General features: G+C 52.3%; 2 protein-coding genes and 1 long non-coding RNA gene across 5 annotated transcripts; 2 read left to right on the top strand and 1 right to left on the bottom strand.

The window, feature by feature from the left end:
* The first annotated feature begins 9,125 nt into the window (after positions 1-9,125).
* LOC129126982 (pancreatic secretory trypsin inhibitor-like) lies at positions 9,126-14,024 on the top strand. The gene is made up of 4 exons (XM_054643251.2): positions 9,126-9,180; positions 10,622-10,662; positions 11,230-11,342; positions 13,902-14,024. The coding sequence occupies exons 1-4, from the start codon at positions 9,126-9,128 to the stop codon at positions 13,969-13,971; spliced, it is 279 nt and encodes a 92-aa protein (XP_054499226.1). The 3' UTR covers positions 13,972-14,024.
* Positions 14,025-29,906: 15,882 nt separating this feature from the next.
* Positions 29,907-69,100, bottom strand: LOC143695271 (uncharacterized). Of its 2 annotated transcripts, none has more exons than XR_013184372.1 (3): positions 68,885-69,100; positions 64,665-64,844; positions 29,907-31,185 (listed from the first exon to the last, which is right to left on the bottom strand). It is a non-coding gene; the product is annotated as an uncharacterized LOC143695271 (long non-coding RNA). The 2 variants fall into 2 exon arrangements; XR_013184373.1 differs by lacking the exon at positions 68,885-69,100 and adding an exon at positions 65,036-65,185.
* Positions 44,666-60,081, top strand: HRH2 (histamine receptor H2). 2 transcript variants are annotated; one of them, XM_077186488.1, is made up of 5 exons: positions 44,666-44,775; positions 44,997-45,240; positions 50,385-51,897; positions 54,952-55,117; positions 56,853-60,081. In XM_077186488.1, exons 3-4 carry the CDS (start codon positions 50,777-50,779, stop codon positions 54,968-54,970), a joined length of 1,140 nt encoding a protein of 379 aa, XP_077042603.1. In that variant the 5' UTR covers positions 44,666-44,775; positions 44,997-45,240; positions 50,385-50,776; the 3' UTR covers positions 54,971-55,117; positions 56,853-60,081. The 2 variants fall into 2 exon arrangements, with proteins under 2 accessions (XP_077042603.1, XP_054499059.2); XM_054643084.2 differs by lacking the exon at positions 44,666-44,775 and having other exon boundaries at positions 44,883-45,240.
* Positions 69,101-69,613: the final 513 nt, after the last annotated feature.

Genomic DNA, 69,613 nt, shown 5'->3' with positions numbered 1-69,613 from the left:
GTTCTCATTTCCCAGCCGCCTCTGAACCCGGCAGAGAGAGCAGCTAAAGCAGGAGCAGAGCTCCTCGTGCACTCCTGGCAGCTGGGGGATGCCAGGGAGGTGCTGGTGACACCTGGCACGAGGTCAGCCCTGCTGGAAGGGCTCTGTGGGACACCCTGGTGCCGGCGAGGGTGGGCAAGGGGTGTGAAGGACAGCAGGGAGCCTCTCACCTGGTTCCAGCTCCCTCCCAGGCTCCTCTGGCCTCACCTGCCCCACACTCACCTTTGGAGGTTTGTGTCAGACAGCGTTTTTGTTTGAAAATGCTTCCTGTGCTTTTCATCAGGGAATGCACAGAGGTGGTGTTAAGTGCACTAATGTGGTAAAACACCACAGGCTCCTCGGTCCACGTGTGTGGACAATCCTGAAACTCCAGACAGAGCAAGACCTACATCCCAATAATGCACAGGCAGTAAAGCTCTTAGGTGTCATCAATGTTTTAACGCCCCATTTAAATATTAATCTAATGGAACAGCATAAAAGCAATATCCCTGAAAGCACAGGGTCATTTAGTCCATTGCCCTGTTCCCAGGAAGAATCCAGAGACCTCCTCCAAGTGTTTTACTTCCCCAGTCCAGTGCTGACTTTCTCAGTCTCATAACATTAGTTCTAGTAATAATAATACATCATCATAATGCAAAGCTGGCCATCATGATAATTATTTATGACTTATGCTTCTGGCCCTAACAATGTTTCTGTAGAGGTTTTAATTATCATTTATGCATCTTTGTTCCACGTCCATAAAAATCCCAGGGCTCTGTATGGCTGAAAGCTGAATTTATAGGATCCTGGGAATGGCAGAGCCTGGATCCAGTGAGAAAGGCTGCTCCTAACCACCAAAATGCCAGATCCAGTGAAAGGACATGAATGTCAGCAGGGCACAAAATGCAAAAATGAGTCCCAGCAGGTGGAACTGCAGCTCCTGGAGTAAAAGGGATGCGTGTCAGCTGCATTTGTGCCTGATCCATGATGGAGATGCCCGGGGAGAGGTCTCTGGGTCTGAACCCCAGCTGGTCCAGGGGTTGACACGGTGAGGGGACAGCACACAGAGAGGACTTTGGGCTCCTGTGCCCCTCCCTCCCTTGCTGCACACTCGGGGCTGTCCAGCCCAGGAGTGCCTGATCACCCTCACTGCAACCCTGGAGGATCCCCAGGGAGAGCAGGACCTGCCACCAGCAGCCCTGTGGCTCATCCTGAGCAGAGCAGCAGCAGAGCACAAAGCTCAGGGATGGCTCAGCTAAACAGGCAGATGCAGCATCATCAGCTGCCTCCAGCACACCCCTCACCATCTGCTCCTGGCAAACACCTCAGCACTGGAAGAGAGATGCCCCAAGTGCAGGCACTGCGAGGCTGCCTTGAGCTTGGAAGCAGGCTAGATTCCTTCCTCCAAAATACACAGAGGGAAAAATACAAGATGCGACATCCCCAAGTATTTCCTACAGAAACTACAGCATAGCATGAGGACCTTGGCTGATTTTTTAACGGGAAACCAAGTTTCTTGGTTAAGTGGGGCTTGAAACTGTGAGCCAGGGGCTTCCAGAAGCTCAGAAAATGAGGAGGAATGAAGAAAAGAGGATCTTGGCAGGGATGAATAAGGATAAGAAGGAAAAGCATACTGCAGGCAGCAGCCATGGGCTTTGGCAGCCACTTCCTCTTGTAGAAGGAAAAAACCCAATTTAAAAGCTGCTTGGGGAAAAGGAGGTTCTGCAGTGGATTTTTTCATCTCTGTTACCAGAGCAAAAGGACTGCTCCTCATATCCCTGATGAGCTGAAGACAGTGCCTTCACTGCAAGCACCTCGCTCTCACAACCGGGCTGGAAACACACAAGGCATCAAAAATAATGTCACATTTATTAGGGAAGCAATTCAAGTGCAAAACTCACCGAGGGATACAGGGAGCTGACTACATGCAGAAATCAAAGGGAACCCTTGATGGAAAAGAAATGTTTAGCCACTATGTTCAAAGGCTCCCTAAATCAAAGACAAACTCCTTCTTTAATCAAGGCCATTGACCGAGGCTGAAAGCACAGAGAGCTGCCAACAATTCCCGCAGCGTCGCTTTTCACAGCAGGGCTGCAGGTGCTGATGCTCTTATACCCTGAATCCTTCCCCCAACATCCTGTATCTGTGTCCAGGGAGCAGCTCTTGGCACTCAAAACACAGCAGTTTTGTGGGAACAATAAACCTCAGCCATCCAAACGCCCCATGCCCCTGTTTCAGCTGCAGGAAACTCTCAGCCTCTGAGCTTGAGGAGTCATTAGGAGAAGGAGCGTTAATTGGGCTGTATCTAATCTGAGCCCGACCCAGGGGTCAATGGCTGTTAGTTAAGTTTATCAGCAGTGTTTGGCCATCATTTATCAGCTTTGGGGAGGCTGGGCTGGGGCAGGTGTGCAGCATGCTGACGCACAGAGGGCGCAGGGAATATTGATTTTCCCACCCGCGATTAACGAGCGCGCGTTTATTGTGGTTAAACCACACCAGCAGCAGCACGAGATGCTGCTGGGGAAAGAGCTGCCCAAGAATGAAGTGCACAGTTATGAAAGGACTCGTGAAATATCATGGATCTCACGGTGCCTTGTGGCGGCACAGCTCTGAGGTAGAACCATCTCTGCAAACAGGCTCAGTGTTTCCCATCTCTGCTGAGCTTTATGTTCAGAATCAGAGTCCAGCAATGTTATCCCCAGCTCTGTCTCATGTCTGCTACTTGTCTTCCCTTTCCTCACAAAATCTCTTTTCTATCAGTCTGTGAAAAAGACCACTGCTTGTTTTAAAATCTCTCTCTAGATCACGGGAAGAAGAAATGTCAGAAATTAAAGCCTTATTTCATAATCTGCATTAGTTTTCTCTTCCTATCCTCACCTTTCTGATTTTTTTATAGGCAATTTTTCCTGTGGAGCTAAGCAGGCTGAGAGCTCTCCACTGGAAAAACTTCATCTCCTCTATTTGGGTAAAATAGCCCAGTGAGCTGGACCAAAGAGCTTCAGCTTCCTCTAGCCATATATTTCATTGACATCAGAAGTATAATACTGGTTTTCCTATTTCTGGGCCAGTTCTGGGAGCAAATCATTCATCAATAGCCATTAGTGCTGCCAATGGAGCTCACAGGAGTAGCTAGAAATGCCAAATATTTCTGGGGTTGTGATGAAAGTCATTTGCAGTATATTTGGTTTTGTTGATCAACTGGCTTACAAAGTGATGGAAAATATTACAAAAGGTTGGAAAAAACTGTTGACAAAATGTTTTCAAGAAATTAGGGGAAAATGTGAAGATATCCTGTATTTCAGACCTCCACTAAAAAAGTCTCCTAGTCCTGGAGACTGCATTAGCCAAGGTCCACAGAGGGGCTGTTGCTTCTCTGCTGGTTTCTGACAGCTTTTGTGGAAAATATCAGTTCATTCAGTCATGTTATGAACCTGTGCAAGTATAAAGACTCCACTTTTTTTGGTCCAGCAGCAGTGTTTGTCCACCCTCATGGTGAAGGTTTTTTCCTGCTATCCCATTGGCAAAACCCTTCCTGCAGCTTCTCTGCCATCTCCCACCCTGGCTGTTCAGGTCTGGGAGGGCTTTGGCTCTGTCTTCTCCTCATGTCCTGCTAATCCTTCACCTCCTCACACCAGCTCTGCAGCCAGGACAGTGCACCCAGAGCTCACCTGGGCTGCACCCAACTTTCTAAAGAGCCAGTTTCAGATATCATCACTTGAAACTCACCTGAGGGAAAGGGTCAGACAATCACAGGATGGTTTGAGTTGGAAGGGGCCCTAAAGATCATCCAGCCCAACCCCCTGCCATGGGCAGGGACACTTTATCCTGTCCAAACAATTTATCCTGTCCAAACAGTTTATCCTGCTCCAAACCCTGTCCAGCCTGGCCATGAACACATCCAGGGACGGGGCAGCCACAGCTTCCCTGGGCAATGGACAACAGCTGCAGACAGCACCAGGCACTGGAGATCCAGGATGCTTATCCAGAGTGGCTCATACCAGAGCTCTTAAGTTACCTCACACACACACTTCAGAGTGAGATCCAGCCCTGGACAGGGGACATGTGGTCCTTGGGAGCAGAGACAGAGCTGCCTGAGCTGAGCAGAAGGACAGATTAGACTGGATCATCCCCCTGAGTCTGTGACCCCGAAAGGACAGGGACCATATGCTTCCCATCTGGTGAAGCTCTGTGGAAGAGGGAGTGGGCACAGGGTGCTGCTTCGAGTTGGAGAAAGGGGGAGTGATTTGCTGGAGGAGATTGAAATCTGTGTTTGCCCAATTATCAGCTGCAGTGCTTAATCACTCTGCCCTGGATCTCCCCGGCAGCCGCAGGGGCAGTCGGGCGTGGGGGTGGGAGGCAGATAGGATTTAATAAAGAAGCGATTTTATGAGGAATACTTTGCTTTTGGCACTTTCTGTAGGAGTGGGAAAAATGATCCTTTTTTCTTCAGTAATGCCAGGGAAAGCAAGAAAAGCAGAGCTCCATGTTTCAGCTCCTGAGGGATCGACCCTCGCTCCGTGTGCTCTCACTGCCTCTCCATCCCATGGAGATCCTGCAGGAGACCCAAGGAGAGGGGCATGAGAGATCAGGGGAGAAAGGGGGGAAAGCCTGTCCTGGAGCTGGCACCCCTGCACTGACCCAGGGTCCCACCTGCAAGGGACAGAGCCCCAGGGTCACCGGAGCTGGCCACAGCCCAGAGTCATTCCCAGCAGACTCATGCCACCACCAGTAAATCACAGCAGAGGAGGGAAAGGGTTCCATGGACTGAACCCGTGGGGTTTGGTGCCACTGAGAGGTGGGAGAGCAGAGGAGCTGGGCTGGCAACTTCCACACCAGGCTGGGAGCTCCACCCCAGCCAATGTCAGCCAGGAATCCTTACAAGCACGGAGCTGTCCCCAGCACATTCATCCTCCTTGGGAAGCATTTGATTGGCATCCAGTCACAGCCTCTTCTGAACAACCCAACAAGCTATGATTTATGTGATGTGTTTGTCCTTAGACACTGCTGTCAGCAATACCCAGGCTCAGGCAAAGCTGCTGATGCCTGCAGATTTCCAAAGGTCTCTCTCATGGACACGCTGTCCTTGCTGAAGGATAACAAACAGAAGCTTTCGTAAAAGTAGAAATGATGTTTTGGTAATGTTATCCTGTAGCTATGCCCAGCCCCCTCCCCAGAAACCAGAGGTCCCAAGATATCCAGAACAGAAGAGAAAACAAATTGATATACTGTCCTGGGCTCCAGAGATTCTCCTGCAGCAGGAAAAAATATGTGATGCTTTCTCAGCAGCCACTCACAGGATCCCTTTTCCTAAACTGTCAGAATGTTCAATATCTCCCATGCACCCAAAGAACAGAATAGCTTTCTCAGCATTAAATGGGAAAGAATCCAAGACAAAAATCACTACCGACCAAATTATGGTTTGGGTTTGGTTTTTTCCTGCAGGAAAAATCAGTGTTTGAGCAGTATTCCCTGGACAGAGGAGCAGCTGATCCCTGCACACTGCTCTCACCTTGCTGATGCAAAAGGGCTTGGTCTGTCTCACACACCTTTCCAAACCACCTTGGATACCATGGGCAAGGTCTTGGCTACACCTGCAAGATCCAGGCCTGGCAGGTAACACAAATTTAGGCATTTTAACTTTTAAATCCAGCACAAGCAGCATTTTGGACCCAAAAGAGCTTTGATCATCTTGGGAATTTTCACATTTGCATCAGCCTTTCTCCCAGTTTCACTCATGCCACCCACTGCAGGGCAGCAGCAAAGTGCCCAGCTGCCCTGCTGAGACCCTGAGCACGGAGGAGCCTCGGGTGCCTCTGGAGCCTGTGCTTCATGAATCCCAAGGAAGGTCCCCACAGCCTCCACCAAGGCACCAAGCTCAGGGATGCCACCAGCACAGGGCCATGGTGCAGGTCTTGGTCATGGTCATTCCTTGGTGAAGGGGTTGGGACTGCACAAGGAGCTCTGCTCCTGCTTTAGCCCATTCTCTCTCTGCTCCAGGAGAAGGGTGGAAAATGTGAACCACTCCTAATGAACTTGTTGGAAAACACCATTATTTGGAAGAGGTTTAAGAATAATTTGTGACTTCTAAGCTGTGATTCATGATAATTCGGGTCTGGTTTGTGATCTTTGAATGCTTTGGCCTGGTGACTCTGTTGGTTTCCTGGGGGCACTGGTGGCTTTCTCTTTGTACATCAAGTCTCCACAAAAAAAAACAAATTCCAGCCCTGGTTACAACAAGTGATCCTCCAGATTGTCATGGAGGGACCAGCACAGGGAAATAGGTAGTTTACCAGATTTTTAATTGCCCTGCAATGTAATTTTTTATCCCTTTGCAACACTTTACTACTGAAATGAATGTAACTTGAAAACACTTGAGTTTGGCCAAAAGACAATGCAGAAATTCATCCTCAGAAGGAGAATCACCTCTTCCTGCTGGTCCACCTGGGGGCAGACCTGGCAGCTCAATTTGCCTCCTTACCCACTGCCCCTTCCCCTCGTGCCTTGTGTAGCATCAGTTCTCTCTCCAAGTGCTCCCAGCACCCAGGAGGAGACACCAGCAGCAACTGCAGAGATCTTGTGTCCTTGCCCATGTGTGGTGGCCACCACCCAACAAGGCGGCCGAGGGGACACCATCCCATGCCAGCCCCTGCCTTGGAACCCTCCTGGCCCCTCCATTTCTCCACGACAGGCTCAGCAACGCACACAGCACGGCTGGCAGAGCCACCTGACTCATTTCTCTCTACTCCTCCAGCTGATGTGTTTGGAGGAACACGCTGCTCTGACAAGGTGACACATCCTGAGAAAGCCCACACTGCCGAGCACGGCGCAGGAGCACCCCGTGCAGCAGCAGCAGCAGCTCGCAGCTCTTTTCCATTCCTCCCCAGTCGAATGAGCCCCAAGCGTTTCTGTTTGATTTTCCTGAAGGATATCGAATTGTTGTCAATCAGGAGAGAGGAGCCCTGAAATCCTCTGTTTTTGAAGGCATCTCATAAAGACACAGCTGTCAGTGGAGATGCTTGGAAAGGAAGAGCATTTGCTAAGGGAGAAACTGCATTAAAACCCAAGTGTGCCTGCTGTTCAGCTGCAGCCTATGCTGGAATCTTCTTTTGGCAGAGGCAACTGCCCTTGAGTCTGTTGGTTTGGCTCAATTCGTTGTGGAATAATTAAGTTCAGTCCACTGCACTGCATAATCTGGAGCTTCTTCAACCTTCCTCAGTAGCAAAGTACTTAATCTCATCCAGCTCTGGGAGCAGTTGGGAACATGAAAATCAGCCAGTGCAAAGCTATCAGGAGCCTCAGCAGTAAGAGGATGAAGAGAGGAGTGTCCAGGAGGCAGGGGAAGGTCAGCAGCCTGCCTGTGCTTTGATGCCTCTGGCTTCTGGAGGAAGGAGAAAACCACGGCATCACACACCCTGAAATGTCCCAGGAGCCAGCACAGTTGCCACCTGCAGAGCATAAACAGTGAGGATGTACCCGTCAAACTCAAGTCTGGAAATGAGCCTGGATGTTTCCAAGGAATCTGAGGAAAAACGTTTCTGTTCCTGGACAATCCAAACTATCACATTTCCTGGCTACAGCAAGGATCTTGAAACTGAAAAATGTGTTTTACCGGGAGTGGGCACGCCCCAAACATGGGAAATCAGAGAAACTCTTTTCAGCACTGCTCTATTTGCATGTCTTAGATTGAAGAGGAAAAAAACCAGGGGACGGTGTTGGACTGAGGGGAACCTCTTTTAGCTATAAAAAATTATCCCTCCCACCCTGCTCCTCAGAGGGTGATAACAGCACCTGAACCACTGTCCCAGGCACACTAAAGGATTGTTTTCTGTGCTCAAAGGTCCACTAACACCCAGCCCAGCTCCTGAGAGCTGCTGAGCAGGTCATACCCAAAGCCAGCTTTACTCTCTGAATTAATGAAATAACAGATGCCACCAGGAGCTGTTCTTTCTGCCTCATGTTGCAGGTCAGCCCAGAGAGAGCAGAGGGAAAACCAGTCCAAGAGGGAGGAATCTGCCCATGTCCACTGAAGCAAAATCAAAAGAGATGTTCATGGCAGGGGAAAGCACCCTCCAGAGCCACACTGGGGATGGGGTATCCCTTGGACAATGGAGCAGCTGCCAATGGAGCTGAGATTTCTCCCTCTCAAACAGCTCCTTGAATCGCTCTTGGCATTGACTTTTTCCTGTTCAGCTAATTAAAAATCTGTCTTTGAGTCATAAGCCCCCATTAGTAATAATTTGCTTTGCACTTCTCCAGTGATTTATGGCTGAGATATCAAAGCACTTTAGAAACATTAATTAATCCTTCTAATCCCCAGGGGACTGATCCACTCTCTGCAATGCACCACTGGTGGTGTAACTGTGGGAAATCCCCAGGGTTTGCTCCCAATGCAGGCAGGGAGAGGGGAAGGGAGCAGCATCTGACCCAGCAGCTCATTTCAGCTGCTGTCTGCAGTCAGAGATGTGCAGCCAAAACAGCAGCACTGGATCTGCAGCCACGGGCAAGCCCAAGGCACAGCGAGCTCTGTGTGCTCTCCAGAGCCATCCTTGCTCCCATTCCCGCCTGCCCAGGGAGGGAAGGGGAGCTGCAGCCCCCAGCTCTGCTCTGTGGTCACAGCAGGGAAGGTTTGTGTGGATCAAAGCCATCTTCACCCAGAGGTGGCTCCAGCAGGGAGCTTCACCCTGCAAGTGGCAGCAGCAGGGTCATTAATCAAAGCCACAGTGCTGCTGACTGCCTTTCCCTGGCTGTCCTGCTCTTTTCTCCAATCTTGGCTCTTTGTTGCTTTATCACAGGAGGGCAGACCCAGGGCTGACCCCCACACCTGGGACAGGGCCCCAGTCCTTGCTGCAGATAAGGATGATTTCCTCCATTGGCCTGGCAGAGCTTTCATCCTTGCGCCCTCCAATGAGCCAGGTGCCACCTGGTGCTGTCCCCATGCTCTGAATGTTGTCACCACAGCACTGCAGGGTGGAGCTGGCTCTGTGGTGTGGTGCCAGGAGTGGGGAAAGGTATAAATGTCCCAGCAGAGTGCCAGAGACAGGATCTCTGACACACCCAGGAGTGTCCCAGTTTCTCTCTGCTGTGCTCAGTAGAACATCACCTCCACCATGAAGGTAGCTGGTGTTTTCCTGCTCCTCTCCCTGGCTCTCTTCTTCTACCAAGGTGAGTCCAACATTTTGCTTAGGAGCTATTTCCTCTCCTTGCTAAAACTGCCAGGTCTGCCACATGGGAAGGTGAGTGTGGGAAGATTCCAGCTGGTGCTGGGACCTTGCTGTGGCCCTGGGCAGGGAATGCTGCAGTGGCCAATGTGCATTAAACCTGTACCTGTCTGTGAGCAAACCCAAAACAAAGGCTTTGAAAGGGTGCACTTGCTCCCAAAAGTGAACAGACCTGCTGCTCTTTCTTCAGGGGTAGGATTTGTCCTGTAACTGGTGATTTCTAGGACAGTGTGATCCTTTCAGAGTGAATAGGTGCTATTCTGGTTTTAAAAAAGCAAATCCAAGAAGACAGGAAATGAATCTATGCAAGGGAAAATGCAGCTCTCACTACCAAAGCCAATGTTTAAGCCAACTGTGTTTTCAAAATCCCATATGGTGCAGAGGGATGAGAACACGAGCTGCTGCTGCTCCTCAGGTCCTGCTTTAGTGGGCTCATTCCAAACAGGAGGGTGCTTCTGAAGCAGGTCCTCTGTCATGCTGTTTACTGCACAGAGGCTGCCATTGCAGGCCTGTCTGAGCACAAAATCTGGGCTCATTTCAGATGAACTGAGCACGCAGTGAGCTGCAGCTCCTGGATCTGGACCAGTCCTAGCCCAAAGTAAAACCATTGAAATATTAAACAGTGTGGCTACCAGCTCCTCAGCACCAGAATGCTTCACTGCCACTGGGCAGGGCTGGTTGTTAATACAGATGTAGTATTAATCCTCCATGTAGATGACTTCTGGGTTTATAAAAAAAAACCCAGGATCACCTTCTCGGTTGTGTCTTTTGCCAAAAAAAACTTCAGGTTGTTTTTCAAAACACACCCACCACGTGTTCCACCCTTGTGATCCCAGCTGCCAGCTCAGCTTCTCCATGGGGAAGCCCAAAGTCATGGCTTGATCCCACTAGCTTTGATGTGAGACCTCAGGGCCTCCTTCTAGCAGAGACTTCCAACAACTTGTCTTTTGCTCTGCTTGCTTGTGGTAAAAATGGAATAACAGCAGAAAAATCACCCTGGATTTACTGCAGCACCTGTCCAGTGTCAGCAGGAGTTTCTCAGGTACTCATGAACATGTGGCAAGACAGGACAAAAGCCACCCTAGCTCCCTGACAGCTGGCAGGTGACATCTCCAGAAGGGCACTTTGCCTTGGCAGGGCCTTGCCCCATTACATGTTTCTGCCAGGGAAGGAGGGTGACACAGCAGGGAAGGATTCAGCTGAGAAACGTGGGCGATCCAAGGGAAGAAATTATTTTCTAGGACAAAGGTGTTTGAGTGAAGACATGCAGTCCTCCGCCTAAACTGTCTTTATTCTGTCCCCCTTGAAACCAGCCCGAGTGATGGGTGCTAAGGTGGCTTCTCTCCCTCTCTCTCTGTCTCTCTCTCTCTCTCCTCTTTCTCTAGGAAATGCTGAGATGGATGCAGCTGCTTTCAGAGGAATGGAGGTAAAGTTTCCTCTTTAACATGGCACAAGTGAGACAGCACTAACCCAAACACTGGGGAGCCACCACTGCTAAATACAGTGAAGCAATGGGTTGACAGCCCAAAAATGCCAGTGCCCTTCCACCTGCAGTGCCACAGCAAAATCCCAGTGATGATACTGGTTTTCCACTGCATTTCTCCCAAACACTGAAAGAAAAGTTCCTAAAAAGCTAATAGTGCTATTACCCGCCAAGAAAAGTCAGGAGTCCCCTTAGTGTCTGGCTTGCAAGTGTGAGGACAGGTATTGCTGTGGCATGAACATAAAAACTGGGAGGAAGATGCTCAGGCAGTGGAGCAGTGTTTACTCGAGGCTGTTGTTACTCCTGAGGGTGTGCAGCAGAGCCAGGTGGAGTTCAGCTGGCCAAGGGAGGCAGTGGCAGATGGTCCCAGTGTTTCTGAGAGCTCACAGCAGAGCTCTGAGGATGGGTTGTGAAGGTAGACAAAATGTGAACCTCTGTGGGAAAGCAAAGCTCCTTTGGTAAATTGAGAGCAGGCTTAACATTTTCAAAATTAACCTTCTGTGCCTCCAGCCTTCTTGTGAGAATTTCAACCTGGGAAGAGGGTGTACAAGGGAGTTTGACCCCATCTGTGGCACGGATAACCTCCTGTACAGCAACGAGTGCCTGCTGTGCCTTCACAACCTGTGAGTATCTGGAACTGCTGCGAGTCTAAATGCCACACAGATGAGGGCTACCACACATATCTGGGATTTCCTGGAAAGAAAGCTGTCTGCATGCAGCTGGGTGGAGCTTGGGCAGTGAGCCCAGCACATCTGGCACGGGTCTGGCCTCCTGCACAGCTGCTGCTCCCGCTGCCCTGAGCATGTGGGCTCCAGCTGAGGATTTGTGTGTGCTGCCCACAAGCAAAAATCTCCCCACACCTGCAGCTGCCAAGCAGCAGCAAGAGCTGGCAGGCATCCAGGACCTCAGACAAATGGCAAAGTCCTCCAAGTCTGCCCAGATCTAGCACACGGGCTGAAGAATATTTTTCCAGATGACCTCAGATGTGTGGTGACTGAGGGAAAAAACTGGTTTTTTTCACCCCAGAAATTTATGGCTGAGCTCTGCTTTCTGTCTTCTCTGCATATGAAAGGACACAATTTGCTCTGGGTATTTTTAAGAATGAGTTTTATATTTAATCTGTGCTGGTGCCAGATTGCACTGTTCTAGCAGAAGGCCAGGTCCAAATGCTAAGGGTGTCTCTGGCAAGACTTGATACACTTCATCTGGCTTGGGCCCTAGGTAATTTAAAATATATTTATACATTGGAAGCACTCTGTGTCAGACAAGTGAAGGAATTACTTCCAACTCAATGCTATTAAGTGGTTCAAAAATCTCTTTTGGGATGATTGAGTCTTATCTGGAGCCAGATGCCCCAGTCTGCAGGGCTGAGGGAGCTTCACCCTTGACTTCACCTGGTGTAGGCAGGGATTTTTGGTGATCAGGCTCACAGGCCCATCTGCCATCATGTAGCAGAAGCTCAAAGTCCAGCTTTTCTGTCTCTGGATGCGTGGGTTTGTGGAGCCAAATTCTGCTTTCAGGAGCATTGCCTCCCTGCTAACTCTGCAGGAACAAGGAACAGAATCCAGATCACCAGGAAAAAAAAAAAAAAGAGCCTGGATAAATATTGTCAATTGGGTTGTCCCCTCTTTGCTTCATTAACCCAGGCTGCTGCCACATATTCTGCAGCATTGGCTGGTTCACCTTTCAAGGCTGAGCATGATGCAGTCAGGCAGAGAGAGGCTGAGTGGGATCTCCTCAGCAAAGGCACCACAGTTAATGACCCAGCACGGCCTGGCAGGGTGGTAATGACCCTGCTGGAAGCCAGCAGCCCAGCACCAGCTGTCCCTGCATTGTGCAACAGATGGGGGTGGGAGGTTCATCAGACACAACATCATTAGGGCTTTGGCCATGGACCAAGAGCAGGGTAAAGTGAGAGAGGAAGGCTCCACAGTCAGCTGTGCAAAGGGGCATCCAGGATGCTCCATCTCACAGAGCAGAGAGCAGCTTCACAGGGGATGGGAGCTCACAAGATGGGAAATTGGGGTACAAGAAAGGGAAAGACTGAGCTGGTGGTGGATTCAGAGCCGGGCAGGAGTCAGAGGAGGGATGGGATGGATGAGAAGCTGGTGCTGCATCTGCCTTGTGTTGACAGGCACTGGGTTCCCAGAGCTCCCAAAACTCCTTCTTGTGCAAGCTCTGAGCAGCTGCAGCTGGAAATGTGCTGCTCCTGTGGGTCACAGCCCCGAGCCTTGCAGCCCCCCTGTTCTGTTCCCAAGTGATGGAATTCTGAGGTTAGGAACAGCCCTTTGGCCAGGGCCATCTGGGCTCTGGAGCTTTATTCAGGACTCTGGAGCTGCCTGGTGCCAAATGTCCTGGGGCAGAGATAAACGGAGTGTCCTCCTCTCTAAAGCCTTGGTCCACGGGGACAATTCAGCCAGGAGGCAGGATGGAGTGTCACTTGCAGTTCTGTGTGTGCAACTGGCCTGACAAGAGCTGGAAGCCTGCAAGGAGTCTGGGAATATCTGAGCATCTGGCGGGTGCCTGTGGCAGCCGCGTCTCACTTGTCGCCATTGGTCACTTCACTGTGACCAGCATGCAAAATGCTTTTTGCAGAAGGAAAATCATTTTACCAGCATTTCTCTAACACACCTGAGAAATGGATCTGTCTTTCCAAAGAGGAGAACATCACGATTCTGTGTGAGAATGGAACAATTCATAGGAATTATGTTCACTATAGGGCAAAAAGAAGAAAATAGTTTTTTAAAGGTACCTTTTTAATATTTTCCTCACTTTTGCTGCAGAAGCAATCAGGAGGGGAGGCTGGGAGCAGGAAAGACCCAAGTGAGACACAGTGGCAGTCTTTTGTTTCTAAAACCCTACAAAACAAAATCATAACCTTTATTGTCTGCAGTCAGACAGGCATTGGAGGTGTCTCAGTGCTGTCCTGCAGCACTGAGGTGAATTATCCTGCCAGGAGGTGTCAGAAAGCACTCTTGAGCTTATTGGAATTAATTAACACATGTCCATGGTAACCCTGAACTCCCTGTCAAGAATATGTGGCCTTGCTTGCTGTGAATAACACTTAGATGATGATTTAAGCAGTATTTTCCTTTCTTTCTGCCTTTTGTCCTCTGAGCCAGGCTCTGCTGTGTCTCAGGGACCCGAGGGCAGCCCCCCAACATTTTTGACCTCTCTTGCAGGCAAAGGAACGACCACGTGCGCATCAGGAACAGAGGAATGTGCCAAATTCCCCGCAACAACGTGGCTTAAACTGAGATGAGAGATCAGAGCACAAAGCTGTCCCCTCACCCATCAAACCCCAATAAAATGGAAGCATCGCCACGTCTTGTGCTGGGATTTCTTACACACACAGCAGACCCCTTACCCCAACACTTAGAGCACCTTCCTGGAAAATGTGGTTTGTTCTGGTGATGCCTGTAAGGAGCTGTGAGCAAATTACTGACAGAGCCCCGGGGAGGAGGCTGGGATGTGCCCAAAGAGAGAGCCAGGCTCTGGCAGAACAGGGAGGCTCTTTTTTTGCATCAAGAATTTTGTTTTCCTTTCCTAGATTTCCAGTGTTCGAGCAATAGATTTTTAGCATTCTCATGACCTGCAATTGCATTTGCTATATACAGGGCACTAAAGCCCTTGCTCCAGAGCCTTTAGCACAAGAAAGAACCCAACAAGTCATCTCCATGCTGACCCATCTCCAGCCTTGTCCATATGCCAGTGGCCCATGACACGGTCCCTGTGCACCAAGAGTCACCAGCCTCATGCTTGTCCTGCAGGTCACAGTTACTCAGTGCCTCAGAAAACCAAAAAGATTCCATTTTCCCAGGCAAAATTCAGAATTTTTGTCCCCTCTACTGGCCTTGGTGAGCTTTGCTGCTGGGGGCTGTGGGCTGGCAGGATGGGAGATGCCTTTCCAGGAAGGACTTGAATGAAAGTGCTGGTGGATGAGAAGCTGGACACGAGCCAGCAGTGTGCACTCACAACCTGGACACCAGCATTGTCCTGGGCTGCATCCAGAGCAGTGTGGGCAGCAGAGCAAGGGAGGGGACTCAGCCCCTGTGCTCTGATGAGACCCTCCTGCAGTGCTGCACAGCTCTGGGGTCCCCAACATGAGAAAAACTTGGGCCTGTTGGAGCAAGTCCAGAGGAGGCCACAAAGACACTCCAAGGGTTGGATCACCTCTGCTACAGAGACAGGCTGAGAGAGCTGGGAATGTTCAGCCTGGAGAAGAGAAAGCTCCTGGGAGACTTCAGAGCCCATTCCAGTGCCTAAAGAGAGACTTTTTACAGGGGCTTGGAGTGATGGGACAAGGGTGTATGGCTTCAAACTGACAGAGGGCAGGGTTAGGTTAAATATCAGGAAGAAGATTTTTACCATGAAGGTGGTGAGAAAGTGGATTAGGCTGCCCAGAGAAGTTGTGGATACCCCATCCCCGGAAACCCTCAGGATCAGGCTGGAGGGAGTTCTGAGCAGCCTGGTCTCGTTGAAGATGTCCCTCCCCACGGCAGGGGCTTGGACCAGATGCTCTCCAATGCTCCCAGCCCGGCCATTCCGTGGCTCCGCGGCGCGAGTGGGACACGGAGCGCGGGGCCGGGATGGGGAGCGGGGCCGGGATCAGCGCGGGGCCGGGATCAGCGCGGGTGAGGGATGGGGAGCGGGGCAGGGATGGGGAGCGGGGCAGGGATGGGGAGCGCGGGTCCGGGATGGAGCGCGGGAGGCGCTTTCGGCACTGGAGGCCGCTGTTGCTCCGCCGCAGCCGGGGCCGCAGCCGGAGCCGAGCCCGCAGCTGGATCCCGCAGCTGGATCCCGCAGCTGGATCCCGCAGCTGGATTCCGCAGCTGGAGCCCGCAGCTGGATCCCGCAGCTGGAGCCCGCAGCTGGCGGAGGCGCGGGGGATGCGCGGCCGGCCGGGCGGGGAGCGGCGCCGGCCCCGCGGGCGCGCAGGGAGCGGGCGGGCGGTGCTGGCCCTGCCAGCCCTGCCCGGAGCCTGGGAGCCGCTGAGCTGCGGTGGCCGAGGCCTCGCCACGACCCTGTCACCCTCCCGGGACCCGCTGCAGTTTTGGGGGATGCTCGGACAGGAGCGGCCCCGGCGGGTGGGCCCTGCGCTGGAGGGATGGGTCCGTGTCACCGCACTGCCAGCTGCTCCCCGGAGAGCTGGGCACTCCCTGCTTGTGCCAAAGGGCTCTCGTGAGTCGGCCCAAAACAGCCTGGGATGGAACATTTGGAGTTGGGGATCAAACCCTCGTGGGGTTCCCGATGATTCATTACAGCCCTGCTGTAAATGTTGGCATTTGGGGCAAACCCAGCGCTTCGTTCTTAGGAAATCTTGGACTTCATCGTAGGTAGAAAGATGAGTTTTCTTTATGAAGTGGCTGAAACAAACACCAAAAAATATTTTTAAAAAGCATGATCCATCTGAGAGAGCTCCAGTGCTCATTTCAGATTTCAAATGCAGCCAGATGCAGCTGGGGGGGGGGGAAGCACAGGCTCCTCTTCTCAGATCTGCCAAAGAGTGTCTGCAGTCAAGGGAGAGATGAAAAACGACTCACTTTGCCCACATGTAAAATTAATGCACTAAAGGTGGTAGTCCCAAATAGGCTCGGGACTGTGAATTGCCTTGACATCTTTGCACACAGGGGATCCTGGAAGGATGCTTCCCACAGCTGGGATATTGCTGATTCTGCTGCATCATAAGAAATGGAGCATAGCTTTTATCCAGGGAGATCTCTGCCAGCGAGGCTGGCAGGAGGGGAGACTGATCCTCCCTACACTTCTTTCACTGCTCTTGGATTCTTTGGCGTGGCTAAACCCACCTTAGCCCCAAACTCATCCCAGTTGATTCTTTCTACCCAGCAGAACACTGAAATGTGCACTGAGGCCAGTTTATGCCAAGCAAAACATCTTTCCTGCCCATGCCATTTGTGGGAAACATCACCCAGTGTTAGCCAGGAGCGTTTCTTTGATGAAGTGAGGTGCTGACCGAGCCTGCAGAGCAGCAGGTCTCGTCAGCTTGCACGGCTGAGCACAGCCTGCATCTCCCCAGGCACTGTTCTGATGAGAACTGGCATTCCTGCTAAATGTCAGCCACATCCGTTTCACAGCAAGGTCCATATCAGCCTGCAGATTATGGGAGGCAGCAGGCCAGGGGCCACTCTGCTGTTCTGCACAGCAGGGGCACATCAGGCAGAACCAGTGGCAACTTTCCAGGAGGGAATGGTTCATGTTCATATTTCAATTTTGGCTTGAACAAGGGCAAATCTGAGTGCAGGTGCAAAGTTTAGACTCATCCTCAAAAGCCAGTCTTCTGCCCCCATAAGAGTTTTTCCCTGAAGCAGAGGATGGGAATGCTTCATCCAAGCTGCTCCTCTGCCATCTGATCCCCAGCAGAGCCTGGAGCTGTCCTGCCAGCAGCAAGTCTGACTTTTCTGAGACACCAGCTTGCTTCCCTGTGTCTCCATGATGCTGCTTCCAGTGCTGGTGAGCTGGCAGGGACAAACAAAATGGACAGTGACAGGAGCAATGGCTTCAGTTCTTGGTTTCTTTGTCTAAATCGCTGCAGCTCTTCGGGCTCCTTCCCAGGGCAGTGCTTCTGGCCATGTGCTTGGAGCCCTGAGCACGTTTTGAATGGTGCAGCGAGGGAAAAACAGGATTTGCCAAATCAGGGAAAGGGCTCAGCCATCCACCTCCCTCCTCCTTCCTTTCTGGCTGCTCCCAGAGGGCGCAGCCAGGGCAAAAAATGGAAAGGGCAAGAGCACAGGGTGGGTGAGGAGAATCCCTAAGGATGGTACAAAGGGCTCAGCATTTACTGCCCTGAGGAAGCTCAGGCAGAGAGCAACACAATTCCTGCCCCAGCCCCCCAATTCCTGCCCCAGTCCCCCAATTCCTGCCCCAGTGCCACAATTCCTGCCCCAGTGCTGCAATTCCTGCTCCATTGCCTCAATTCCTGCCCCAGTGCCACACTGCTTGCAATAACAAGTACTTTAGTGACAAAGGGGTAAATTCCCAAAATAACCTCAGTGCTTGAGGCAGCCAGGGCTCTGCAGGAAGCACGACACCCCCAGGGCCCAGCCCCAGCCTGCCTGCCCTGGGAGCACCAGCACATCCTCGGGAGGAGCAGGTGGTTTGGAAGCTGGCAATGCTTCCCTTCATCTCCCTCCTCCTGCCATCCAGGGGCATCTCTGCTGCCATCCTTCACCAGGATTTGCTGTTTGGGTGGAAGCTTCTCAAAGTAGGGTCGTATCTCTGTGCCTCCAAAGCAGCCCTGGGTACTGCCAAGCCTCAGGAGCGTCACAAGAGTGACAGAAACCAGACAGCTAAGGACAGAAGGCCCAGGGGAGCATTTTCAAATCAGGAAAACATGTTTCTTTAAATTGAGACTTTTCTGCCAGTAAAAATTCTTGTAAAATTCAGCCTGGGAAGCCCTTCCCCCTCCACCTTCTGGAACACTTTCCTGAAGCTCCCACCTGGGAGGCAGTATCTATTTCCACTGCCAGTGGCATTTGACTTCATGATGTCATGGCAGCATACTGTGAATTCAGGCTTAGAACTGGACTGAGGGACTTCAGTGAAATGCAAGACCCAAGCTGAGAAGCAGCCCTGAATTTTTGGTAGTTGCAAAACATTCTTGTGTCCAGGCGTCCTTGGAAGAGTCAGCTTTGGTACCACCTTTGCCCACTGCAGCCTTCCCCAACATTCCCCTGATAAAAAGGTTTCTATTTTAGCCACATTTTCCACATCAGATTTGTTTTTCCAGTCTGGAAATAAGCAGAGCCTTCCTCAGACTTGCTGCAGCTGCTGGAGGGCACTTTCCACGAGGCATGATCAGTTCTAGGAGACTTGTTTTGGGGGAGGTGAATTAAACTCATTTTGTTGGGGCTGGCAAGGAGAGCTCCCCTTTGCAGACAGCCCGTGGGAACCCATCTGCTGCTGGAAAGGCTCCTGTGTGCTGTGTGCCACCTCCCAGATCTGGCCTTTGGCAAAGGATGCAGACAGAGGTGTCCCAGTGCCCAGAGCAGGGCACAGATCCAGAGCCTGCTCTCCTTGATGGGTACAGAGCCACTTCAGCTGCTGCTGTTGTGACAGCCTCGACGAGAGATGTCAGGAGTGGCAGCAAATGCAAACAGTTTTGTCATGGTGGAGAGGCAGCTGCCAGCCCAGCACAGCAGCACTGCTGTGGCAGAGGGTCACGCTGCCAAGCTGGAGGCCAGGGAGGGAAATACCAATTGGTTCCACCCGAGTGGGAAATGACACTGTTAATACTCTGCAAAGGGAAAGTCTGACTGAAATGGAAGGAGGCTTTTAAACTGCACATTTCCTTTCATCTGAACCACAGCTCGGGCTAGTAGGGAAAAGCTGTCCTTGGCAAATGTATGGGAATGAGCTGGAAATGGCTCTGCACTGACACAGAGGGGCTGTCCCCAGGGCTTGGTGGGGCTGGAGTGGGATCATGACTAAATAAGGGAGTGGACACTTCTCAGAGGGGGGCTGAAACCACCCTGATAACCACAGACATGGCACAAATAGCCACAACTGCTGCTGCCCATTTGAAGTGAGATCTCAGCTTTTGCTTTCTAATGTCTCTGAGCTGTTACAGAGAAGTCAGATGACAGCAATAGTTTGCATTTCTCCCTACCAAAAGACAGGAGCTTCCAGGAGTCAGGAGCATCCAAAGTGTTCCGCAGACAGCAAAGCAGCCCTGCCAATGTTCCAACACTGCTTTTTCTGGCCTTTTTCTTTCATCAGGCACACTCCACTTAGAGCAAGGACAGGAGGGGCTGGAAGTGGCAGCCCTGCATGGTGCTGGCACGTGGAGCTGGATTCCTTGGGCTCTGCAGGCTGTTGGAGACCTCCTGGTGCTGCGGTTGGCGTTAGCACGGCAGGTGCACTCAGAGTTGAGCAGTTCTGCTTCCTTCCAGCCAAGCAGCACAGCTCCTGGAAAACTCCCAGGAAAAGGTCCTGCCCTTCACCTGTGCCAGAACAATAACCTGTTGTTGTGGCACGGCTCAGCAGGGCTGGATTGCAGACTTTTTCCAATAACTTCAGCGCTTTTCTTGCTGCAAAAGGGCGCCACAAATAGAAAATCGCGTGTGAGGTTTAACCCAAACGGGCTGCTGGCCTCTGAGAGAAGGCTGGATCCTTCCTGGCACACCTTGGCATGGGTTTAGGTGGTGATCCACCCCCACACCTGCGTGGTGGGGTGCTGGGAAGCTCTCCTTTGCTGGCAGATGGTACAATGTGGCTTGAAGCCACAAAGGCATTAGGTCAGTGTAAGTGTCCAGCTTGCAGGTGGCATCACTCTCATGGACTGAGATCTGATGCATTAATCAGTGACCCCCCATCAGCCCTCTTTTCTGAAGCCATTATCCATACAGAGAGGGAAAGCAGCAGCCTCTCTGCATGCCCTCTCCCATGCCCTGGGGCTCTGTCCCCCCACTAATGCCCTCAGATGGTGTTTGACTCCAGAGGCAGGATTCCAGGACCTGAAAGCAGAGGCCAGGATGCCTCAAGCTGGGCACAGCAGAGGCTGAAACACGGTGGTGAAAGAGCCAAGGCAGGACTGAAGCAAGGCATGGCTGGGGCAGAGAAAGGTGTCCCACAGCCCTTGCACTGATGGCCATGTGCTGGGAGTGTCCAAAGGCAGGGAATGAGTTATTGCACATGGCAGGGAGATGGCACAGGTGCCTGACTCAGTGTGCCAGGACCTGTGGATTTGGCAGAGCTCTGGATCCAGCCCCAGCAGGGCACCACAGGGAGCTGCACCAGCCCTGCTACAGCTGCTGCTGGGCTGGAAATGTTTCTGGCTGCCCCAGGGCTTGGGCAGGAGTTCTCTCTTTGCTCACCTCACTGCTGGTCACAAGCACACAGGAACTGGGTAACCAAAGGGATTGTTCAGTGCACATTTCCAAGGGGACAGAGCTGTAGGTGGGGACTCTCTGGTGGTGGCCTCTGCTGGTGTTCCTGGCTGGTTCAGGACACTGCACCCACAGCAACACCAGCCAGGGCAACACAGGAAAACATCTGCACCAGGAGCTGCTCTGCTCCACCTGACAGCAGAGCCCACACGCTGCAAGAGGGGAGGAGAGGTCTTGCCCTGCCAGCGTGGAGGGGCTGTTCTAGGGAACAGCACACACATCCTTCCTGCTGGGAAGTTCCAGGAACCATTCAGACTCAGCTTCAGCCTCTTAAATCAAACCAAATCGAACCAGCACGGGACAGAACCCCAGAGTTCTGCCCTCCAGCCACTGACATCTCCAGTGCCCTGAGCTCAGCTTCTCCCATTCAACAGGATCTCCTAATTCTGGTGCTCAGAAACAATCACTGACATGCCTGAGCTCTCCAGTTTGCCTGGCAGTATGAGAGAGACAAGTAGAGCATATAAACCAAGATAGAGTTCAAGGCCAAGGTATTTCTGAGAAAAAAACTGAAATAATAAGCATACATCGATTTGGTCATAACAAGTGCATCATTGTTTCTGCTTTTGAGTTCAGAGCCACAAATAACCCCAACCTCTTGGCAAAGGAAAGGGACTATCCGGTTACAAATGACTTCCCAAAAAGCTATTAAGAAAAGTTCTATTCACCTCTTTAGGCACTGGGGCAGGCAAACTTCTTCTGGTTGTAGCACTGACATGTGCCTATCCTGATCCAACTCCTTTTAAAGACAAATCCTGCCCTAGAGGCAGCTAATCGACTTCAAAGGCAGGTCCAGGCTTTTCCAGCTTTCTTACGGGCAAAGTGAAGGGTTTGGCCTAAATAGGACATCTGGACAAGGAAACAGATATTTAAAGTTGTGTAGTTAAACTGCCACTCTCGGAAATAAGGCCCATGAGAGCAAAGTCACCCTCAGTAACCATTCCCCACATGGGAAAGGAGCACTTTCCCATAAAAACACGTTCCTGTTCATTGGGGCGTGGTGTGCAGAGACTTCACGAGCCACAGTTCATCACTTTCGGGATTTTGTGCCTATTTCAAGCCCATGATTCTTGCTTGATTGTGCAAAACACCGGTGGGATGACCCCCACTGAAATCGAAGCAAAGGAAACGAGCTCTAGATCTGGGTCTCCAAGGGTTGCAGCTGGAAACAGTGTGGGTGCAATTCTGAAAGCCATGAAGGCTTCCTCATCCAAACCCCTGACTGTGTATATAATGGCCAGAAAGGTCCTCACCAAAGTGGAAACTGGAAAACAGCACCTCTGTCACATTTTCCCCAGGTAACCCAGCAAACCTGCAGGGTCACTGCACCACCTTCCACACTCCCTCTCTGCTGCTGCTTTGGAAGGGTTTGAGTTTGGAGAAGCCTTCAAGCAAGCCCTGGACTCCAGGTCACCAGCCTGCCAGGTGTGCTCTGCACAGAAGGGTCAGTGCCTCTCTGTGTCCCCGCTGGCCTTGCACACATTTGGCTGCACCATGAGAAATAAATCACAAATCAGACAGGGCCACAAGGAGTAGCCACACAAGCTGTTTTTCTCCAGCAAAGATAAGGCCAGAGACCAAAAAGGAACCTCAGAGGAATATTAAAAATATCACTGCAAACTTGTAGCCTGGCAATGTGCCTAATTGGGCATTGCCCACATTGAGAGGAGATATTCCTGTGAAAACCTGGTGCTGAGTAACTCACTCCCAGCCTGTAGATGGGATCCTGCACAAACACCTGCCACTGGAAATCCAGGAGGGGAGGGAGATGTAACAGGAAGCGGCAGGAGGCACATAAAATGTAATTTTCTCTTCCTCTGATCGAGCATGTTGAAGAATAGCTTGCCTCTGTTGAGACAGTGTGAAAACCACCTTGTCAATAGATAGAAATCATGGGGTTGTTGAGCCAGTCAGGGCAAGAGGTTTTATTTCTAAACCATCGAGGGAGAAATAATTCTTTAGAAAAATCAATGAAATTTAAATGAGTACATAGGAATGGCTGGTTTAGCCCCAAAGGTCCATCCAGCCACACACTGTGATTCCAGCACAATATGTCCTTCATCAAGAGAAGAGTTGTGCAGCTCCCCAGGGCACCATGACCATGAGAGGCATGTGGAGATGTGAAGTGCCACAAAACAGATGCCATCCCCTCAGATCCTCCCAGCTCCCCCATGTCCAGCACAAAATGAGGCAGTTTGGGAGTTCTGCTGGGGGATCTGAGGGCCTGGCCACCCCCTCCACAGTTTAAGGTCGTGGCCAAGGATTTGGGGGCATCACATCCCCATTGGCAGAGCCAGGCAGGAATTACCTGCCCTGGCAGGGTCACAGCCCCTCTGTGTGCCCACACCTGGACTATGTCAGATGGGCTGGAGAGCTCAGTCACATTCTGCCACCCCTCCTGAACCTCAGAAAAATCTGTCTGTGCCATGGGAAAACTGGTGAAGTGTCTGGTGTGCTTCCACAAGGTACAAGGACCCTAATTAAATACCCAGAGGTGCTTTTCTCTGTTCACAGCCTCCATTCTCTCCCCAGCACTCAGCCACCAAGGGCTGGTTCTGGCAGTGCCTGACTCTGCAGCTCTGGAGCTGAACCCGTCCAAAAAGCCATTGACAGCTGTGCCATCTCTCTAGCTTCAGGGTAATATCACCAATTAGTAAAAATAAAGCTTGAAGGGGCCTAAGGAGCTCAAAGCTGTGTCAGGTGTTTTTCCACTTTCTTTTGAAGGCTTCCAGTAATGGAATTTCTACAACGTCCCCAAGAAACCATTTCCCAGCATCTGTGTCTTTCTGGTTTGGCTCCTGACCATCTTCTCCTAACCAAGAAAGACACAGAGGGAAAAAAATAACCAAAACATTTTCTTCCTTTTTTCAGTAGCTTTTTACATATTGCAAGAGCTCCACACTTACCCTGTTTTGCCTCAATCTTCAATAAACAATTTTCTCCCTCCCTTCCATCTCCTGCTACGTCAGATGTTCTCTCCTTCTCCTTGTTCCTACTGCTGCCGCCTTCTGTTCTTACCCTAATCCAAACCCAAAATCTGATGCTTGGGGTAAATTCCATCAAGCCTTTTCCACCAGCCTTCTTATAGGAGACTTTGACCCACAAAGGCCATGCATTATTCAGAGCAGTTCTTTGGCATTTCTGCTTCACTGCCACACGACACAACACTGATCATTCCACCTTTATAGCTCCTGGCAAAGCCTGTCAAACCTCAGCCTCGCTCTTAACCACTCCTTTAACATCCTGAAAGCCACTGGAGCCCCTCTAAGCCTCACGCTGAGACTTGGTGACTTCTTGCTCTTGCAGCCCTAACATGCACGCTGCAGCTTCCCAGAGTGACAATGCCTCTGCAAAGGGAAATGTGAGACTTGTTTGCCCTCCTGCTCTTTAATTGCTGTCCTTGCCCCAGGCAGATCCGTGAAGTCGCCAGCCGTGATGAAATCCTGCGTTTCTCATGTCTGTAAATATTTTCCAAAATTTTATTTCCTCCTTAAGACATCAAAAACTGGGTCAAAAAAGAACAACTGGGATATTTAAGAATCAGGTTTGCCTTTGGCTTTTATGATCAAGGATGCTTTTAATATTGAATGTTCAGCTGTCAACATCAGGACCGACTTAATAATAAATGTCTGACATTTCAGTCATTATTCGGAGTTTTTAATCCTTCCCTCCCCTCCAGTGCCTGCCTGTTTACTGAAAGATTCACGTTGGTGTTTGCACTGGGAGCCTGGGAGCTGAAATAGGAATGGAGCTCCTGGTAAATCTCTCGCAGGCAGGTCAGGGAGGAGAGGATGCCTGGGGAGGGCAGCGCTATGGGAACCTGCTAATAACCCCAGCACAGCAGTCCTGGCTTGCCAAAGCCTGGGCTGGCTGCCACACGTGGATCAGAGCTCCTGTGGAGCTCCACGGGAGGGAGAGGGGCCAGCTGGGCTCTGCTGCTCCAGGAGCCTCTGGTTTCCTTCTCTTTGTGGCTCCCACACCACCCCACAGGCACTGTCCTGATCCTTGGTGGCTCCTCTTTTCTTCTTTCTCTACAAAAAAAAAAAATCTCAGCAAGAATTGTCTGACTTTTTTAGCAGGGCCAGCTTCCCATAGGGATGTGTGGCTGGTGCAGCATCACTACAAAGGGAGGAAACAACAGGAGGGGACATCTGGAGCCCCAGCACCCCTGCAAGTCATCTGTGGGGCTTGGGGAGTCACACCACACTTGGGAAGGGACACTGCTACCAGGCCTCTGGTTTTCATAAAACACATCAAAAAAAATGTTTAAATTCTTTAAACTTTCCTTAGTTCTAAGGTTCTGGCTTAATGCGTTCCATGTTTGGGGAACTTATTTTATCTTTATGTCATATATGGCAGCCTAATTATAGTCATTTCATTGCCTCAAACTATGTGAAAGAAGTTGCTACACATAATTATGTGCACATAAGTGACACTAATGTCATGTCTAGTACCACACAGGTGCCTGAAAGGGTTAACAACCACAGCTTGCACCCAGGCCAAAATTCACATTTCCAGCAGCTTATCAGGTAAGTTGTCCACCCTCTCCATCCCAAGAGACATGTTGTGCTCTGGGTATTTTTTGTTATATTTATCAAAGCTAGAACGAGTGTTCCTGCAGGTAGTTCCCACCCCTCCAAAGGCACTGCAGGCTGGTTTCAGGTTTTTTACTGATTTGGCTGATCAAGGTTTGAAAACCCCCCATAATTCTGAGTGTCCTTCAGGAGCTGCAGCACCACACCACACACACAAGGCAGGTGTGCCTGTCCAGGGGGAGGGTGCCCAACCTGTTTTAGGGAAGGATGGGTGCATGCCCAGCTCCACCCATTCACCTCTGTGACCAGGACCCTTTTGTTTACCCTAGAAACACAAGCACCAAGCTGAGATCTTTTCATGGCCACGAGCAGTGTCCTGTCATCTTCTCACTCTGCTTCTCCATCCATCCTGCAAACCAGGGCAAGGACACATCACCTCCTCAGCCAGTGGGCTCCTGCGTGCCCTGCTGAATGCACACACAGCTCTGTTATGCAAAAGGCAGTACAAAGAGTCCCCTCTGTGCAGCAGCAAACAACACAAACATTCCTAAATGAGACCAGCCAAACCCAGAGGCAGATCCCAGTAAAATCTATAGGGAGATACAAATTATTCCACTGCGTGCCTGACTGCCAGGAGGAGTTTTGCAAATGCTCTAATGAAGTCTGGACTGCACCAAGCTAGGACTGTCAGAAATTAATTCCTAATGGTCTCCTGTATAGAAGCAGCTCTTCATCTGTCTTTTCAGCCAAGTTGCTTGAGTTTGCTTCTTTTCTCTTTAGGAATTAAGCAAACAAGTAATTACATGGGCAGAAATAAAATTAGAAATAAAAAAGAGTATGAGAGGAAACCCCTCCAGTGGACTGGTGGAAGTTGAGGCAAGCAATGGCTGTAAAGAGGCACCTGCCTCACACAGCCAGGGCTCCCAAGTCAGAGGTTGGTCAATTAGAGCTTTACCAGCAGCAGATTGACTTAAAAATATGCAAACCAGCTGGCCCTGATACTTCTGTTTTCTTTGTGTAGCCAGTGCTGACAAACACCAGCCATTTTTACATAGCCTTGGGAAAGCTCTTGTTCTGGAAATCATTAGTTGATGCAATTATAGTTTTCTCTGTTGAATGTCACATGTGCAGAGGTCATTGCTGGAGATAGGAAAGAGGCTTCTGTTTCCAGAAGAGGCATGAAGATGAGCCACTTTTGGCTGGAATACAAAATATTGCTCTCCACTGGCAGAACACGTGTCCTCCCACGCATCACCTGCTCTGACTGCCTGCTTTGCTGTGGCCCCTCTCCCATGGCCTCATGTCCTCTCACCAGGGTTCACACTGGGACTCCAAGTGAGAAATGTGATGCTGTTGGTAAAAGCTGCCTGCATGGTTTATCTGCAGGCCTGGGAGGTGTGAAAGGCACCTCTGCCCCAGGGACCCAAGCGCCAAACACCAGCCTGGGAATGAGCAGGTCCCCTGTGAGACTGGGACTGTGGCAGCCCAGGCTGGGGCTGGAGGGTGAGTGGGTAACTACACCAGCTGTGGGTTAAAATGACCAAAAAATCAGGACAAAGGTCCTGCTCTAGAAAAACATCAAGATCAACCAAGCGAAGACAAAAGTGTCATGAGCAACCCTTGGGATTCTGTTGCTCCAGGGATGGGCAGATGAGCACCTGGCTGGACTCCAGGCTCAGAGCAGAGTGCCAAACCCTCTCCCCATGGAGAACAGGTGAAGCCCAAGCCCAACAGCCAAGGAAGCACAGAGCAGATACAGCTGCTCCAAAAGTTTTGTCTGGTGCAACGCTTGAAATCTGGTGCTGGCTCATTCCTTGGTGGCGTAACCCACCAGGGCAAAACTCCTTTTTTCCTCTCATTTAGTACTGCCAGTGCATCACAAACCAGGTAAATTCTTCCTGAACAGAGCAATTCAAACAAGCTGTGCCTAATAGTCCATCTATCTCGTTGCTATTTATTTTGGCATCTTTGCCTGTTTCAAATCCCACTTAAAGCTGTCTAACAACCAAGATTACGCCACTCACAACTGCCACACAAACATCTCTATTACTGTATGTACACTGGAAAAATGACTTTTTTTCCCTCCTCCCTTTTGCTAATACAACACTGGCAGCAAATCACACAGAGGGAAGAGGGAAGGGTGAGATGATAATTATGCTGTGTGAGTCCAAAGTGTGACACCAACATCTCCTGCTGGCATTAGACACTGTGGAGACCTGTGTGGGCTTGTAGCACACAGGCACACTGAGAAGGATCCACAGGTGTCCAGTTTAATAGCAGTCTCTCTGCACTGCCATCCAATTCTCCTCCAAATAATCAGTCAGGCTTGGCTGGTGTCAGGCAAAACACACATCACCTGTAACACCAGGCCCTGCTGAGAGCAGCTCTGGAGGCTCCCAGCCTTCCTGTGCAAGGGCAGGATCTGATCTACAAACAAAATGTCCAAAAGGATTTTGACAAAGTGACATTTAAACAATGGTTGAAAATTCATCCAGCCCAGGGCGCTTGGCTGCTGCAGCTCTCTGCCTCTTTCCAGCCTCCTGGATGCACACACAAAGGTACCCCAAATCTCCAAAAAGAACAAAATCTAGGGCTGGGATCTGTGTCAGTTCAGTTGACATATGTCAGTGAAAGCATCTCCTTTCAAGCATCCCTCTCCTGCTTCACACACCCCTTCCCAGGAGCTCCCCCAGCTCTGCAGATTTCCACAGGAAAAGCTGCTTTGTGAGACAGATTTTTCTACAGAAATGCTTCAATTTTTATGAAGAAAATGACTTTTTATTTTATACAGAATTTTATACAGAAAATGACTTTTCCTGAAATTTCTGATTTTCTTCTTCAGAAATTTGTTGCCAACAATTTTTCCCCCATTGGTTATCTATTTCAAGGTTATTTTGCCATATATTTCACCAATCCTATAAAATAAAATATTTAGTTTAGATCTAGTTTAAAATACATAACGTTAGAAAACAAGACAACCATCCCAGTTTTATTACAGTGGTTCTTTTGAGTCAACCAAAAGTGTTCAGGATTTATCTTTTCAGGGATGTCCCAAGAATTTAGAAAATGGAACATTTCCTGCCATTTTCACACCAAACACACCTGGACATCCCAGAGCTAGTGCTAGAAGGTGCTCCAGCTCCACCACAGCACCATTCTCATGCCTGCTCTGTTTCTAAACGTTTCATGGGGCTCCTCAACGTGCTCTGCACAGGAGGCAGCACTTGGAGCACTCTCAGTCTGTGCCCAGCATTTCATGAGCTTCCACCCAAGAAGGTGGCACAATGGGATAATCCTGAACCATGTGCATGGCTCCAGATTTGTGCTTTGTTTGCATTTCAAGACCCTTCAAGCAAACATTAGCTGAGAGGAAAAACAGATGGTGCAATTAAAACCCCAAATTCTCCACAACAGGATGCCCTGACAAAGCTCTCAAACCTTCCCTGAAAGGCTGCGTGGGGAGGCTGGAGCAAGCAGGCTTTGCTGTCTCTGTGCTGTGCAAGAAATCAGGTAAAGAACCATTCCTAAGGCTCTGACAGTTTCCTTAAGGCAGACAATCTGAGTCCCAGAAAATCAAGGCAGAAAGGCCCAAAATGCCCATCCAGAGCCTCACAGAGCATCAGTCAGGGACCAGCACTTTTCTCTGTGCAGGGGAGGCAAAAAGCTGAGAGAAACAGCTCTGGAGGCAAGAGAATGGAGATCTCTGAGAGGGAAACATGGGCTCAGTTGCTCAGGGATGCAGTGGGAGAGGATTCCACCTCTGCACACCAGTGAGCACTCAGGGGAAGAGCCTCCCCTCCACACCAGCAGCTCTTCCCTGGGGGAGCCCAGGGGCCCCTGAAGAGCTGCAGGAATTCTTGGGGAAGTGCTCAGAGCTGCACCTGGAGCGCACACAGCAGCTGGAGAGGAGCAGAGGGTGCTGTCAAGGGGCAGGGAATTGTCCTCCCCAAGAACTCACCCTCACCACAGGGCTGGCCAGGGCCTTGTCAGTGGCATTCTCACTTGGGGGCCAAGTTAAATTGCTCTGATTTTTTCTGAAGAGCTCCACAGAGGCTTTCAAATGTGATTTTAGTTACCAGTCATATTCAAGAGCCATTCATCTCCCAGCTTGTGCCACCAGCATCTGGCCCATAGCATACAACACTCTGCTTTCTCAGGATATGTGAACCTGGCTCAAAAAACCCCAAAACAGCCAAGCAAGGTCTTGGCAGCTTTGTCTTTCCTGACAGGACAAGCCCAGGCCCTCAGGAGCCAGCATGTGGCTCACAGCACACCCAGGGCTCCTTTTTCCCTTTAAAAAGCTTCAGCCTTTTTGTGTCTCGACTTGCTCAATTTGCTTTGTGGGTTTGTTCCACCTGAAGGCACCAGAGCAATTCTCTCGTCGTGCTCCCATCAGTTTGGTGTGAAATGCAGGAGGAAGTGTTCTTTGCTCCAGACTAGCAGAGCACAAGCCACCTTCTCAGTGTCACAGCAGGCATGGCAGAAGGTCAGGACATTTGAGACTCCTCCACACTCCCAGAGACAAGAAATAAATGTCACAAAGTCCCCCTGCCTGCCAAATCCAGGCAGAGGCTGCCAGGAAGAGGCGGCCTGAACTTCATAGTCAGAACCTGCACACTCATTTCCCTGGCACAGGCAGGGCTTGGGGTGCAGAGGGTTAGGAGGGAGCTCTGCACCTCCTGGAGAAGCCAGGAACCACATCCTCCCAGTGCAGCCTCCAGAAGCATGGAAAACCCTTGCTGCATTTCCCAATAGAGCCCATCTCTTCCAGGCACTGACACCAGCGTTTGATGAGCTGCATGTGACTCTGACATCCTCAAAAACCACCAGGGGTCCTTGGGAATCCCTGGTTGGGAAGGGAAATTGGGAATAAGGAGCACTCATTTCCACTGCATTCTGCAGTGCTGTCACCAGCAGAGAACGTGCCAAGAGTTTGGTCATATTTCAAGGAATGTTTCTGCCCTGATTCCCAAAGGAACAATTAGCTTTCCTCTAGAAAGTGAAGTAGCCCCAGTGGTCACAGCTCTGCTGCTGCAGAAATAATTTTATCCTGTGTTAGCTCTAGATGTGTCTGAATCCCTGCCCAAAAGCACTGTTATCCCAGCTGGACAAACATCCTTCTCTCTGCAAGCCCCTCTGGATCTTCAAACATACTGAGACCATTTAAAATCACCCCAGGGAGATGTTGAGACTTTTCCTCAATTTATTACTGAGCCCCAGATGCTCTCTACTTCCCCCACTCTTAGCACCCACCAGAAACACTGCAGCAAATGCTGTGGCCCACCCTCAGGAGCTCTTTTTTTTCTGTGCAATTCCCTATTTCCCTCCCCCAGGCAGGATCCATAGGGACACTGCACCCCTCATGTCCCGACACACAGAACAAATCCCAACTTTGCAGTGACTGTCCCAGGCTGTGGGAGGGGCAGCTTTTTTAGTTTTCCCAGCTGAAGATGTTTGTTTTATTTCCATAAGAGGTTTCAAGAAGGGCATTTCTCAAAAAGCTCTCTCTCCCACAAAAATCCAGCCTGCTCCTTGCTTTTATCTCTGTAAGAAGGAAAGAAGACCTGCTCCCACAACCACTGTGCTTACTTGCTTTCAAGTCCACAGAATCAGGGGACATAGGCCTGCATCCAACACCAGTGCTTTGCAAGAGCCATTTCCAAGTCATCTGCTCCAGTACCTTATTCCAAAGTATGTTTGGTTCCTTTTTCTTTTTTTTTTTTTCTTTTTTGTGGGGGCTTGGAGTAAAGAGGTTTTCAAAATATGCCCATGAATCCCTGTGGAGGAAGGCTGCACAGCAGGTTGTTCAGCTGCCTTACAGGAGCTGTAATCGAAGGTGTAGGAGAACAGAGCCAGAATTAGGATCCTGAAGCCAAGGAACAGCAGATCCCCGTGGCTTTGCTGCCTCAGTCTCTGCAAAACTTCCCAGCCCACCTCGTTCTGTGCTGTGGCAAGTGGTGTTTTCCATGACGCTGCTGCAGGAATTCTCCAGCTCAGGCCAGCTCTGCACACAGGAGACCTCGTGCCTGTAAGCAGAGAACTGGGGTGAGAAAAACAGGGTAAAGTGCTCCAAGGCAAGGGCTGGAGCATCACAGACCCCCTAACCTGGCCCAGGGGGACCCCAGGGTTCCTGTGCTCAGCCCCCACGGTGGGAAATAGGCAGGGAATTGATGCTGAACATTGATGGGCCCCCGAGCACCTGCTCTGCACAGCATCTGTGCACGGACTTCATGCTCAGGATCCTTGGCTCATTTAAAAAAAAAAAGCAGTTTAAAAAATTCACTTTTCACAAGACAACTAAAGACTTGACATGCAAGTCTCTATTACTGCAGGAAGTACTCAAGGTAAAAAACAAAAACACAAACTAAAGAGAGAAACAAAATGTACAAAGAAAACTACAGCAAAGCTTTCATTTTTCTTCCTTTTATTTTTTTTTTAAAACAAAAACTCCTTCTCTTCCTCATGTGTTTTGGACAGCAACTTGCTGATCCTCTAGAAGCCAGGAAAGGTCCCATCAGCAAGGGTAAGGAGCTCATCAAATCTGCATTTTCATTCTACCTCTGGACTATCAAACTCCCAAATTAGGCATATTCCCAGCAACACACTGTGACAAATGTGTCACCCACACCTCAGCTCAGCCCAGGAGCAGACGGCTGCCCTGAGAAAACTGTGCCAGACCCCCTAAAAAAAACAAAACAAGGAAAAAAAACGCCAAGAGGAAAATGTAATTTTGCAGCTGGGAATCTTGACTATCTCCCAAAGTAGCATTAATCTACCTCACCTTCCTAAGCTTCACCAGGAAATAGCTGCAAGGAAGGGGTGGAGGAGGAAAGAACCACTTATGAAGCATCAGCTGCAGTCTAATTAGAGCTATTAGCAAGCTCTTAGTGGTGTTTATTAGCCCTCACCCAGCGTTGCTGAATGAAGCAATCCTGACATCAGCCTTCTGGCTTGGAGAGCCACGCTCCAACCCCAGCTCCAGGAAGAGAAGGGTCCAGAAAGGCCAGGCTGGTTTCAATCACAGCTGCAGCTCAGGCCTTGTTTTGATCCCATAGAAACCAAGGTCCCAGATAGGGGAACCCACCCTGCTTAGGGCAGGAATGAGATGGCCCAGTCAGATAGGTTCTATCGTGATATCTCTCTGAGCTAGAGGTTTCCTGCTCTGATTTATAGCTTCTGAGTCATTTTGAGTTGACAGCATCATTCTGCCTTTGCTCTTCGGAGAGCCGGGGACTGCCAGCCACCGCCCCGGGGATGGGGACAAGATGCTGTCAGAAGACAAAGCACAAGCCCTGAGCCCAGCTCAGGACAAGCTGGCCATGAGTTGGACAGGATTAAAATAAGATTTACATCTTCAGTTGTGCAAAACATTCATCACTGGCTGCTGTTGGATGTCCTCAGCCTGCAAACAGTTTGTCTGACATGAGGTGTTTCTTAAACATGTCATGCCTTTCAAAGGACATGCAGCCAAAAGCTGCATGCCTCAAGCAGGGCTAATCTCCCTGGAGTCTCTTATAGTAGCATATTTCAAGGCTGTATATCATACAGAAGGGACATTTAAAAATATACAAATGTATGTTGTAAATCACAGCCTTTTCCTGGGAAGGAGCAGGAGGAAGAAACCAGCAATCACTCAATGTTGAAGAAATTTATATGGAGGTATCTTAGCTCTGGGCTTACCACAGCTAGCAATCATTGCTTCAGCAGGGCCAAAAACACATAATCAGAGCACCACAATAAATGAAAGCACTTGGGAAACTCAAAACATACTTAAGGGAACACTGAACTCCCATATATCTTTCTCAAGCACGTGTATAGTCAGGTAAAATCTTCCATATTCCTGTGATGGAAAAGCTGCCTTGTTTTTGTGGTGTAGCTAGCACAGTTCACAGTCTTTACAACTATTTCCTTTGCAGATAAGCAGGTTTCTACCATCTCAGCAGATGGGTCTGTCAGAGGTGCTGCTGAAGGAGGAAACCAAACAGAAAGTCTGAACTCCTGGGGCTGAGTGCCAGATCAGTACCTGAAAAACTGAGCTGTCTTCCCTGACTCATCCCCAGGGTGTGTGACAACCAACTGCTGTGGTCACAAGGTTTTGAAAGACAAACATGCATCTTTCCAGGGTTGTGGCCACACAGAATTGCTCCTACAATGCTTTTCAGGACAGTGTTGATGGAAGCAGCCTCTGGAACCCAGCTGATGTGACCCCCAGCTCTGCAGGGTGTTGCCAAACCACGCCTTGGCCAGCCAGCCCCACAAAACCTGCAATGTCACCAGCACAAGCTCCCCTCTTGATGAGCAAACACTGCACACAACAAAGGTGCTGCTGCTGTCACAGCCACCTACAAGCAGCTGCTGCAGGGGTTCTTTTGGAAGAGAAAATGTGATGAAAAGAAACTCTGATTTCATCTCTGCCACATCTCAAACTCGTGGCTTCCAAAAACCAGTCGCGTTCAGCAGAGGAATTCTGCAACCATGCTTTGCTCTCAGAGTCAGCATTTCCCTGCACACCCTCCAGCCTCACAGGTGTCACACATCAGGCCATGGTGCTGGAAGGTGGATTTTGGCAGCCCTACCAAGTCAGCCTCAAACTCACAGGAGGGAGAAGCTGCTACCCTGCTCCTGATCCATGACCCTTCTGCTGATCCCCCCTGAGCATCTTGGAGGGGAGATGCCAAATTCCCCTTTCCAGGACCAAATATCACTGAGATGCTGGGGAGGGTGAGCCTCCAGGATGGAATGTGAGGTACCCAGGAGGAAAATTTGATCCTCCAGCACCTTGGGTATCAGACCACATCATCCCATCCAGCTCTGGCACAGCAGCTCTCTGCTGCTGCCTCTGCAGCCCTGTGTCGACACCCTGCCCTGCAAGGAATCACTGCTCAGGCTCAGGGATGCCTGCAGGTAAAGATGTGAAATGTGAGTAAAGAAAGCAGTTTGTGCAGAAAAGTAATGACCCCTTTGGGATCTTCCCAGTTTATACACAATTACATCAAGCAGCTAAAATGAACGCGTGCTTGGCAGAGAGGGGAGGCGGAGAATCCACGGGTGTAAAGCCCTGCAGCTCCCAGGAGCAGTAAAGGATGTGAAGCAGAGCTGACATTTGAGGATGCAGATGATCCTCCAGTTTATGTATGTCAGGACATTTGCTGCTGTGACCTCACACAGCTAAAACTTCCCCTGTCTTCACCTACAGCTGAGCATAGCACAGAGTAACTCCCTGAGCTGCGCCACACGCAGGGGATTCCACTCCTCCATGCCAATTTATAGCCAATTCAGGATTTCAGCAACTATTATTTATCACCAGGGCTCCCTGCTAACCGTCACCACATTGGTGAGAAGTTATTGCAAATGAGTTTCCAAATTAGCAGCTCTGAATTCGTTTCTTTTATGTTGGCTTCAGTTTATGAGGGATGTCAGACAATCACAGGATCCCACTCAGGGTAAATTACCTGGGGATTTTATGCATGATCATTCTGCTAAGCTGCAAAGGCAGCGAGCTCTGCATGCTGCTCACAGTGCCTAAAGCACCAGGGAGGATGAGCCCAACTGCTTCCAAGGGATGATCAGGTTGGAAAGGTGCTTAAAACACCTTGAAAGGATGGATGAGGCTTCCCCATGCAGATTAGAGCATGCCCAGGCCACATACCCCTCTCCCACATCCTGAAATATGATTCCCCTCTCCCTGAATGTATCATTACTGAATGAGAGAGGAAACAAGGATGTGCTCTCCTTCTGCCTGATTTTATTCTCTGAGACAAGAGCTTTTCCACTGAGCAGAAAGCAAACTGGGGCTTGTTTTGTTTAGAAGTGAAGCAATAGCAGGTCTTGACTCCGCAGATTTCTGGCAACAGTCACACCTTGGAAAAACAGTTGTGTTGGCAGGAGAGTGAAAGACTCCTGTGTGCTGGAGCAGCCTTTGGCCTCTGTGGATGTGTCTCCTGATCCCAGACAGATGGAGCACGCCTCTTACCCTGCTGCATTCCGGTGATTCCTGCTCCAGCATCCTTGTGCCAAGTCAGAGCGGCCCCGGCGATGGGGCAGGAGTCAAAGGCACCGGTTCCCACGAAGGGGCCTGGGAACAGGAGCTCGTGCCCAGGCAGCAGGGCCAGAGATGTCAAGGAGTGTCACTGCTCCTTGCAGAGGTGGAGGAACAGAAGGTCCAGGAGGACCAGCTGAGGAGCAGCTTCTCCATCACACCCGTGGCCCCAGTAAAAGTTTTCTCAGGGTGCAGGTGGTCCCTTGCACCAGCCTGAGGCTGTTTTTAAGCTGGAGTCTGAAGGACAAGGGCTGCATGGTGAGCTGAGAGACAAGGCAGAGACACAGGGCAGAAAGACAGGCAATACAGGCCAAAATAGAATTGTCCCTGGCCATGCCCAAAGCTGTAGAAGGACCTCAGCACATGGGAGGAAAGAAGGAACTGTTTGCTCTTCTTGCAAAGTTTTCTGGCTGGAATTCCATTTATGCCATGCAGAACTCTCCTTTGAACTGAGGATGGATTTAGCCTCCAAAACAGGAATGACAGAACTGGAGGAGCTCTGCAATCCTGCTTCTCCCCAGGGCACCAGGGACAGGAGGGAATGTAACAAACTGTGTAGACTGGCCTTCCCAAAACCATGGTGGTGTTGGGACAAGAGCTTTGGCCTTTCTATTTCCCTCTCTTTTGTTCTTTTTTTTTTTCCCCTCTTTCCTTTATTTCTTTTCTTTTTTTTTTTTTTTTTAAGGCATGGGGCCAAATTAAAAAAAACAGTTCTGACCAGCTGCCTTTGGCCTTGCTTTACCAATCCTTCCCTAATGATTCTTCTGGGAACCACAAGCCCCAAATCTACACAACTCTCATGCTCTCTTTCTGCCCTGCAAGATGGACACAGTTGATTTTCACATTAAATTTCCCAGCTTGGAAATGAAGCAGCACAAAAAAGGGCAAGTGAGGTTTCTTTCCAATTCCCCCCAGGTTCAATGTCAGGTCAGGGCAAGGCTTGTGAGGGACCAGAGTAGAACAGCTGCCAAACTGCAGCCCTGAACATCACTCAGGACATGGTGGTGCCCCCAGAAATAGAAGACCTCTGGATAAAAACAAACCACTGGGACCATTTCTCATCTTAATCCTCAGGAGCAAGGACTTTCTAATCTTGGGGACCCTCTTCCACCTCTGTGCCTCTGCTAAGCCCTTTGGTCCCAGCCCAGGGCTGTGCTGCTGGCTGCCCTCCTGATGCACTTTGCCATGCATCCCTGTCTAAGTATACAAAACCAGCTGGGTGGTGAGTCTGGGGACTGGTACACAGAGATGGCTTGAAGTCTCCTTCAGTGGTTTTGCACCTTTGATCTCTAGAATGTGTATTTCAAGCCCAGAAAGGGCTTTTGTGCTGGCCAAGGAAATAACTACTTAAAAGGAAAGAGAGAGAGCTGGCAAGGGATGGGGCAAAAGGATTGTGCTGCAAAGGAAAAAGGCAGCCTACCCCTGTGTCTTGAAATGCCCAAGACATAGTGAGAATTGGCAAAGGTCAGGCTGAATTGGCTCTTGCAGAGGATGACAAGAAAAATAATAAGAGAAGGTTTAGCTGTATAGATCAGAGTAAAAAAAGGAGAGGGGAAATGGAGCTGATGTACAAAGGATGGAGTATAGATTAAAGTTAGACCAAGTGTGGTCCAAAACTAATGCATCCTCTATGTAACACCATGTCATTGTGCAGATGACACAAAAATAGCAGAAGTGAGGAGATGGACATGGAAATGTCACATCCCTCCAGATGGACTCACAGGGCAGCGAGTTCACATCATGGGTACAGCTGGTTCCTGTCCCCCAGCACTGAACACCTGGCACTGAAACCTGCCATGGAAACATTCACCAAGCTTGGAGAAAGGAGAACAGAAAACACAGCACCTCAGCTAAGGAGAGGGAAAAATGCCACTCTCCCAACTACAGCCTGTGAAGGTGCCCCATGCCACATGCCAGGCACAGAGCAAAGTCCAAGGGAAGAAGGATTTGGAGCTACCAGACTGTTTTCCATTGCTCCAAGGGTGCCAGCCAGCCTGATAAGATACAAGTGATAAGATAGAGATATATTCCTCCATAAATGAGAGGAATGGAGATCTAATCTACCTCACCTGCAGCAGAGTGTTTGCTGGAGCACCTTGGCACTTGGTCCCGACAGCGCGGGGGAATGGGGACGTGTCCATGGGCTTGGTGGCAGCTCAGCTCAGCTCCTGCCATGGCCCTGGCAGCCTCTGGGCCAAGCTTGGGACAGATTCTTATGGATGATCCTGCCCCAGACCAGGAGTGGGATCCCAGCACTCATGGGTCTAAAATGTCCCAGGTAAATGGAGATCCAGAAGCAGAAGTCTTGGAGCATCACTGTGGCTTCACAACTTGTGACCAGTTTCAGTGCCAGCCAAAAAACTTCAGGAACATCTCATTCCCTTCATCTCTTGCCTGCCTGTGGCACACATGTAAGGACTAATTTTCCTGCCCATGACTGAAGTTGCCATCTGATTTCCAGACATTTCTAGGAAAACATGCAGCTCTGTGAGCAGAGAGCGGAGCCTGCGCCGTGCCTAATCAGCTATGCTAATCTACTGCTGCCACGCAGAGCCTGCACAAGGCAGCTCCCAGCCTCCTGCTGCAGAGCCCAGCAGCCCTGCTTTGTTTATTTGCAGAGATTTACCTTTGGATTTATCACCCTCTTTCCAAGAAGTTGGCATCCTCCAGCAGGAATTGTCCCCCTGCACCTCCCGGTGCCTCTGCAGGCTTTGGAGATGGATGGAAGCGGGCTGGATCCAGGAGGGCCGCAGGGGAGTGCTGCAACCACCACGGCTCTAACTCAATTTCTGCCCATTTTCTGCTTTGCCTTCACTTCATTATAGATTATTATTTTCTAAACTGAGGCAGAGTAAATTCTGCTTCCAACTGAATTGCCCACAGGCTGGCTCCTCTCCTCCATCCTGCTCATAGCAAGTTCCTTCTCAACGGACCGGCAGCCTTCAGGGAGCAATGCCTCATTTGGGGAGAGTCCTTCATCTTTTAAGGAAAACAGCATTTAATTTCCAGTTGTTACTGGCTGTTTCATGCAACTTTTCCACTGGATAAGAAACGACATCCATGTACAAACTTAAAAGATAGTAATTCCCAGCTTGAATTGGGGTAAGAAGTTGGAAATCTCAATGTATTTTGCAGACAAGGTGTTCAGAGCAGTGGTAGAAAGGGTCATTTCCCATTTCCTGCCTTTTTTACAGCCCTACCTACTTGTTATGCTGCAGATGAGCACTTATGTCTAAATAAGTTGTTTCAAAGCAAAAACTGAACCATTCTCCTTTGAGAAGTGTCAATGCAAGACTTCACAAAGATTTCTAAACATAGATACTTCAAAAGAACAAGTGCAATAAGGAGACTGGTCAAAACGTATCCTCCTTGGCACAGACTGGCAGCTTTGAAGAATTCATGTTTTCTGATGGAAAGATGCTAAATGGAAAATATTCTCTGTTCCCTGGGCAGGCTGCTGTGCTGCAGCAGCCCCAGCTCACCCACCCAGGGTGATCCCATCCCAGCCCAGAGCTGGGAGGTCTCTGGCTGTGGGAGGACAGCCTGACAGCCTTTCCCAGGCCCATCGTGGCTCTCTTCCATTTTCTTCACTACCTGCCTTGCAGTTTGGGTACACACAGCTTGGGACAAGGGCAGTGCAGGATTCTCCAGGATGTAGGACTTGGCTTGACCACCTGGCCAGGAGCCCTTGAAATTACCCTGTCCCTTGGCCCATCCCCTCTAGAACCTAAACTAAATGGGTCTTCCCACCCTCCTGCAAGGCTGCAAAGGTGCCTTTGGGTTCCCTCAAACCCCATTCTCTGCCTGCCCTCGGAAATCCCACACTGCACTCGTGGGAGTCCTGGGCAGGGAATTGTCCCCTGGGCAGAAATCAGTGGTGGAGACATTCCTGCCTTTCCTCAGCAAGTCCAGCTAAATCCCACTAAAACATTTCTGAGCATATTTGTAATGGTTTGAGCAATTCTAGAGCACACCCTGCACACTCCAGCCAGGTTTTAGGGGGAGTGTGCTCTTCTGAGAGAGCTGTTTCCTATTTTTGTCAGCACATTGAACACAGCCTCTAAATTAAAATCTTCTATTTCCAGACTATTTTGATCAACGCTACTTCTTGCAGTTTAAAAGATACAATAAGAATAGATGAGCTCTTACAAATTAAAAGCCTCTCTTGCTTAACAAATTGTCTCTTTGTAATAATTAATTATCTGGAGAGAGATTCCTGCCCTACGCTTTTGGCCTCATTCCAGGCTGTGTAAGGGGTGAAAAAAAAAAAAAAGAGTTTGGTGTTTTTTGCCTCACAATGCTGGCTCTCACACTTCCTGCACAAGGCAGGACCAGTCCAGAGGTGAGTCCATCCTGGGCACAGCATGGCTGTCACCAAGTGCCTGTCACAAGCCTCAGTTTGTGGTTTGCAGGGGAAAGCTCCGGGCACATTTCACTGCCTGTTTTAATTTTTTTTTTTTTTTTTTTTGATAGGTGATCATAATTAGACAGCAGATCTGTTACTCTGGGCAGCTACAACCACTCCCACATTGATGGTTCCTTGAAGCTCATGGTACAGGGGGTTGTGGAGATGTGAAAGCAGTGCAAGGACATGGGGGTGGCTGCTGCTAGCCATGCCTCTTGCCAGGCTCCAACCCCTGATGACTTCAGGGCTTTGTCCAACCTACACTTCCTTAGGAAATTCCTTATGATGAGTAAGTCTAAATTAATCTTAGATTTTGCACTCTAAGCCCCTGGCTGCTGCTTCTCTCAGGGGTACAGAGCTCCTACTCACTTTCCCTGTGGTGAAACTGGAAATATCAGCAGGTTATGACATCTGCTTTGTCAAAATTCCATCGGTCTTTTCTCAGAGGACCTGTTCTGCAGGCCACCACTCGTGTGCTGCTCACCCTCAGAGTTTTCAGCCTCCATCAAGAGGATGGGCATTGTTGGCTTTGCTCACCCTGGTGGATGCTCCAGGGAGACAGGAGGGAAGGCTGGTGCCAGGTAGAATCCAGCCTGGGGCTGTGAGAGCTCCCACCTGCAGCAGAGGACATTCCCACAGTGGTTCAGGGCAGAGAGATCCTCTCCTGCTTTAACCCTGTCCTACCTGACTTGCAGCTGCAGCATCCCACAGCACAGCCCCAGTTTTGACAAAGTTACCAGCAGTGGGACAGGAGATGGAGGTGGCACAGACAAACACCTTGCTGGTGCCGTGCAGCCACACCAGAGTCCAGCTCCCCATCGCACCTGGGGCACCTCAGCCACACCAGTGTCCATCTCCTCATCTCACCTGGAGCATCTCAGCCACACCAATGTCCAGCTCCCCATCTCACCTGGGGCACCTCAGCCCTGCTCAGCCACACCAGTGTCCATCTCCCCATCTCACCTGCCGCACCTCAGCCCTGCTGTGGCTTCCCAGTCCCTCAGCAGCCGCGGTCCCTGCAGGGCTCCCCTGTGCCCCGTCTGCTGGTGCTGGCAGCTCAGCAGGGGCACGGCAGGGTCCCTGCCAGGGTGGCAGCTGGTGGCCAGCAGCCTGCCTGGGCAGTGCCTGCAGCCAGCTCCCTGCCCATGCCCCGTGCTCCTTGCCAGCCCCACGGCGCTCCCGCTGCAGGAGAGCGTTTTGCTAATCCTTCCATCCCTGCCCCGTGCCCAGCAGCACAGCCTCCTGCCAGCTCTGCAGGGAAAGGCTTTGGAAGCACCTGGGGCTCCAGCAAGGAATCCTTCCCTGTGAAGTGGTCAGGGCAGGAGCCACCTTCCAGCCCTGATGGCTCCTAAACCACCTAAACAGCCTCAGAACAGGCCCTTATGTACACAGAGCAGATTTAATTCTCCCCACGCTGGAACCAAACAGTTCAGTCCCTCAGAAACTGGCTGATCTTCCTGACAAAGGGCCAGGAATGTTGGGAGGGGTCTGAGAAGGGTAAAGTGTAAAGTATTCCATTGTCCCACCCTGCTCCTGGACCACAGCTCAGCCTCCTCCACACACACAGAGCAACAGATCTGCACTACCCCAGAAAATTAACCACAAGTTACCCCAGGCCACAGCCTCAGTGGTGTTTGGAGGAGGATGAAACATTTATCTGGAAGACAAGGATGTACACAATTGAATTCTGCACGATTAGTGATAAAGCCCACAAAGATCCACTCATGGGAGCCAGAGCCAGCTGCTCCCTTCCAAGGAAAGCCCCGTGCACCCAGGGTGAGTCACCTCCTGCCAAGGCTCCTGCTCCCCTCCTGCCTTGTGGCTTGGAGGGAACGGCTGTCACCTCCTCCCACGGACCTCAGCTGATCTTTTTCTCTTTATAGTGCACCAGAGAGATGAAAACCCCTGTGCTGGTGTCCACAAGTTGCTCCTCCCTGGCATGGTTCAATCTAGGAACAGTTCTGTTTCTCCTCTGTGAGAAGAGGACCCTCTTTGACCCTGGACACACCAGAAAGCGTGAGCCTTTAGCTCTCTGAAGGAACTCTGTAGTAGTGTGGAGCCAGCAGCACACACTCTAGTACTCATTAGAGCTTGGAGAGCTTTGTATAACACAAACAGACTGACAACCTGGAAATAAACCTCTAACATCCTCATCCTGCACACAGAGAAGCTTAATATATATGTCACAGCCTGTGCCTATAGTCTGACACTATATCACAGCAGATGGGATCCTGCTAAGCATCCTTGGGATCAGCACTGCAGAAAACAAAAGGGTGGGAAAGGCCCCAGCACCCTCTTTCTTTTCCATTACACACATCTCATACAGGAAAGGTGCCTTTGGACAGAGATATTCCTGGAATAGCCAGGATATAAACACAAAATGCCAGAAATATAAACACAAGCAGGATGTTGCACTGGAGCTCAGCCACCTCAGCAAGGGTCTCCCACCACCCTGGGGAGCTGCCCAGTCTGCAGACCTTGCACACCCCCAGATGTTTGACATGTCCTTTCCCTGTAATATTCATTTCCCACAGTGGCTTACACAGTCCCTGCCAGGGAATATCAGAGATTTCTGTCATTAATTGTCCTTTTGTCCAGGATAGGATTTAACTGGAAATTATTTGTTTAAAAAGGAGGAAAATTTATTGGCACATCGAGGAGGTCTCTGTGCTTTATTTGTCTTGTGTATATAATTTACTGTAAATCAAAATATTCAGATGACTGGAGTAAGTTACTGGCCTCTGCCTGCCAGCCAGGAAGTTCAGCAGCCTGTGGTGGGGTCAGTACCTTTCCATGGCTTCTTACTTTTGATTTTTTCCAGAGGAAACAACTCAGCAGAAGTCTATTTCCTAATCCACAATCTTCTACCAGAGTCCACACAAATGTTTCTAAAACCCAAGGGGACACATCACCAGCTCCTCTCAGCCTGCACTGCCTAAAGAGCTGCTCTGCATCCAGATGCTTTGTTTTCTACAAATTTTCTACCCCCTTACCCCTCCTCCTTTGGCTTTTCCCAACTCAGCTCCTGCTGGGGAGAGCAGCACAGATCTGCACCTCTGAGCCCTTCTCGGAGATGAGCTGCCTCCTGTGATTTCCCAAGCTGGCTGCTACCTTCCAGGAAAAGCTTCACCATCTGAGGCTTTCCAGGAGCTCTTGTCTTTGCCAAATCTCACGTTCCTGGAGTTCCAAACTTTCCCTGACTTCTCTTGCACTTTCCCATCTCCCAGCACTGCAGCCTTTAATAACTGCTGCTTACCCCCATGTACACACAGAATGTCAGAGACCTCTTGCCATTTCCTGACTCATTACTCACTTCTTGGCTCTGCACAGCCCACTTAGGGAATTTTGGAGTTTCTGAGTGTCCCTGGTTGCTGCCTGACCCGTGCAGCCCTGTGAGCCTGGTCGAGGTGGCCCTGTGGCAGGTCAGCCATCAGGTCTGAAGAGTTTCCAGTGCCTCCTTCCTCTTCAGAGTGTGCCAACAATGCTGTTTGCCAGCCACAGGCTGTGCAGGTATCACATCAGCCACTTCCCAGGGCACAGAGGCACAGAGCACAGCAGTCCATGCCACCAGGAATGCCCCTGCACTCTTTCAGCTCAAGTCCAGCTGCTTTCCCACACTCCTTGCGCAATCCACACAGGCTGCACCCTTTCCAGACAACTCACATGGAGGGTGTTACCCCATACAGCCCCACAGAGGCTCCACAGCCATTGCACAGGGTCAGGGTTTGAGGCTCTCCTGTGCTCAAGGCTTTGCAGAAGTGGTGGGTTTCCCTATGACCCAGAGGCCCCTGCAAATCTGAAGATGCTCCACCACTGCATCCCAAAATGCACCCTCAAATTTCTGCAGAGGCTTTGGGAAGATGGAACATGCTGAACTCAGAGCCTGCCCCATGGACAGCAGGGGCCTTTTGTTGAGAGGGATTAGTGCAAGGGGGCTGGAGAGGGAATCCTGCCCCAAAAACCAGAGAACTTTGTCCATCCATGGCCCTTCCCACCCTGAGACTTCCTGATGAAAGATCCCTCACAGAGCAGAGCCAAGCGAGGGGCCCTGTAATAAATCAACCCCCCAGAGACTTCGGCTGACGCAGACATTCCTGAGCAGATTTAAATCTTGTTTGTGAGGAGGGATCCCTCCACATCCATGCTCTGCACACTCCAGCCACTAGAGAAGCATCTGGCAGCCAGTCCATGGCTCAGCTACCCCAGACACATCACAGGGCTGCTGATCAGCAGGAAAACTCTCTGGTTCCAGCAGATCATAAGCTTATTAAAGATAGATTTGTGCTTTGGTCTGCAGAGATAAACAGATCAAAGGCATTTTGGTCTGTGTGCCAGTGCCACTGTGTCCCCGTTTGGCAGAGAGGGAGGCTGGGATGTGCTCTCCATTCCCAGTACAGGGCATTGGGGGAGCTCAGCCCGGCTGGGGGAGCAGCAGGGAGTGTGCCCAGGGCCACATCCAGGCTGTAATAAGCCCATTCTTGGCTGTTTGCATGGGGAACTTGGAAGCACCTCCCTCACAGGACTCCCCATGCTGCTCTCCCCAGCCCCGCAGAGCCAGGGGGTGGCCAAGCTTTGCTGGAGTTCTGCTGCCAGCCCGGGATCTGCCCTGCTCAGGAGGAACAGCTAAAAGGGAAAACAGCTCCTTGCACAGCTGGCCCAGGAGCTGATATTTGCATAGTGCTTTGAGACCCGCAGATGAAAGATTTGAGAGACACGAAAGGCTGTCACTGCCTGTTTGTCATTTCGTGGTTCCTCCCTGCTATCGCACGCAAAGGAGACACCCTTCAGGAGAGGAGAGAGCAGCTTGAGGGAAAGATGAAACAGTGAAGGCTTTTCCTGCCATGTCCCCTTGCACAAGGAGCACATCTGCACCCCAGAGCTGGCTGGGCTCCAGCTCCCTCCACCCATTTAACAGTCACCCAACCTTTGTCCTTATCTGTCCCCAGTTCAACACAAGAGTCACTATCCTCCCTGAGCCTCCCTGATATCCTCCAGGCTCAGCTGTGCTTGCTCTCAGGGGGCTCACATGAATTGCAAAGCCAAAAATTGGGAATGAGTGACAGCATCAGAGCTCCCTAAAACAGGCAAGTGTGTGCCTGCAGAAGAGAGCCGGGAGGGAGGGAAGGAACCTTGGCACATGGCAAAGCAGCAGCAAGGGCCCTGAAACTTCAGGTGCGTGAGGAAGGTGATGGTATCGCTCAAGAAAGCAGCAGCGGGAGGCAGCAGGCATCCCACCCCCCCTCTGCGTGCCAGGCACGGCTCGGCGGAGCCCGGCACGGCTCGGCGGAGCCCGGCACGCCGTGCGCTCGGAGCCGGGCTCGCTCGGAGCATTTCAAATTTGCCGGATGATAACCTCGGTGTCTGAGCTCGCCCTCTGATCCCACCCACTTCAGGTCTGACTCATGTTGCAGTCACCGCTGCCCGGGTATTGATACGAGAGAACGGAGAGAGGCTGGTTCGAGAGGAGGGAGCGAGCGAGGAGGAGGAGGAGGAGAGCAGAGCAGAGGAGCGGAGCGAGGCAGCGCCGCTCGCAGCGCTCGCTGCCCCAGCCACAGCACCGGGGCAAAGTTGGAGTCGCTGCAGCCACTGAAGCCTCCCACACGCCCAGGGGCTCTGAGAAAGCAGCACCTTTCCCAGGTAATGCTTTTGCCTTACTTCTTGCTGAGTTGTTACGCTGCTAAAATACTTTTTAGGTGAGATTCAGGAGGGTTGGTGGGTCCCTGCTGAGTGGGATCTTGCATTGGGACAGCTGGGTCAGGCGAGAGGGTGTCACTTGTCTGGTGCTGGTGCCATCAGCATCCTGTGGTGGCTGAGTGCAGGCCGGTTTGGGGACTTTTTTGGCTGTTGCTGGTGGGGACAGCTGGATCCGAGAACATCAGAGGAAGGACACGGGTGCAGCGTGCCCAGGCAGAGCCCTGCACGTCTGTGGTGTGCAGCCTCTCTGCCCAGGCAGCCTCCCCACAGGGGCTGCTGCTGACTCCTCACACCGACCTGCCCGAGGCTTTTCCCTGGGCACTCCAGCCCTTCCATCCAGCCCTGCACGCCCTGGCAGTGGGGGAATCTGCTGGGAATCTGCCCATCCCAGGGCACGGCCAGATCTGTGGGCAGGACACCCCCGGGCTGGGCTGTAGCACAGGAGGGCTGGGCAGTGCCAGGGGTGCCCCGTGCTCCCTGTCCCTGTCCAGAATCAGCTTCAGCAGGAGCTGAATCCCAGAAACTCAGGCAGCTCCAAGCACACCCATGAGCCCAACTCCTCTGTTTTCAGTTTCACCTTTTCTGGACACTGTCTGCCGAGCAAACTTTCGAAATGCTGACTGATCTGTGCATTTCCACATTGCTCTTCACATTTCCTGATTTCAGGAGTCCTGAACAGCTTCTCACCCACAGAGCCCCTTTCCTCCTGGGGAAGCATGACAGAGAGCTGGTGGCAGTGATGGGAATTTTGTCCTGGCTCCCCCAGCCCTTCTGCTCATGCCAGAGGCAATAATTGCTGCTTTGGTACCAGACACCACACTGGGATAGGGCAGAGAGAGCACCAAGTTCTGGAGAAGCCCAAAGAACAGGGACAGAAGTGTCTGGGGATGCAGCCAGGCAAGACAGCAGTGTCCCCTTGAGTTTGTCCTCTCCCACATTGCCTTCAAGTCCTACCTGTGACAAATTTGCTGTTGTCCCATTGTGAATCAGGCTTATGAGCCTGGCAGGAGATCAAGAAACCCATTCCCATCTTGGGAGTTTTGCAATTCCCACCATCAGACCTCAGGCATCCTGTCTCAGACCAGAAGAATCCCCCACATTCCTTCCCATCTCTTGGCTGAAATACCTCTCCCAGCATGCCCAGATGTGTCATCTCAGGAAGGAGTTGAATATAATTCTAGAAAAAGCCATGATGCTCTGCTGCGAGCTCTGCATGACCAAGGGAATGCACTTTGCTCCCAAGTGCAAAGAGCTTTTTCTGCCTGCTCTTTTCTCGGAAAGAAGCTATCATGAGAGGCAGGGGAACATTTCAGGTCTGCAAGGGCACAGCCCTCCTGTCCCTAGGACAGAGCTAAAAGGCTTCATGTGGCGCTTCTCCTGAGCCCCCAGCCACCTCTGTCCTTTCCAGAAGTGGGAAATACTTCCCAAAGAGAGGCTGCCACATTCAGGCACCTCCTGAGTGCTCCTCTCGAGTCGTGTCTGCTCATGGTGCCAATGTACCCGGGCTTTTAACAGGTTCAAAACAAACCTGTTATGCCAGGAGTAGAAGCACAGGAAGGGAGAGCAGCCAATGCATTCCCTACCAGAGCCAGCACTGCATCCTATTAATCTTACTGCAAAAGTGCACCAAGTGCTGGAATTAATGATGTTGGAGGAAAGGATGCTGAGAGATGGGGAGGGGGAATAAAAAGGTAAAACGCAACAGAATTTCCCATTAATAAATCACAACCCACTCCCCAGAGGAGATAAATGCCATTTTAAAGAGGAAAACGGCTGATCAAATGCAACATGGACTGCAACAGAGAAGAAAATATCTGTTCAGGCAAGAGAAAGCAGAAATTATTATGAGAATTGTAAAGAGGATAATGGGGAGACGATAGGATATTACAGCGGAAAGATCATTAATGCACCAGAGAAGGCTATTAACAGAGTTTCTTAAAGATCAGCCTAGAGGTAAATTTTGTTTAATGGTTTTCATTAGTGATCTTGACTCAGAAAACTAGGGCTTCTTTAAGAGAAATGTACTGGTGAGAAACTTGGGAAAAGTTCTGCACTGGACAAGGGACTAAGTACTAGAGGAGAAGAATCAGAGGATCTGTAGATAAATAGAAACACATCAGGCTGGCACAAGCTCACAGGCTTAGCAAAAAGCAAAAATTGCTGCTCTAAGCAGCTGAAAACACCATAGGAAAAATATCTGGCTTTTGGGAAACCCCAGGATGAGTGCAACAACAAATGCAACCTGAAAAGTCTTCACAGCAGAGATAGTGTCAATCAGAACACCAGTGCCATGGAAAAGGCATGAGAAAGATGACCCAGAAGCTGTGCCCTGCTCTGGTTCCTTCAATGTCAGGAGGGTGATTTTGAACCACAAATAGGTCCAGGCTGTGATAATGAGGATAAGCAGGTAAATGTAAAAGCTGCCTGGTGAGACAGGGCTGGAAAGATGTCATTTATTCCGGCTGTTGCTGGAAAGACTGCCATGGGAAACAGCTGCTCCACTCGTACATCGAGGAGGAAATCAACTCACTCTGCCAAAACACAACAGAAGCAGAGGACACAGGTAGTGAAGGTGGCTGTGAGTGACCAGGGCACAAAGCCAGGAGCACATGTGGAGTCACAGAGAGCTGATGCTCCAGGAGAGAGCTCTGAGCTGGATGCATGGTCTGTGTCCTGCTGGCAGTGAGCTGACAGCCCCCCAGCTGTACCAGCCCTCCAGCATGCTCTTCCTGCAAAGCCATGTCCAGAGGCTGTGCTCTCCTGGGGGAGCGTTTCCATGAGATGATTTGGCTGGGGGATATGGGAAGGTGTCCCACACCTCCACCACAGTCAGGGTTGCTGCATCACACATCCCAGCTGACAGGAGGCAGATCCTGCCCCATTGCATGGAGGAACATCCCAAGGGTTTGCAGGCAGCTGAGCCCTGCAGAGCCCCCAGCACTACCTGAGCTCCTCTGCAGGGATGGGGACACCTCTGTCCCTTTGCAAGTGGCCATTCCTTGCCCTGAGCTAATCTGAAAAAGAAATAAGGAGCAAAACTCCTTCTGGGCACATCTTCATGGCAGGGCTGCACCAGGAGCTGCCCTGGCAGCCTGGCAGGAGCTGAAGTGCCCAGAGCTGGGTCCCACCAGCAGAGCCCATGTGAGCTGGGAGAGCCAGAGGCGGGAGCAGGTTGTTGGTGTGTGGTGAAGCAGCCACGTAGGAGGCTGCCATCCACCCACAGCATTTTCTAAGTGTGCTACTCCCCCTATAATTTAATCTGCCATTTCCATATGTTGGGAGCAATGAAAGCACATCCCTTTCACTTGGAAATACCCTTCTGTGGGAACAACCTGTTCTCCTCGCTGCCGTCAGTGGGCAGGCAGCGCTCAGCTTGTTCCACACTCCTTTTGTGAGTGAACAAAGAGCTTTCCATGGCAAGAGCCTGTGCTGCAGCTGGAGGTGAGGAACTGCTCCACACGCTGCTGCTGCCGTGGCTGAAAGCTTCACATCCCTCTCCCAGCAGCCTCAATCCCAGCACCCAAACTCAGAGGGCTTCCTGTCTGCCAAGGAGTTTGCTCTGCTCAGCAAAAGGCTTCCCATGGGCTGGGTCGTGGCTTGTTGTTTGCTTTCCATGCCTTTAGAAGCAGCAGGGCTGTGAGAGTCGCCTCTAATCTCAGTGGTCCAGTCCCAATCTCTCCCCTGCATGGCTCCTGGCAATCAGGGGTTGTTTACTCGTGCAGTCTCCCTGGAATACTCCCTCATGTGGCCCCCATGCCTTTAGACTTCAATCAAAGACATAAATCATCTGAAGAATATTTCAACCTGCACCACAGTGTTATCTTGTTGATGCAGGGGAAGTTTAAAAATCTCACCTTTGTCCTCTGACAATGCTGGATCTTTTCCTTTCCTGGAGTTTCTTCTGATCGCTCCATCTCTGCAGCCTGTTGCAGCTCTGCCTTCCTGCACAATCCTGGGCACCACCAGGGAGGCTTCCCTGCTGCTCCACGGGGTGCAGGGAGCCTGCAGAGCTGGGTCCTGCACCACCCACGGGGACCAGCACATTGAGGAGGATGGGGAGACCCCTCAGATCATCTGGGAGACCACAGCTTGGACACAGGCAGATCCATGAGGGTCAGCAAGTCAGTCCAGCTCCTCAGCCATTCCCAGCCCTCTTTCTTGTCCCTGCACTGCCTCAATTCCCCTTTAGGTATCTTCCCAACAGGGATATTGCTTCCAATCAAGGACCCAAGGAACCTTTGAGTCTAGTAGTGGCAGGGTCTTGAGATCACCAAAACCAGCAGTTCATTTTAAGTTAGAGTGGTTTGCTCTGTTGTTTCTTCCCTGGCAACATGTGGCGTTTTGTTATTTGTATCCAGACAGAAAACAGCCAGGAAAAATCAATCTGCAAGGGAAATTCTTCTTCCCTTCCCAGGACCCAGAGCAGAGTGTGGATTTCCCATACAGGTTACAGGAGCTGCTGTGATTTGTGATATGGCAGGATGGCTGCTGCAAAGCACAGACACAAGGACAAAGTTTAATGAGATCGGCAGCCGCAGCCAAGATTCAGAAATTATGTAGTTGTGACTAATTTTGCTGAACTGCATAAGAACTGCTATCTCAGGAAAATTGTTTCCTCATATCCTCCTCGTTCTCACGTTTATTGTAAGCCTATAGGAAGATGACAATTTTAAAATCCCTGCTCCTCTCTCAACATCCCTCCATGACACGGGCACCCCTAGGGCTGGGAGAGCCCAGCTGGCAGGTACAGGGGTGCCTGGCTGCCAAAGGACTTTCAGTTTGGGTTTAAATGGGCTGGAGCAGCCAGGGAGGATCAGACACCCTGCTTCTGGAAGGGTTTGAGGGGAAGCTCAGAGGGTCTTTGCCCACTGCAGCTCTGACTTGATGCTTTTATAGAATCACAAAATGGTTAGGAAGGCATCTTACAGATTTCATTCCACCTCTCTGCCAAGGACAGGGACATCTTCTGCAACACCAGGCTGCTAAGAGCCTTATCCAGCCTGGAGTTGAACATTTCCAGGGATGGGGCAGCCACAGCTTCTCTGGGCAATCTGTGCCAGGACCTCACCAGACACTTTCTTTTGCAGGTTGTCCTTGGGAGGTGGCAAAGCTCTGTCCCTGCTGGAGCACTGCTGACCACTGTCACCAAGCAAACATGCAGAGGGCATGAGAGCCCACAGGACCTGACCCAATGGTCACTCAGAGGAAAGGAGAAGGCAAGAAAGGAAAAGAAGCAGTTGAGATCTACCAGCAGCTGCCACAGGGCATTGGCTCCAGCACTGAGCTCCCAGAGGGGGCCAACAGGCACAAATGAGTTGCAGTGCCACATCTTTCCCAGACCATGTCATTCCCAGCACACAAGGCTGAACGTGTAAAGTGACTCTGCAATGTTCTTCAAGGTCCCTGTAGAACAAGAATCACTTTGGGAAGAGCTCTAGGCCTGCCTGGTCCAGGCTCACTCCAAGCAGCTTTGGAGCTGATGAGAGCAGGACTGCTCCATCCTTGCAGTGACACCATGGATCCATGTTACAACCACACAAGCTCTCAAAAAAGCATGGACCCCCCCCTGCAGCTGCTGGTCGGGTTCTTTCTGGGCATCCTCATCGTGATCACTCTCGGTGGTAACATCATTGTCTGCCTGGCCGTCACCCTGGACCGGCGGCTGCGGAGCGTGACAAACCGCATCATCGTCTCCCTGGCCATCACAGACCTGCTGCTGGGGCTGCTGGTGCTGCCCTTCTCTGCTTTCTATGAGCTCACCAAGGAGTGGCCCTTTGGCAGCGTTTTGTGCAACATCTACACCAGCCTGGACGTCATGCTGTGCACGGCCTCCATCCTCAACCTCCTCATGATCAGCCTGGACCGCTACTTTGCCATCACCACCCCGCTCCGCTACGGCCAGGTGGTCACTCCCTCCCGGGTGGCCGTGGGCTTGGCCGTCATCTGGACCGTTTCACTGATGGTCTCCTTCCTACCCATCCACCTGGGCTGGAACACCAAGGGGACAGCAGTGGAAAACACAGGCCCCACCTGCAGCAAGGAGTGCACGCTGGCAGTGAACCTTGTGTACGGGTTGGTGGACAGCTTGCTCACCTTCTACATCCCTCTGGTCATCATGTGCATCACCTACTACCGGATACTCAGGATAGCCAGGGAGCAAGCCAAGAGGATAAACCACACGTGGGGCAACGCGCCCGTGCCCCCCATGGTGAAGGAGCACAAAGCCACCGTGACGCTGGCAGTGGTGCTGGGAGCCTTCATCGTCTGCTGGTTCCCCTACTTCACCCTCTTCACCTACCGAGGCGTGTGGGGGGACAGCCAGGTCAAAGGCACACCCATGTCCATTGTGCTCTGGCTGGGCTATGCCAACTCAGCCCTGAACCCCATCCTCTACGGGACACTCAACAAGGATTTCCGAGTGGCCTACCAGAACTTGCTGCACTGCTGCAGGACGGGACACCCCAGGAACTCCCACCTGCCTCCCCTGCAGAAGGCCCAGCCCAGGGGCAGGCAGGGCCAGGGCAGGCAGGAGAGCAAACCCTTGAAGCTGGAGGTGAGGAACGAGAAGGGGACTCTGCTCACTGATGGAGCCCTCAAGAGGTAAGAGCCTTCCTACACTCGGGACTTTGATGGTAGATCTGGCTCCAGAGAGGAAGGCAGAGGTGGGGACCCCACATTGTCCATGAACTTTAAGCAAAAAACTGATGCCCCAGCTACAGATCCTTGCCCAGGCAACTCCTAAGTTCAGCCACTCAGAAATTCCTCACCACCCATAAGAACCCAGCTTGCATCCCCTCCATGCTGGCAGCACAGCTCCAGGTACTCCAGCTTCCCACATGGCTGGGCCTCCCCTGGAATTGCCACCGCTCACAGGGAGCACAAAATGTCCCCTGGCTTTGCTGGGTAATGGGGACAGCTGCCACCAGAATTTGCCTTACAGAATGGGGTGAAGCTTTTAGCTGGGGCTGCCCCCCAAAATCAGCTGTGTCCCTGTGAGGAATGGACACCAAATTCTGGGCACAGAGCAGAGCTTCAGGGGCCAGGAAAGGTGGCAGAAGGGAAGATGGGAATTAGTCCTGGGGCACAGTCAGAGCACCTGCAGCCAGGCTGGGAGTCCCTGCAGGAGCCAAGGTCTGGGTTCCCAGCTCCCTGCAGAGCAGCTCGGCCACTTCCCTCCCCGTCTGAGCCACACACCCTCAGCATTTCAGCCACCAGTTTCCATCAGCAGTGAATTCAGCCAACAGCAAGTTCCATTCCCATCTCTGGAAAGGGGCAGGAGTAGCCCAAATTAGGCTGGCAGATATTTTTAGAAATACAAATGCCCATGTAAAATTAGAGCAAAAAAATCCCTCAGTGCCACCCCAAGCGTGTTACAAGGGACAGCCCCAGCAAAGGGTGTGGTGAGGGAGCAGGATGGGAGCAAAGTGGGCAAGTTCTATGCCAGGCTGCCTCCCCAGCCCCTTCCCTGGGCACCCACATCCTCACAGGGCTGTGCCACCCTCTCACTGCCTCACTCCAAGGTGTTCGCCCAGCCAAGCACAAGGAGAGCGGAGAGGCAGGCTGTCAATCTGCTGCTCCTGAGATAATCTAACCTCTAAGCAGTGCCTGATAAGCAGCCCAGAAACTTTCCATCCATAGATAAGGAGTCCTTTGATTCCCTGTTCCCAGCGTGCCGGCAGCGGAGCCGCGCTCGGCTCGCGCACTCTCCAGCACGTGCCCTTGATCCTGCCCCAGAAAGAGTCTTAAGCCACCGAAAGGAGAACTCAGGGAGGTGAACCAAAGTTCAGAGCCATCCAAAAGGCTGATCCAGCATCGTGCCTCCCCCAGGGCACCAATGTGACTGTACCCAAGGGAGGGGTGCAGAAAAGGAGATATAGAGGGATGGATTAACAGGAACAAATACAAGAATGCAGCTCCTGGGGCTGCCTTTTTCCATTTCCAAGGAATTAATGAGGAGCCCAAAGTTACAGCGTTTGGCAAATTGTGTTGTGTATAAAAACATATGGAAAACGTGTCTAAGGTGGTGGGGGTGTTTCTGCAAACATACAGAGACAAAGAGAGCTCTCCTGTTTACTCACACAGAAGTGCAGCCCCTGGGCAAAGCAGGAGCTCTGTGCTGAGGCTCTGCAGCTGAACCAGGAGAGCTCGGGGGGAACAGGCTGTTGGGACTTCCCTGCACAGCCAAGAGAGAACAGAATATAAATGTCAGTGTCCTCTCAAAATGCTGACTTACCACAAAGGGACAATAATGACTTGGAGGGAGATTAAAGGGGAAGAAAAATGGGTTTCTGTTCCTCAGGCAGAGGGCAGGGTCACTGATTTCCTGGCTTTTACCCTCACAGCTTTTCCGGGTAGAAAAGATTCTTTCCCTGGTTCCCCACAGGAAACACTCAAGTAAGGGGATGTTTCCTGACCTTTCTAAATCCAGTGAGCTCCACCCCATCCTCCTCAGTATCACCACTGTGGTTTCCACTCACAATCAGATAAGAGTTGCTCGAGCACCTGCTTTTACTTTCTCTCCTTCTCTTCGTAGCCCTCTCACCTCACAGCAATCATGCACCAATGATCATATGTGGCCCTTCCAGCCCTTTTTTCCATAGTCAGATGCACCAAGATCTGCTGTTGGCAGATGATCAGGATCAACTAATACCACACAAGACAGGTGAGCACAGGATTTACCTGTTCACCAAAAACCTGGCAGCCAATTTCACCCACAGCACAAACCAAGCTGGTTCCTCTCTGCAGAGTCTTCAGAGTCATCTGCCCTGAACATGTTAACAGGAAAAGACCAACATAAATCATTCCAAAAACTCATAACCCCCCAGACAGGAACACCCAGAGCTCATAAGAGCTCTGCCCAGAAAAGCTCCGTGGGATCATTCAAGGGAAAACAGAATTTTGAACTGTTGCCCTTAATAACAATGTTCTTTTCAGTTATGAGGCATAGGGAAAAGACTAACAAACAAGAGTGGAAATACTGGAGCACTGCAGCCAGTCTCAAGGGTCACTCAGAGCCTCAGTCACGAGCAGGGCAGGGAGTCAAAAGCCACGGGACCTCCACAGCAGCTGGGGGCTGGAGGGCACTTCCATCAGTGAGGACCAGGTAGGGCTGAGAGTACAGGACCAAGCAGAGATGCAAGGAGAAGACAGCTGCTCCCATTTCCACATCAGACATCAGAGAGGAAGGCAACTCACACAAAACCAGTAAAGAAAACCAGAGGACCTCAGAAACCTGTTTCAGTGCAGTGGGACAGGGCTCTGAAGGGAATTGGTGCTTGGCTTGCTCTGTAGGCTCTGAGACCAGACCCTGGTGTTCAGAGAGATTAAAATCCCATGAGAGGGAGCATTCAGCACTAACTGGATGTGCTGGGGAAGAAAACTCTGGAGCTGAATGAGTGGCTGTGGATCCATTCTTGCATGCCATCTGTGCTTAGAGCAGCATGGGACAGGACCATGGCCACAATATATGGGCAGAGAAGAAGCCAGTTCCCACTGGAAAGGGTCCCTGTCCTGGTCACAACACGCCTGCCCCAGCTGCCAGCCTCAGGCAGACACTTCCAGGTGCTCCACAGAGCAAAGCCAGGCTCAAGCAGGCTGGCCCTGACAGACTGGACTGTTCTTTCTCTCTCTTCATGTGCAATTTAACCTTTGCAGCACTGGAGCTTTCCTGTGAGTCTCAGCCAGCCCACTGCCCTAGGACCCACATCTCCCAGCCTTCAACTCCTGGCTGCCCTCTTCCAAAATCCTGTCTGTGAGGTTGAAAGGACAACACTCAGCTTTCCTCAGCGCAAAACTCGACAGCAGAGGCGAGAGCTGCAGGGTGAGTACAAGGCCAGGGTCCCTGGTGAAAATGAGGGAGCTCTCCCTGCTGTGGCATCCACTGCAGTTTTCCTGGTGCAGGCATCCCTTCCTGGTGGTGCCTGGTGCAAAGGGTGATACCATCAGAGAGGAATCCTCACTCTTTTATCCATCACTGGTTGCTTTCCAAGCAAGTCCCAAGCCCAGGGGAGGTGCACAGAGCTGGGCCCCCCTCTGCGGCTGCCCTGGAGTTTTGGGATTATAGAATCAGCCTGAAAGATGCTGCATCCTGCCTGCTCCTCATGCACTGCAGAGGCAGCTGCATTCAGACCATGAATTTCCAGCACACTTCATTTTCATGCAAGCCTACATCCCCAGAAATTGCCAGCAGCTTTGGCGGAGATGCTGGCAGGGCTCCCGAGGTGAAGAGCTGATGCTGCACCAGGCATTGCTGCTCTCTCCAAGTGGTGCTGGGCTGGAGGCCACGACTGCCATGCATGGGGATGCCTCTCAGCTCCAGAGAGCCACTTTGTGCAGCCCTTCTCAGGAGAAGCCAGGCAAGGTCACCCTGACCTCCACGTGCTCTCCCCTCCAATGCTGCCTGCTGATAACCTGGGCTCTCCATATTGACCGAGCCCTGGGGGGAAATAGAGTCACCCACGTGCTGGAAGCTGGGCACACTTTGTCCCTGCTGCACCCTGAGCACTTCCAGCCTCAGCCAAGGTCACAGCAATTACAGGAGCTGGTGCTGTGTGCCCACACACAGAGCTGGGGTGCAGGGACCTGTACCCAGGGGTGCACCATAAACCTGCCCTGCTCAGAGGTACCCCCTGTGAATCACCCTGGAAATGCCATTGCCCATCAGCAGAAGGAGAAGCAGAGGACTGGAGGCTGCAGGTGCTGTTCTTTGGGGAGAAGGCATCACTGGTGCCCTGCAGCAGGAGCAGAGTGAACCTTCCACTCTGGAAACCACAAAGCACAAAGTGAAGGTCCCCAGGGCAGGCACAGTGCAGACACAAGGCAGAGTCATCTCTGCTGCTGTCACTGCCCAGCAGCAGGGGCAGAGGGGACACCAATTTCAGCTCTTCTGCTTCATGCTTTCTGTCCCTGTGCATATGTTCTAAGACACATGTAGTTTCTGTGAGGTAAAAGCAAAATGCCAGCCATCCCCTGAGAGGATGCTGATCTAATCAGCAGAATGAAGCAGAGGTCTGGGGGAGAGGTTTGCAGGAGATCTGAGGTCTTGGTGTGACCACAGATTTCCTCTCTGCACCATGGGGGTGGGGACAGGAAATACCACCTCATACAGGACACCCAACCAAAGAGCTCCTGACCAAAAAATTCCCTGACCCACAGCAGGGAGAGGGGCCATGGGAGAGGCAGCACCCAGGAGCAGAGCACTGCCAGCTCCAGGACATCAACTTTTGTCAGGCTACAACTCTGACAGCTCAGCCCTGCTGCTGCTAGCTGGCCTGAGGGACAGGAAGAGCAGGCAGAGAAAGCCACAAAGCAGAGTGATATTGCTCAGAGGGGCATTGGGTGACAGGTCTTGGGGTGATGCAAGCCTGCTCAGCTCTGCCCAATTGCCAGCACTCAGCATTTAGTCGAGGATGCCAAGAGCATCCTCACAGCATCACCTCACAGTCCTGCCCTGGGTGCTGAGGGCAGCACCCCTTACCCTGGGGAGCAGGAGAGGGGGGAAATGGACCCATCTGCATCTTGCAAAGTCACTGATCACCCTCTCTGTTCCCCTGCAGGATCCCTGCTCTGGCAGATGGCATCACTCCATCCCCAAACTCTGCTGGAGAGGCCTCTGCTGCCCAGGCTTCTTCCCAGGAAGGTGCTGGGTTAGAAGAGCCCTCAGAGGAGTTGCAGAAGAACATCTCCCCATCCTGTGGGGAGTGGCACTTTCAGCATCAAGCCCCACAGCAGCACAAGAGAGGCCTGGGGAGCTGGGTCAGGAAGCAGTGCAAGCCTTGGCAGGGCAGGGCAGGGCTGGAGTGCCCTCTCCAGAGCCCTGGCAGTGGCTCAGGCTGCAGGGGGAAGGAGCTGCTGTTGAGGTCGTGGTGCCAGGCAGACCAGCCTAGGGTGGAGAAAGACAACACAGGCACCACCTTCCCTGGTGTCCTAGGGAAGTACCCACCCTTCAGAGGGGCCCTGGAAGATGGGGTGACATGGCAAGAGGGCTCAGCGTGGTGGATGTTGGCAGCCACGAGTGCTGAATATCTGTGCACAGGACATCCCAGGCCCTCAGCATCCACACTGGGGCAAGGCTGCTTCCCATCCCTGGGGCTGTCCCTACACCACATCCCCTGTCCCAGCCCTAGTGCCAGGCAAAGAGAAGCCCCTGGAGCCTGCTGGGGAGGCACTGAGCAGCCAGGGCTTGCCCCAGGCTCTGCCCTCCTGAGAAGCTCAACATGAAGGCTCCCAAAAGAGAAGATTTCTGCACGGGTTTGGGGCAGAAACAATCAGTGGTATATAAAAAAAAATCTATTTAAGACAGAAGGAAAATGAGATATTTGATTTCTGTGGGTGTGCTTTGTCCTGGGAAGAGCCTCCCTGCCCTGCTCCATCCTGCTGTCCCATCCCCATCCCTCTGCTGGGACAGAACCTGGACACACAGCACAAACACCCAAAACAGAGGCACAGCTACCCTGGGCAAGGCTGGCACCCCCCAGAGCACATCTTGGTGATCCCTCCTGGTCCCTGAGCTGATGGAGCAGGGGACACTTTGCCGTCCCCCAGGGGCGGGCTCGGAGCGGCCCCGAGCTCCGGCCACACCCAGGGCATCACCCACTGCCACCACCCACGGCGGGGCCGGGCTCCCCGACCCGGCACAGCGCACCCCAATCATCACTGCAGGACACGGGACAACACAAGCTCACAGTGCTGCTCTCAAGGGGAAGAAAAGGGAAAGTTTATTTTCTGAGTCCTACATTTATAGTTTTCCAAAAGCGACAGTGGATTAGAGGGTGAAAGTGCCACCTCTCCAATGACACAGTCCGTCAAATTCCTCCTCCTCCATAAAAGAATGCAAACCAATAAGTTATTTACAGAAGGTGTGTGAGAAAGTTTGCTACAAGAATGTAAACATCAGAAGGCTTAGAAAATCTTAAAAAATCAGGGTGACACCCAATCACTCCCCCCAACTCCCCAACACCTCCCGAGCCACCCCAGCGCTGGGTGTCACCATCTGCCACCAGCACCTCCGTGGGTTTCCCCTTTCCACCACTGATTAGGGGTTACAGAGAGCAGTTGGCTCCCAAAGAGCGAGGAAAGCTGAGAGGGGGGAGCATTGCAGCCCCAGTGCCCCCAGCACAGCCAGATCCCACCAAACATCAGCAGGCAAGGAAACCTCCCCAGCACGGTGATGCCCTGGCAAGGTCCCCTCCTGCGGCCTTGGGGTGAGGAGCGATGAAACTCCTGGGCTGAGCCCCCAGAGCAGATGGAGAAATTGCCTCATCAGCAGCTTTGGAGAGCAGCAGGAGCTGGGTCCCTGCACAGGGGGAGCTTTTCCCTTTTCCTACCCAAACAAACCCGGCAGGAACAGGCCAGGAGCATCCACGCTTCTGCTCCAGCTCCGGGAGGAACTGGCAAACACACACCCAAACCCCTGCCACCTATGATAACAATTAGAGGCTTATCTAATTGCAAAAATAATTGCAATTGAAGTGTTTAATTACCATACTAAGCAGGAAGAGCCGTTTCCTACTGTTCCAGTAGCACTCCCGATCTATCAAACAAGGTTTGGGGCTTGTTTGGGTGCTGGGCTTTTTGGGTTTTTTTTCGGTTTTCTTTTTTTGATTATTAGATTGCAGCCCCAGGGGATGAAGAGATTTGCTAATTAGGGTCTTGGAGAACAGCTACCAATTCACAAACACTTGCTTTTAATTTCAATACTAACGAGGCTGGAAGGGGGAGAAAGCCAAAATGCAGAACATCTGTGGCAGGGCTGGCTGCAGCAGGGCTGACACTGCTCAGGGACCATCCCAGAGACCCCGGGAATGGGCTGGGGTGGGGTTGGCTCGGTGCAAGCCCAGGCAGGGTGGAGCTGCTGCTCTGGGTCGCTGCTGTCACCGCAGCCACCACACGAACTAATCCCAGCATCGATCATCTGTCTAATCCCCTCAGGGACCATCGGCTTTCCCAGTGATGGGCTAATCCTGGTCCTGAGGCAACCGTTCCATCCCCTGGGGGTGCAGCAGCAAGAATTTCTCCAGGTGACATTTGGTTTTGTTCTCCTCTAAACTGACAACAAAAGGGAATTTAATTCTCTCGCCAAGCAGCAATTCTGAGAGGGAAGAGAAACTGCTTAGGAAGCTCCAAACCAACATCTGCTCTCACAGATAGGAAATATCCCCTGCTAAGTGGAGGGAGCAGAGGCAGGGCTGGCTGCCAAGTGCACGGGGACATCCCCATCCCCCTGTCCCTGCAGGGGACACAGGAGCTCCACTGCCCCAAATGTGCCACCAAATCCTCACCCGGCTCCAGCAGCCACCCCAGGGACCCACAGAGCCCGGCTGGGCTCCTTCCACCAAACCACCCTTCCTGTCCTTGGCACAGCTCTGGGGAGGGTCCAAAAACCTGCAAGAGGAGACACAGGGAAGGAGAGAAGCACAGGGGAGGCAGGAGCAGCTGCAGGGCATCCAGGCATCCTGTCCCCCAGGAGCACAGCTGAGATGTGGTGGTTGCCACAGGCCGGAGGCAAAGGAGCATTTTATTTCTTTTAGATAAAAGAGAAACATCAGTAGAATGAGAAAAAAACTGTGTTGGGGCTGTTTTTTTCAGGCTGTCATGTGATTAAACACAGAGGGAACAGAAAGGTAGAGAACAGCCCCGAGCTGTGGAAAATGAGAAACTTTGTGTTAGAAATCTCAAGATTGGATTTTCTGGAATAAAATACATTTTGGGGTCACTCACCCAACAGTTTTGGCTGGGGAATCACGCCTCTGGAAAGGTTATGGAACCCATTTCTTCCCCACTAATCTAAAAATCACATTTCCATGATGAAGCATCCAGAAAGCAAGGACAAGCACTCCCTTCCAGCACAAAGGAGATGCCCATGGGGAAGGCAGCATCAGGTGCCTCCCTGGCCTCAGCTAAACCCTTCCTGCCCAGCATTTCCCCACCAGCAAGAACACCAAGGCTGGCAGTGCCAGAGGCACAGGCAGACCCCGGCCCCCGCAGGGTGGTGGCCCCGAGACCAGGAGCATGGTGGTGTCACTGGGATGGTGGCCAAGGGACCAGAGAGAGAGGACAGAGCCACTAGAGGGCACAAGTATGACAGAAACACATCGGGGGACCTCCAGCTTCTGTGGCTCAACAGTCCCAGAGGTCCCCAAAACCCCTCATCACCCCCAGCTCTCCCCCAGCAGGAACAAACCTTCTCCTGGAGGCCCAGGACCCCACCAGGCACAGCTGGCCCTGGAGATCTGGGTGCCCCTGGCCAGGCAGCGAGCTGTGGGTCCTGCAAGGAGCCATCTGGTCATCGCCAAGGGACGTGTCCAACGTCCTTCTGTCCTTCTGTCCTTTCCTTCTCCTTCCTCCCCAGAGCCTCCTTCAGGCAAGCGCTCCCCTCCCTACTCCTGCAGCCACCACCACTGTCACTGAGGCTCTCCCACAAACCAAACACTTTTGTCAGGGAAACAGCTGCAGAGGCTGCTCTGCTGGATCAGGTGCCCCCGTGTCTCCCAGCAGACAGACATTGTCACATCCTCCTTCCCGTGTGCCACACAGCTTCACCCACGTGTGTGTGCACTGCCTGTGTGGGTTAGCTGTCCTTGGTGCAGGATGGGATCACAGAGCCCTGTTCCCAGAGCTCACAGAGCCCTGTTTGCAGGGTTAGCTGTCCTCAGTGCAGGATGGGATCACAGAGCCCTGTTCCCAGAGCTCACAGAGCCCTGTTTCCAGGGTTAGCTGTCCTCGGTGCAGGATGGGGGTCACAGAGCCCTGTTTCCAAGGTTAGCCGTCCTTAGAGCAGGATGGGGGTCACAGCCCTGTTCCCAGAGCTCACAGAGCCCTGTTTCCAGGGTTAGCTGTCCTCAGTGCAGGATGGGGGTCACAGAGCCCTGTTTCCAGGGTTAGCTGTCCTTAGAGCAGGATGGGATCACAGAGCCCTGTTCCCAAGGTCAGCTGTCCTTAGTGCAGGATGGGGGTCACAGAGCCCTGTTCCCAAGGTAAGTTGTCCTTAGAGCAGGATGGGGGTCACAGAGCCCTGTTCCCAGAGCTGTATTCCTGCTCCCCACCCCATGAGCACCCTGGGACTTCTGTGTGGGCGTCGGAGCTGCTCTCAGCACCTGGGCTGCCCCGTCCCTCCACCCAGCCTGGGCGTAGCTGGCAGGTGCTGCCACCCCGGGGGTGTTTGCACAGCTGTCAGGGATGGGTCTGCTCTCCTTGCTCACCGTTCCCATCCCAAGGGCAGCACTGATCCCCTCCCTGCCGGCAGGAACCCAGAGCTGCTGCAGGCAGAGGCAGCAGCGCCCTCCGACCCCGGGCACACAGGGACTGATGGTGATTAAACACAGCCCCAGTGCTGATAATTAATTTCTTAGAGGATGAATTACTTGGGAAAGCTCCAGAATGAATGTTGTTCTTCCTGCTACAAAACTGCTAGGTCTGTTCAGCTTTTTTAAAAAATCTAAAAGCAATGGGGAAGAACATCCCCTGATGAAGAACTGCAGGTGTGCCCTGGGCAAGGGGGACTGCTGGGTTTGGGATCTCTGCTGGGGCTGTTCTCTGGATCCACGAGGTTGCAGGCAGGGCAGGAGGATGTGCTGGCACTGCCCATGTCCCAGCAGTCAGGAGACCTTCAGGACAGGCTGCAGGCATCAGCCAGACACCCTCCAGCAGCTCCTTAGACCCATCTCAGCCCACACCTTGGGCTGAGGCATCCCCATCTCCCACGGGACCTGCCCAGGGAACCACAGGGATCTGTGTGGGGAGCACCCAGCTGCCCTCTCCCAGGCACTGCCTGCCACCCTCGGGGGTGGACGTGGCTGTCCCTGTGTCCCTCTGCCCAGCCCAGCCCCCTGTGGGAGCGAGCAGCCCCTGCAGACAGCTCTGCTATGCACGGCTCTCCATCCCTTTTGCTTAATAGGAAGCATTTTTCTGTTTCATTTCCCTTACCCTTGGAGCTGAAACCGCCTTTCTGCAGCAAAACACACCAAGCCAAGGAAATTCTTCTCCCTTTGCAGCTCACAAGCTCCCCTCCCTCCTCCTCCTCCTCCTCCAGCAGGAATGGCCGCCCCGCAGTGCCCCCCTTGCCTGGGGTACTTTGTACTGCTGGAGGGACAAGTGACCCCCACCCCTGTCCTCCCATGGCACCTTGGAGATGGCAGGGACAGAGATACTGAGGGGGCTGCAGGATTCTGTTCTCTCCATGCACAGATCTTGCAAATATTCCCAAATTTTGCAGAAGGCAAAGCCTGCCCTCGCCTCACCTCCTCTGACCCTCCCAGAGGGCACTTCACTCGCTTGGCCTGCTTCGAGGCTGAGCTAAGGCCACCACCGTTCGTTATTGGGTAATTAAGCTCTTAATTAACAGGCTGATTTCCCCTCAGAGCCCTGCCAGCAACTCTTGGTGCCTCTGTCAGCTGCCTCCAGCAGGGCAAAACCTGCAGGGCCTGGGGAGTGCTCCCATCCCAGGAATGGCTCCAGACAGAACCTGCAGGGCCTGGGGAGTGCTCCCACCCCAGGGATGGCTCCGGGCAGAACCTGCAGGGCCTGGGGAGTGCTCCCATCCCAGGAATGGCTCCAGACAGAACCTGCAGGGCCTGGGGAGTGCTCCCATCCCAGGAATGGCTCCAGACAGAACCTGCAGGGCCTGGGGAGTGCTCCCATCCCAGGGATGGCTCCGGGCAGAACCTGCAGGGCCTGGGGAGTGCTCCCATCCCAGAAATGGCTCCGGGCAGAACCTGCAGGGCCTGGGGAGTGCTCCCGTCCCAGGGATGGCTCCGGGCAGAACCCACAGGGCCTGGGGAGTGCTCCCGTCCCAGGGATGGCTCCGGGCAGAACCTGCAGGGCCTGGGGAGTGCTCCTGTCCCAGGGATGGCTCCGGGCAGAACCTGCAGGGCCTGGGGAGTGCTCCCACCCCAGGAATGGCTCCGGGCAGAACCTGCAGGGCCTGGGGAGTGCTCCCATCCCACGGATGGCTCCAGGCTGTTTTTCCTTCCTCCCCCATGATCTGTTCCTGCCAGCCTGGCACTGGGGCGCTGTGACCCAGCCTGAAGGCGTGAGCCTGCTCCAAAAATGTGCCTGCAGCACAAGTGAGCCTGACACATGTCTGGGCTCAGAGTGACACCGAGGAGTCAGGAGCAAACAGGGGTGAGACACTGCCACCGTGAGTGATGCTTAAACCTAAAGCTCCAAGAGTAGAGAACCTCCCAGCTTATAGACCTTAGGGAAAAAAATAAATACACTATTCGAGACATTCCTGCCTAAAGAAAAAAAATCCCTCAGCAACCTTTGCCACCAGCATGTCCCCTCTGTGTGCTCCTCCCTCCTTCGGGACCGAGCTGGGTAAGGAGGCAGCAGGGCCATGCCCCAGCCCCAAGCTGGCCGGACCACAGGGGATAAAATGGAGACCCTGCCCCGGGCTCCGCAGCAAACCTCAGAGAACCGCAGCAAACCAGCCGTGATGAGCCGCTGTCCTCGGTGAGACACAGGAGCTGCCCCGCAGCGCTCGGCTCTCGTGTATTCATGACTTGTCAGCTCCCCTTAGCCCTGAAAAGAGAGTTATCCTCCCCCGGGGCAGGGCTGGGGACACAGGGGCTGCCACCGAGCCCATCCCGCTGCCGGGGTGTCTGGGTGGGAGGAGAGACCAGGGTTCGGCTAATCCAAGTGGAAACTAATTGTGTTTCATTGAGGTTTTATCTCTGCAACTGGCAACATGCTCCTGCAGGAGATTTAGTGTGAAGTTGTCTGGTCCCTGCCAAGAAGGCTGGTTTTTGTTTGGTTTTTTTTTTAGAGAAAGCACATTATGCATCAAAGTTGAAATTCAAATCCTTTTTCCTTCATTCCCAGGGTATATTTATGACGTTCCAGATATTCCTCGGTGCATCACGGTTTGTGGGGAGCCCCCAGTCACTGCAGGAGCCCAGGACCAGCCCAAAGAGCTGCCTGAACTTCTCCTGCTTTATGGTTTTTCCCTTTGCTTTAAGTTGTTGCTGCGTGAGTGGGGGACTGTGGGCAGGCAGGGATGAAGCTGATGCACATGAATGGCTCCAGGTGAGCTCCCCCCAGCCCTCCCAGGGTTTCCCAACCCGGGGTTGCTCCTCTCCTGCTGTAATTTCCACAGCCCCGTGCCCCCCGTGTGCAGTCTGGTGCCTGCAGTCTCATCCTGGATGGGGTTGGCAGCAAATGGAGTGTTTTTCCCTAGAGATGCTGCGCTTCTCCCTCCGTGGGGGTTGAGCAGGTTCTGAGTGCAGCCATGCCAGGAGGTGAATCAGCCCAGCCTGGAGCTGCACCGGGAAGGGGGAGGAACGAGGGGGGCACAGGGAGTTCTGTGGGTGCACAGGGGGAAACACAGGACTGCAGCCCTCTCATCCAGACCCTCTGGGGTGTAAACCCACCTGGTTTGCTGCAGCAGGCAGGCAGGGAGGGTGGATGGCTGGGGGCTCCTTCTCCCCACCCAGCAGCTCCTCTCAAGGCGTCAGGACAGGCCCAGCATCTGCAGTCACTGGAAAATCACGCTCCATTTCCAGAAAGGAAAGCAAAGTGTAAATCTCCCTCTCAGACGCACATTTGTTCCTCTGCAGCAAGAAAAGTGGTGAAAGCTTTAATTTCCGAGCTGGGAGGGAGAGACAAATACATCAGCAGCACCCCGGGTGCAGAGGGAAAAAACATCAATTCTGGGATTACACCAGTGGCCACCGAGATCTCCCCCTCCCTGGCTGTAATCCAGAAACACCACAGGTTTCTCTGCTGGCCCTGCAGCTCCTACCTCTCACTGTGTTTGGGGGAAATCTCTCTCTCTCTGTGGCCATGAGGGTGGGTATTGCACCAGTGCTTGCACACAGGTGCCAGGCTGGGGGGAGGCAGGGATTCCCCTGGCTGCATTTCTCATTCAGAGCAGGATGGCCGGAGTGCTCGGCTCTCCCCAGACATTCCCTTCATAAGAGGGAGCAAATTCCACTCATCTGTGCAGGGGAAATTTGCATTTTAAATATCCCAACTCCAAATGTCACCCAGTTTGATCCCCTAAGCTGAGCAAATGCAGTGGAGCAGGGAGGGGGCCAGGGTGGCTCACCAGTGTGAACAGGGAGGAAGAAAGGAAATAAAAAACAAGGTTAAAAGCATGTACAGATGTTTAATCTGTGCTGAGGGTGAGGATGGGAGCAAACATGGCAGAGACCTTCCCCCTCTTCCATTCTCCATCGGGCAGGACACGGGGGAACAGGTATCCGAGGCTCCAACCATTAAGGATTAGGGATTTCGTGTTTGAGATTTTGTTTACACAATAAGACTTAAGACTGCATGGAGTGTAGGTGGATTCTCCCCAGTGCCTGCAGAGGGATTAGTGCCTATAAAGCAGCCAGAACGAGCTAAAAATTGGAGAGATCAAAGTGCAGGAAGAGGAATCACGTTCTCGGGGATGGGAGGAGAGAGGAGGAAGAGGGCAATGGTCAAGCCTGAGACAATTGCAGCTGCTGGCCCTGCAGAGCGTGGGGAAAGGCCTGGAGCATCCTCCCACGGCAGCTGCAGGGATGCCAGAAGGGATCTCAGGGAGCAGCTGGACCCCAGGTGTTTTCCATCCTCTCCCGAGGCTGCCAAATCTCCCTGACCAGCTCCAGTCTGCAGGAAAGGGACGACCCCAACCCTTCCTGAGCTCTCTGCTGCCACAGGAGCATCTCTGGGGAGCACAGCAGAGGAGGGGTGTCCAGCCTGAACCCCTCTGCAGTGCTAGGGCACAGGGGAAGCTCAGCTGCAGGGAGGGGAGCCCAATGCTGCTGTTCCTACCAGCCCCCATGGCCAAGGTGACGCTGCCACGAGTCAGCCCATGCCACATGAGGAGGGAACACACCCACCAGAGCCTGGGGGGGGCTCTGCATAGCCCTGGACCTGCAGTGCCCAGCCTGCTCTCCCTGCCTGGCTGAGCAAATGAGCCTTCTCCTCCTCACCTCATTAAAGCCATGAGCTGATTCGATTAAATCGGGGCACCAGCCCTCGTCCCCAGAAGGCAAATGGGGTGAATGTTTAAGGCATGAAGTTTTCTTGCCCCCAGCACCTCGTTCCCAGTCCAACTCCCAGTGCACAGGGCACTGCCTTCTGCCAGCTCCCTGCCTGCCATGCACCTGGGGGCAGATAAACTCACCTGGGGCAGGAGTAGTGCCAGCCCTGCACTACTCTTGGCCCAGGGACCCAAGCCCAGTGGGGCCACACTCATGGAAAAGCAGCCCAGGCACAGCAGGCTTAGAGTCACCTCCAGCACTGGCACCTGGAGGTGCCTCTGGCTGCAGCAGCCCATGGCTATGGGGCTGTGGGGCTCACAGGGGTACATTTTCCTCCTTGGCATCTGCAGTGACTGAGTTTGCCCCATCACTCTGGTGTTTGGGAGGCACAGGCTCCCCTGCACCCCGAGCCTCTCCCACACTCAGGCACAGGACTCAAGTTTTATCCTCACCCACCCCTGTCTCCCAACCTGCAGGCAGGCAGGCAGGCACTCCTTTGCCAGAAACGAGTCTGAAACGGTTCAGAGAACTAATTCCCTCCCTCCTTAATGCATGGAAGCTTCTTACACTAAATCTATACAGACACAATTAGCATTATTCATATTCCATATGCTCCACTCCCTTGTGATGAATATTAATCTCCTTCCCGCTCCCAGGCATTAGAGATAACAGCATTGCTGCAGTAGCACAGAGGGTCTGAGGCAGTGATGCTGCAGGTGCAGACAGTCTCATCCCCATGTTGGGAAGGGCAGTTTTTGTGTCCTCTTGGAGCTGGTTTTACAGCTGCAGGGCTGGGCTGAACAGGGCTGTCCTTTCTGCTCCCACTCCCAGCTGAACTGGTCTCCACTGGAGCTGCTTCAGTCCCCCCAGGGCACGTGGTTGTGTTGGGCATCACGAAGCCCCAAACCTTCCTGCGCTTTCCAGCTCTGCACAGGTTTTGAAGGTGAAGTAGGACCGAGCCAGACTGTCCTGCTTCTGCCAGCTCACATTTCACAGCATTTTTTAGGCTGAGAAGTGGTCACGGGCATTACAGGAGCTAAACTGACGCCTCTTGGTGCTGCCCGGGGCAGGAGCAGCTTTGCCGGCATCCCAGAGCACCCCAGAGCATCCCTGCGGCTGGGACTTCATCCCCGCAGTCAGCACAGCTGGGGCACTGTCCCAGCGCTGCTCCCAGCTCCCTGCCCAGCATCTCGCCCCAAACGGGGCACGGCAGCGCCGCTGGGGCTGCGAGAGGAGCGCAAGGAGGCGCGGAGGCAGCGATGCAGCTGATGCAGCTCTTGCACCGCCGCTATCGCACGGGGACAGGCGCCATTCACAGGTCAAGCAGGGGCCACCCCGCAGGGCTGCACGGACCCTACACAACCCCGTGTCCGTCTGTCCGGCCATGTTTGCCCTCCGCACGTGGCTCCAGGCCAGGCCGGGGGTGCTGTGAGTGGGGGCCTGGGGGCTGCGGATGGAAACGCCATTCGTGCGGTGGGGGTGGAGAGGATGCAGGCCAGGAGGCTCCGTCTCCGTACATCCATTTGCATGCCTAATCCGCTGCCTGCCGGGGAGGGGAGCGTCAGGTCCCCCATCTGCTCCGCAGCTCACATCATTAGCTGGCTGGTTTCCGAGCAGAGGTGGGAGTGGAGCAGAGAGGGGAGAAGGGAGGCTGCTCCCATCCCCACGCACCTGTCGGCAGGCTGGGGAGCTTGGGAGGATCCTGCCCCTTGCTGGAGCTGGTGGGCAGCACACAGGGGACAGAGAGGGGCGTGGGTGGAGAGGGGGTCGATTCCTGTGGTTCCTGGGATGCTGCTGTGCTCCAGGCTTCCCCCTGGGCAGTGGGAGAGGCAGTGGGCATCTCCTCACCCATCACGGGTGCTGCCCACGCTTCAACTTTGCCCCGGGGCAGCAAAAGTCCCCATAGGTTGTTCCTTGCTGCAGGCAAGCCAGGAAGCACCCACAGCCACCAGCCCACTCACGGAGCTCAGCTCCACCTCGGATCCAGCCACACCAACCATCCCCACTGCCACCAACACGGTGTGATGGCCCTGGGACACAGCCCCTTTAAATCCCCACACTCACAGGCTGGGCTGGGACACTGTAAAGGGAAAAATAAGGCAAAGAAATGATTTTCTTCTCGCCAGCAAGGCTGGATTGCTGCCCGTTCCTCGGCTGCGCTGCCAGCCCGCCCACGCACGGCACAGCGAGCACTGCAGAGGCCAGCGGGGGCTGGGGGGTGCCAGGGGGGTCGGGGGGCAGCCAGGGACCCCCCCCATGCTGGACACCTCTGCTCAGTGGGATGGCACCGGGGGAAATGTCCCACCCGGCCCCTGGCTCCCTGGGATGCACAGAACATCTTTCTGCTCCATTCTCTGCCCCTTTCTCGGGGGCTGTTCCCGTCTCCAAGCTCTAAAAGGGCTCAAAATCCCTGCTGAACTCCCGAGGTTGGGGCCACAAGGACCTGCTCCAGCCAGCAGAGTTGGGTAAATGGGGGTTTCTCAGCAAGCAGCAATGAAAAGGGGGTCAGAGGGATGAAGGGGATGGGGCACAAGGGGAGCAGGGAGAAAAGAACCCCACATTCCCCCAGGGTTACTCTCCCACTCTGCTTTCACGCCTGGCTGGGTTCCTTCATTACTTACCCAAGCTGTAAATTGTCTCATTTGGAGCACACCATTTATCCCTGATGTGCACTTGAGCAGCCAGATTTTGTTTTCAGGTGTGTAATTAATTTTTTTTAACGTGATTTCTCTCCTAGGAAACTGCAAACAAACAGTTCTGGCTTTCATGGCTGGGCAGCTCGGGTGAGCGTCAGGGCAGGGATTAGGCAGACAAGGACCCGAGGCCGGATCTCAGAGGATGTGAGGAGTTGGGGTTTTGCAGAAACCTACTTTCCAAATCCTTCATCCTTAGTACAGCCCTCTGCCTCCTCCAGCACCACCACTCTCCCCATGGGCACTGGAGAAGGCTTGAAAGGGGAAGCAACAGCCACCTTCCCTGTTTCCAACTCAATCTGCTGGGAATTACCATTTTTATTAAGACCTAACATGTCCTTGGCTGCTGGGAATGTGATTTGCTCCTGGAATGAGATTACAGCAGCTCCTGAGGATCCCATATCAGCATCCACCTCACTGTGATGATGCTCCCACCCCCAGACAGAGGTGTCTCCATCAGTGGATGCTCACAGGCATCTCCACCACCAGGAGAGGTCGTGCTCAGGCACGGTACAGGGGCATCCATGGGGATCCCCTATCCTGAACTCTTTGCCCTTCTTCACATCATCCCTGGGATGTTTGCTGTCTGGCAATGATGCCGGCTATGTTTGCATCACCCCTCACCTCTCACAGGGCAGGCACAGGGGAGGATGGAGG

This window comes from Agelaius phoeniceus, chromosome 15 (assembly GCF_051311805.1).
Source record: "Agelaius phoeniceus isolate bAgePho1 chromosome 15, bAgePho1.hap1, whole genome shotgun sequence".
Classification (NCBI taxonomy): domain Eukaryota; kingdom Metazoa; phylum Chordata; class Aves; order Passeriformes; family Icteridae; genus Agelaius; species Agelaius phoeniceus.
Note: the sequence above shows the minus strand (reverse complement) of the source record. Positions and strands in the feature narration are given on the sequence as shown.

Excerpts from the sequence above, each read along its gene's own strand:
- HRH2 (XM_077186488.1), top strand. The coding sequence starts at position 50,777 with ATGAGAGCAGGACTGCTCCATCCTTGCAGTGACACCATGGATCCATGT.
- LOC129126982 (XM_054643251.2), top strand. The coding sequence starts at position 9,126 with ATGAAGGTAGCTGGTGTTTTCCTGCTCCTCTCCCTGGCTCTCTTCTTC. Across the intron at positions 9,181-10,621 it reads GGCTCTCTTCTTCTACCAAG|GAAATGCTGAGATGGATGCA; the intron begins GTGAGTCCAACA and ends CTCTTTCTCTAG. Across the intron at positions 11,343-13,901 it reads CTGCTGTGCCTTCACAACCT|GCAAAGGAACGACCACGTGC; the intron begins GTGAGTATCTGG and ends CCTCTCTTGCAG.